The sequence below is a fragment of the Lissotriton vulgaris genome, chromosome 11, assembly GCF_964263255.1.
Source record: "Lissotriton vulgaris chromosome 11, aLisVul1.2, whole genome shotgun sequence".
NCBI classification, from domain to species: domain Eukaryota; kingdom Metazoa; phylum Chordata; class Amphibia; order Caudata; family Salamandridae; genus Lissotriton; species Lissotriton vulgaris.
Window position 1 is genome coordinate 459,196,492 of NC_141699.1, and position 72,089 is coordinate 459,268,580.

The following is a 72,089-nucleotide window of genomic DNA, read 5'->3' on the forward strand; positions in this document are numbered from 1 at the left end:
TGTTTTGAGTTGGATGCTATATATGTATTTTCCTCTTGCACATTCTTCTAATAACACTGCAGAGCACACGTTTAGTGCTCTACCCCCACACGAATTGTCCTATCGACTTGCGCTGCGCAACAACACATTCATTCGTATGTTACACCATTCTCACCAGACCAACAATGCTACTAATTGTTGGATATGTGGCCGACTCCCTCCCTATCAGAACTACAAGGGAGCTCTGCCTCTCTTTCCTTACCCGTTTACACATAATGGTTCCTGTGGTGCCTGGTTTAGTTTAATATCTTCTATAGACACTGACTCTAAGGTTTCCCAAGGCAATTGAATATGGGGAAATCTGAACACCGTCATGAACAAAGCATGTTTCCCGAATGAGGAGGTTCTTCCACAAATGACAGGGACAGATCTAGAAAATGAAGTGTATGGATTAGGCAATTTCACACTTAACCTCATGATTCTAAATGTTCAGTCAGAAACCAGTCCAGACTTGCCATCCATATCAGTTTTACCAGCAAAAGGTGTATTATGTGTCAGAAAAAATGGTTCAGTACATCTAGGTCACAGTGACTGTACTACTGTGGTCGAATTCAGTGATCAAGGCAAGTCTACATTCAAAGCTTCCCGACATTCCTATTTTGTATGTGGTCAGACAGCTTATGTCCGTTTACCTCCAGACTGGGATGGTACCTGTTTCATTGCATTCTTATTGCCACCAGTATTCCTAGCCCCATCTGACTATCACAGGAATTCCCGCCTTAATATTGTTAGACACAAGAGAGACCTCCCAATAGTTGATCAGACTGAAACTACATGGGAACAATATACAGATTTCAATAAAGGATTCTTTCCCTATCTAGGAACTGTCTCCAATAGTAAACTGATACGCAAATTAACCAGAATACTCGAAGCGGTAGTGAATGAGACTACTTCAGCTTTGGGCAACTTAACAGAGGAGCAGTCTGCTATGAGACTTGTTGTTCTTCAGAACCCCCTTGTCCTTGACGTCATCCTGGCCGATAGGGGCGGGGCTTGTAGAGTCATCGGATCCAGTTGCTGCGTATTTATTCCAAATAATGTGCCATCAGTCTATAAAGCTATTACCAGATTTCACGAGATTGCTCATCTGATACACCAGAATCCAGGCTCCTGGACTTGGTCCGGTTGGCTCTGGAGTGTAGTATCGGCCTGGGGATGGAAGCTACTGTCATTCCTAGGAATCATATTGGCCATAGTATTCAGTTGTTGCCTATGTTTACAATGTGGGCCAGCGATTTGCGGCTTGTGCGCCACAGCATGTATTCCCCATTCAAGTGCACGTTCCCATTCCCGAAAAAAGAAAGAGGAACATATGATGTTATATGAACAAATAGATGGTCTCATGAAAATTGATATATCTTGAAGGGTCCATAGGGGACAAGGAGGGAATGAGGTAATTGGAATTTTTATGGTCAATTGTGTCCCCTGACGTAGACCCCAACGGCTCCATGTACGAGTTTCAAGTACATGTAATTTCCCTCCACAACCGAATTTGAAGACGCAAATACATTTGCGTCCAACGTTAACATGTCCTCTATCAGATCCACCATGAATGGATCGATAATTCCGTTCCTAAATATGCCGTGCCACCGTCTTTATGTGGTGTACTTTCACGTTTTCCTGGCTCTGCCGAGCTAGGCCCTGATTTCTGTCTTCAAGCCACTTCTGCCTCTGCCTCTGAAAGCTGCAGCATGGAGACGCATCCCTGACCTCTGCCTTACTTCCTGCCAAGCGAGCGGTGCCCGGCTCGGCCTGGTCTGCCTGCCAAAAACAGTATTTTACCTTCAAGTTATCAGCATAGCCAGCTCAGCTCCTCGAAAACACATTCCTGTCTAGTGAAATACGAAAACATATCCCGACTGCAGAGCAAGGGCCAAGCCTTCCTGTCCTCCCTTATGAAATTCATTGCTCCCGTTACCATGGTAGGCCCCTGGCTCCGAGCATTTGCACCTAGACACGCATACATTCAGTATAGAATAGCCTCTGCCCGAAAGACCTTCACTCCAGATTAAATATCCTCCAAACACCAGATATCAGATATGTTTTAGGAACAGGTCGATCTGACATGCCAGACTTCTGTCTCTTCTACTAGTGTTAAAAGTCAGACTCTTAGCTTCCTCCAGATGCACGTCAATCACACGTCATATTAGCTGCGCGCGCATCCAGGCCATAGGTTTCAGCTGACTCTGCAAGAATTCTCTAAGCATCCACCCACTTATGACACTTTTCTGTGACGTTTCTAGTTCACGCCTCTGTGCACACCCATATTCACGCCTTTTTGCTACGCACATGTGTTCTTATCATATACATTTCACTTGTCACGCCTACTGTATTCAATGCTATTGTGTCATTTTACTATATATGTCATGTACTGTGAATAAATCGTTGACATCTTTTCCTGCCATCATTGCATACCCGAACCCTTGTATTGATGGAATAGATCTCCATTGACTCGAGTCATTTAGTCATTTATGATTAAAGCCCTTATGACTCAGACACCACAGACTCTGCCTCTCATTTGATTGAGCTATTCTTTTGTAACCTGTCTGAATTTATATGGCAAAAATAGTATACGGTAAAATATTTACCACAACTCGCCCATGAAGGCCTTCCATGTGCGTCTGGGCCTGGAATCCCTGGCCTGGCCCAGGGGCCAAAGCAGGCCCTGGGGAGCATACTCCCAGCCTGGGTTCCACCCCCCCAGCCTGCCGCTCTGCCAAAGGCACAGGATGGTGTTCTGTCAGGCCCGAGGAGTCTACCCATGCTTGGCTGGGTTCAGGAGCCCTGAATGGGGCCCCGAGGACATTAGGGTGGACCCCCTATCCTTCCTGGGCTCCGCCCTCTGGCCTGCTGTGTGGGAAGGTGCCCAGGATAGGTATCCTGCGGGCCTTTGCAGGCCACCCTTGCACGTCTTGGAGCTCCAACTGGGCACAGGGGCCCCAGTGGATGCTGGGGAGGGCGCTCACAGCCTGAGCTCTGTCCCCTGGGCAGGCCTCCCCTACTTCTCCTGCTTGTCAAGGTGCCTGTGGGTCCTGGGTCCGAGGCCTGTAGGGCTCCCTGGCTCTGAGCCCCCCGGGCCACAGACTCCACTTGCCCTCCAAGGGCAAGCAGATGCCCTTTCATTAGGGCACGGAGTGACCAGATGACCGTCCTTTGAGCCTGGTCATCTGGTCGCAGGCAATGCTTTCCAATGGTATTACCAGATGGCCTGGCCACCCTGGATGTCCCCAATGGGGGTACCTTTGCTCCCCAGAACCCAGCCAGGGCTCCAAGAGGCTGGGTGCTTTTGCGTCTTCGGTCCCCCATCTCACTCGGTGGGTAACCATCCTCCGGATTACTAGGAACAGGGAACTCCAAACCTCTTTTAGGTCTGGCGGTACTCAGCCAGTGACCAGATCGATCTAGACTAGCCCACTTCCATCCTGGGCTCCATTCTCAGGCTACCCTGCCTGCTAGAGAACCTGTTATGTGGTTTGCAGCCCCGTGCCTGAGGCCCAGGTGGGGGCTCCAAGACCCCAGGACGCAGAGCAATTGAGCATTCCAAGGGCAGGTGGGAGCCTTTTCGTTAAGGCGCAGGGAGGGCAGATTGCAGTCCTTCGGGCCCGGCCATCTGGTCGCACACAATCCCTCAGCCATCTGGTCGCACCCAATGCATTCCAGTGGCTATACCAGATAGCTAGGCTGCCCTGGAAGCCCTGATGAGTGCTCATTTGGTTCCATGAGTCCAGACAGGGCTCCAGGGAGGCCAGGCGCCTGGGCACCCTAGCACCCCGCTGTTTACTCAGTGCACACAGATTACAGGAAAGGGCGGTAGCCTCCCTCCAGATTACTAGCGACAGAGTACACTAGAACCCCTTGTGGCCTGGCAGTTCTCAGCCAGTGACCAGATGGGCCAGGACTGGGCAAACACCAATAGCCCAGGTCTCGCCCTCTGGCCCGTTGCATGGCAAAGTGCCTAGGATGGGGTCCTGTGGGCCTGGTGATGCCTCCCCTGTATGACCAGGCCCAGGATCCCTGGCAGGGGCGCCAATATACACGCTTCCCTCCCTGGGATCAGTCCCCAGTCTGCCACTCCACTAAGTGCTTGGGATGAGGTTCCGTTGGTCCAGAGGAGTCTTCCCCGGCTTGGCTGCGTTCTGGAGCCATGAACAGGGCTACGAGGGCCCTGGTGTGGGCCCCCTCTTGGCCCCTCCCCATCCTGGGCTCCATCCTTGGGTCTGCTCGTTGGCCCGGGCAGGCCTCCCTTGTGTGTCTGGGTTTGGGAGGTCTCACCGATCACAGGGGCTCTGTCGGGCCCAGTGCAGGTGCTCCCCCCCCTGGGCTCCATTTCCCCCGCCTGCTGCTCCACCAAGGGCCCGGGACGGGGATCTGTCGGGACCAGCGAGTCTTCCCCTGCTCAGCCGGGTTCAAGAGCTCTGACCGTGACTCCTTAGGGCCCACTTCCCACCCTGGGCTATGTCCTCTGGCCTGCTGCATGGCAAAGTGCTTGGGACGGGGTCCTGCGGGCCTGAGGAGGCCTCGCTTGCACATCCAGGCCCGGGATCCCAGGCCAGGCCCAGGGGCCCAGCAAGCCCTGGGATGGGCATTTACTCCATGGGCTCCGCCCCCCATCCTCTGCTCTACCAAGGGACTGGGACAAGATTCCATTGGGCCCAGGGAGTCTTCCCCTGCTTGGCTGGGCTCCGTCCTTGGGCCTGCTGCATGGCAAGGTGCCTAGGACAGGGTCCCATGGGCCCAGGGTAGCCACCCCTATGCATCTACGCCTGGGATCTACAGCTGGGCCCAAGTGCCCCAGCGGACCCCGACAAGGGTGCTCCCAGCCCAAGCTCAGTCCCCCCCAAGCCAGCTGCTCCCCAAGGGCCTAGGATGGGGGTCCGTTGGTCCTGGACAAGCCTCCCCTGCTTCGCTTGCTTGTCAAGGTGCCTGCGGGCCCCAGTATGATGTCCCATTGGGTCCCTCCCTCAGTGCAGTGACTGGGGCCCAGCTGGGGGGGCAAGCAGAAGCCCTTTCGTTAGGGTACAGAGCAACTATTTGGATGTCCTTCGAGCCTGCCCATCTGGTCGCACCTATACCCTCGGCCATCTGGTCAAGCACAATGCTTTCCAAATGCGCTACAAGATGGCTGTGCTGCCCTGGAAGTCCTGATGAGGGTTCATTCGCATCCCCAATCCCAACCAGGGCTCCAGGAGTTCAGGTACGCTCTCACCTTTGTTCCCCTCTGTCACTCAATGCATTCGGATTACAAGAAAGGGTGGTATTTTTCCTCCATATTAGTAGGGAGAGGGTACCTCAGACCTCATCAAGGTCCCGTGATTCTGACCAAAGGAAGCCAGGGCCCAGGTCTGCCTGCTGGGGTCCCCACAGGCCCGGGTCTGCTCCTTCCTCCCAGCAATTCCTGACGGGCTTTTTTTATCCTAGCATGCCTGCCACTGGGAGAAGGCTGGGACTTGAAGTTGGCATCCCAGGGCAGGGTGGTTGTGCTAGGGTTGGGCCCAGCCGGAGCCGCGTACTCCAATTGATTGGGCATGCTCGGTCCATTTAGGGATTGATTGCTTGGCCGGCCTTGCTGTTGTTTCAAGAAAAGAGCTTCCACCCTGCATGGACTGTCCAACTCGTGGGTCTGCCGCCTGTCAGAGGCCCCACCCAGCAGAGCGAAGGCTGAGAAGCTTTGGTAGCTTGCACCCCCCTGTGGTCTGACCCAAGCTGAAGGGGCTGGGTGGTACCAGGTCCCGGACGCTGCTGCACCCCGCTCTGCCCAGCTCCTTTCCACAGCTGTTCAGAATGACCGTTCTGATGGGTACTGCCGCCACCAGAGCTGACACCCATGCGTCTCGCTCAGGCTGCCTCTCGGACTGGCTTTCCCTTCTGTGGAGACAGCTGGGCACTTCAGTGTCCGTGCGACTGCACCTGTCCCCCTCAGCAAACCCTCTCGCAAACCAGCCGTTCCAATAGGTGCGGCTACCTGGTTGATCCTGCCAGAAGCATATGCTTGTCCCAAAAATTAAGTCATGCATGTGTAAGTACACATGGCCGGTACAGTGAATCTCCGAATGGCTAATTAAATCAGTTGTTAAAAGGTTGGCATGTTTGTTGCTGAGGTGATCTAAAGAGAAACTGTTCTCTGCCTTCCTTTAAACCTAATTGGTCGGACTTTCAAGTTTTCAGCAGGCCAAGCATTCAAAGGTTTAAACGGAGAAACCAATAAGGTATTTACCGTAACATGCAGATTTTGGTGCTATAAACACCCTAATCTTCATATTAATCCCCAAAAGCTCAAAATAGGTACAAATCAAGACCTTGGCATTGGAATCTGCATAGTGAAGTCTGGTGAACGTTTCAAAAGAAGTTCAGATGGTGAACTTACATAATTGCAAAACAAAAAATAAGTATTTTTTTCAAATTAAAAAATCTCTGATTTCAATTTTGTAAATGGGTCCTTGCTCTACTGTAGGTTGGGAGTAGAGATAATTTAGCAGTGTTCATTGTTCCTTTAATAATAAATATCTAAAATATTTAACAGTAAGCAGAACACACCCTTCTGTTAGTCGGTTTGCACAGACAAGTACATTATGGTCTACATCACATATAGGCCCTTGATACGACTGGCCCTTTTATTCAGAAGGTGTTGGTAACAGCAGTTATCAGACCCATGGCGTTTCTGCAGATCTGTTTATTTTAACATGGGAATTTCGCTGCGGAAGGCAGCCCGAATCCCTGTGTGCAATTCCGGGGGCCGGAGAAGAGCAGGAGGGCTAATCCTACCCACATTTATCAATTTCCTCTGTCATTATTCATCATAAGGGAGCCCTTAGTGTCCTATAGGAAAATGAGTTTGCCTAGCCCTGGAGTTACTGATACCCTCAGCATATGTAATTCAGACGGTGGGGAAAATCTTGGCTATTTTTAGGACAACTTGTATTGAGGGCCAGAGTAAGCACTGGAAGCGCTAAGTTAAGACTCAGCATCTGCTAAAATTTTGGGATGTCTCTTGTCTTAAGTATTTGAAGAGTTTGAATTGTTCTATTTAACCAACTTAAACAGTGGTAAATGGTTAATTATCACTGGCACTTTAAAGGCATGGACCTCTTTTGGAGATGTAGCTGCATTTGCTGACATATTTAAAGTAATCATCCGAACACAAAATACGAGACGAAAAGCAACAAAATAACACAAAACATAATAGAGCATATCACAACAAAACAGTCAAAAGAGAATTCACATAACAACCACAGTACAGCACAACAACATCACATTGCACAGTACAAAAGCACATCAACATAAAAAACACATCACAACACCAAAATGCCACAACGCAAATATGCTTAAATGTTTATTCCACACATTGCCTCCTCCTGAATTTGGCGGTAAAAGTTGATTTGCCCAAGCACTGACTTGATTTACCACCACTAAGGAGAAATAATACCACTTTAAATCCATTTATTCTTTATTTCGGTTTAGAATAACCATAAAAGATTACACAAAATAATACATTTATTTCCAGAATACGAATTAAAATATAATGCTACATAATTCATTATAACTAATTAAACAATGTTCTAGCAGCATTTACAAGTTCATAAATGTTAGATAATTAAAAGATGTTAATACAAAACAGATTTGAGGAACAACTCTTTCAGGACAACCTTAAAAAGAATACATATATAAATAAATACCAATAAAATACAATTTATTACAAAAGATGCTCTCTTAAAACAGACTTTTTACATGATATAAAGAAAATATATATTTCATTTGTTCTAGTAAAGTGCACGTGCCTAGTTCATACTAGCTTTCCGTTCATTTTCGCAGCCTAGAGTTTCAGACCTTCCCTTTTCCTTATCAAGCTCAGGCCAAACAGATATCGACTGACACTAAAAACCACAGGCTGTCTAGTGTCGGAAAGTAATAGTCTTTCTGCTTCAAGGAGAGATCTAGTATCAAGCAAACGGCAAATAGGTTTCATCCATTTATTCATACAGTGCGCATAGGCCGGACAGAAGAACAACAGGTGTGCCTCATTCTCCATCATACCTAAATCGCATGAGACATATCTATCCCCTTCGTCCTTGCCCAACCCCTATTTTACTGTATTTGACTTTATTTGTAGGATGCCATAACGGTACTTAAGGTATGGGGACTTAGCCAGTTGTGGCTGTATTTCATCTATTAAAGGTTCGAAATTCCAAGCTATTTTCATTTGGAGAAATTGTGTGGTCAATGACCCAGCCCTAGAAGAATGGGACATTGAGTTGTGTATGGAGGACCAATAGTTTTTCTTTAAAAGCTTTTTGAGGCCAATGTCAAATCAGACGGCTCATCCAAGTAAGGCCTTAAACCCAATTTAAGTAACCAACTGTGAATGTGTTTATTTAGTCCTAGAATTTCATCTAGACCCTTGCTGTAGTGGATTAGCTCTTCTGTGCTCCGTAACCGAACCCAAAACAACAGTGGTCTAAGGTTAGCCTGGTTGTCCACCCAATTAAAATTTAAATCCATCAACACAGGAGTCAATGGTGTCCGTGTGGGCAAACTGTGTATTTTTCTAAGGAACTTATTCGCACACCCTGAATGTTTCATTCAGGAGGGACCCCACAGCTCTGCCCCATACAATGAAGCCACCTGTGCTTTATATTTATACACTTCAAGAGCGGGTGAAATTGCTTTGGATGTACTACTTTCAATTTTCCTTATTAATGGAAATGTGTTCTGGAGGAGTATAGTTCTACTTTTTCTAGCTGGGGCCTCCAGATCAGCTTTGAATTCAAGGTAATACCCAAGTAGATAAAGTTGTGCACACACTCAATATTCAGGTTATGTACAGTTACATTTTTCCTAAAGGTTTTGTGTGGGTTAAGTGACATATATTTTGTTTTACTGTGGTTTATTTCTAACCCCTTGGTTTTGCAGCATTCCCCAAACGAATGTATTAAATTTTGTAGCCCTTTCGGTGTTTGTGAACTTTATATCGTTTCGTCAGCAAAGAGGAGTGCCGGTACAGGCAGCCCTCCTAGCCTAGGGGAATCATGAACGCATCCCACGAGATGATCAGGGATGTCATTAACATATAAAGAAAATAAAGTCTGAGCTAAAACGCACCCCTGTTTTACACCCTTATTAACCCTAATTGGTTCAGTTAGTTCGCCTAGTGGTCCCCATCTGACCTTTGGCCAATTATCTTCATGTAATCTTATAATCTGTAGAAGAATTTCCCCCCAGTCCTTTAAGGACTTCCACAGGAGATTTCTAGGGACAAGGTCAAATGCTGCTTTTAGGTCCACAAAGGTGATATACAGATGGCCCTTCATAAATGTTGCACTTTCAATGTTTTGTGATCTAGCCAATCAATTGTAACCTGAAAGTATGGTGAGTCTGCTTCAGCAGTTGCAGGTTACACTGGAGAGCAAGCATAATCATTCAGGTGACATTTCAGTCAAAGATACAGTTTACTATGAGGTCCTTTTCATCGTTATGAATAGCCTCCACATTTATTTATACATCTCCCACATGATTAGCATTTTGTATGACTAAACATTCTTACTGATCTTGCAAATATATTTCTTTAGATCCTCTGCTCACACATTCATTTTCCATGCAAATGGGACTTCACAAGTTATATTACTCACACAATGTAGCCATATAATCTCAGACTATATTGTCAATTACCACTTGCATTTAATTTCACTGGCATCTCTGGGGGATTGGGGCAGGAGGCCTGTGGGGTTACAAGACACAGCTATTTTTTTCCTGTCCTCCTACACTTTAGGCCCCACCACTACAACTGCAGATTGCGCCAGGAGGCGACGCAGAAAAATAAACAGTCACTGCACCTTGCCATACACATCAGCGGCCTCATTTATGAAAAGTGACGCATCGCTGCGAGAAAACAGCGAGGCGTCACTTTTCATTACGACCTCCTTGCGACCCCAATGATGTGTCATATTTACAATATGACGCATCATTGCACAAGGAATTACAGATACGTCAATATTTCTGATGTATTTGTAAGCGCAAAAGTGACGCATTGCTGGAGTGTGTCACCTGACGCAGGTATAATGTAGCGCAGGAGTTTACAAAGTGACACATCTGCTTAGATGCATCACTTTGTAAATAGTGCGCAACAGGAGCAATGTTTTACGCCGCCGATGCATCACAAAAAGTGACGCACCGATGGCGTAAAAGTGACGCACGGCCTCATAAATGAGGCCCTATGAATCCAACTATCTTTCATTGCAAAGCTGTGTTGTTTGCTTAAGATGTTTAAAGCTATGTATGTATATTTTTCCATATTCAGATATAGATGTATACACACATGCAAAGGCAGATTTACACGTTTTTTGAATATCAGTCTTTGTAGGTGGCCACAACAGTTTTATCTGTGGCGCAATGTCTATCCCCACCGACTAAATTTCACTTTTAGAGAAGCCACTATTCAGTTTCTATCAGTTCTTGATCTAAGGAAATAAATGTCTAGCTTCCTTGGCATCATGAGTGTGCACTGCATTAGAAAGTTGAAGGAAAACAGGGCTTGGAGAAACCACAGCAGCCAATGTTTTAATCATTTGGATGAATTTCGTTCATTTTGTATTCAGTCGTGCTTCCATTTACTGAATCAGGGCATTCTGAGAGTTGTAGAAGTGAACTAATTCTACTAAGACACCCGAAATGAAAGACTGGTTAAAGAAAAGATCAGTTCTAAAACAGTGTGTCCTGGTGAGGTGGGGTTATCTGGTCACCCTTTCTGTCTTTTGATGATCAGCACCCGAGCCCCTAGCAGAACGAGATGGACAAGAATAGGGTAGTGGTAAAACTAAGATGCAGTGCACGGGAAGAGAAAAGAGCATGAATTGGCTAATTAAACAGGACAGTAACCGAATAAGCAGTTAATGGGATTAAGGAGAATGTGAATGGCTTTTTCCGAGTATAAGCTAATGTATGCATGTAGGTGGGTGGCAGGACGTCAGGCAGACTGACCACCTGCTGCATGTACACAAAGTCTTTTTGTTGGTTTCAGCGGCCGACTCGCGCTTTTGTTGATCTGATGCAAGGGAGAAAGGATTTGCTTCGTGAAGCCCACCAGGGATGACTCACAGAGCCAACTCATCATGCCTTCCCGGTTTATTAGCGCCTCTGCCTCCCATTCTAATCTATCAGAGCCAGCTGTTCGCAGCACGCGCTGGGGACCGATCAATATTCAACTACACCGACCGGCACCAGGAGTGCACTCATTACACAGCACGAATGGCCACAGGAGCCTCCCTGTCGTTCAGGAAGTCGTCCCATCTCCACAGAGGTGATTCATGGGCCTCGCACTGTGCTGTCTGAACAGATCACCAGCTTCTGTCATTACTCCGAGGAACAGGAACTGTCAGGAAGTAGCAAAAGCCATCAGAGCTCGATAGAACCCTGAGGCTCAGATAAGTACAAAGTTCACGGGAGGATAATTAAAATATTCAGCGTCAAGCACTTTAAAGGCGAGAGGAAAAACATGGCTTCAAAGTATATACTTTTCATGATGCTGCGGTTACATAAGAGAACATCAACAATCATTAGTACCATGAATTGTTTTTGTAGAGTTTTGACGCTGGCTGCAAATGACTTCAAAGCACTGTGCACAAATGGGGAAGGGAGCGGTTACAGATTGATAGTGTGGACTCATTCCCTGTTAGAATATTCTCAGGTTCTGTTCGACGATCACTCCTGTGGAGCATATCCGCTAAAAGGTGAGGTTATAATTAATGCCTGTCGAATGGATAATTGTGGAGCTTTCTGTAACTCAGAAGGTCTTCAATGTGCTTCTCTCTAGAGGGGAAAGAAAAACTATCAAGTGATGGGATGGTATCCTCCAAAGAAAAGACGTTCTCTGGTTCTGTTGAAAGATTAAATCTCTCCTTTGGAGAATTACTGGTGAAACGTGATCCTAATATTTTTTTGCCTGGATGTTTTTTAAAGTTGTGATGAATCTCAAAATGTCTGTTTCAAGGAATGGAATGGAAAGTCCCAGAGGGAACATTTTGGTTTTTGGAGCATTCTGTTCCGAAAACATGTGTAATTCGCTGGGATTGGAGAATCTAAGTGCATTATTGGGTGCTTGCATTCAAAGGGCCATGGGTACTAGGATACTGTCCAAAATTCACCTCATTCACTTGGTGTAACCTCATAAACATCTGTTGTTCACCACCTTGATACCCTTAGGTCAGTGGTTCCCAAACTTTTAACTCCTGAGGTCCCCCACTGAATCACTACTGGAACGCGGGGACAATTTGTATAATTTAAATTTATTTTTAAAAACGCCTTTTAAAGCAGAGGCAATTTCAAGAGAAAGACAGCCTGAATTGGGTCTATTGGCATGGACATGTATGCATACAGCAGTGTATTATTTAGTGGTACAAGTCTCCTGCTCTCAGCCATAGCAGCACCTCTACATTCTCATTCCAGAGCGTTGGAGTGGTGACCCTTCCGTACAGCAACAGGTTGAATGATTGTGAATCATTAGCATTTTTACCTATTCACAGTTTAAGAAGGTCTAAAATATTATACAATTATGAAGCATTTTATAATAAAAAAACAATTTGATGGACAGAATGTAGATCAATGTCTTACATTCATCCCAGTACAAGGATCTGGGCCTAAATCCATCGTTTTTTGCACTCCAAGTCTCAAAGGGGGTAGCATGGCATCAAGCGGGCAGGCCAAACTTCGAGGACATGTGAAGCATTCACGCAGTACCCTCAGTCAACACACCAGGCACACCACAAAAGAGGCAGGACACCAGTTCGAGTTGGAAAAAGATATGTAGTTTAGTAGTGTTTCCAACCTGCAAGGCAAAAGAATGCAAAACAGTAGTGTCACAACATGACGCCAATTGGCGCCAGAGCCAAGTGAATAAAGGGGGGATTATTTACATAGGAAGTAGTCCATGCTGAAAGGGAAAAAGGATGGATTCAAAATGTCATTAGATCTGGAGCCCAATCTGGCGGGGCCAACTCAGACTCTCATCCTACAGGGAAGGCTGTAAATGCAAAAGTTCTACATTAGCATAGTTAACCATCATGCACATTAACACCAACCCAACCCCTGTTAGGGAAAGAAAACATTAGGGCATCACGGCATAACACGGACAGGAACACCTGTAATAAATCAGCCTGTCTGGCCCATCACTCTGGTACATAAACAAGGGCCTGGAATAACACATCAGGCCAACTCATTGACCAACCTAGGCGGAACATACTTCGCCCAGCATAAATATCAGGTAGGGGCCCTTCTCCTAAATCAGGAACACCTGTCAGGAATCAACTAGGCTCCCTCTACCATCAAACTAGGGGTATCAAACATCAGGGTGTACACAGCAGTCAACCCTCTTTACTTCTAGACTCCCTTAGACCGTTCCTCCCTCAGGTTTCCTTAATAACTGGGGATCTCAGGGCAACCCAGACAGTAGGGACCTAAATTTGCAATGAGGGGAGGATAAGACTCTCTACCCCAAAATATGCAATAAAGGCAACCGGCTTGCTCCAGAGTTGTCTAGTAGGGCAGTTAGTTGCAGGAAAGTCAGGGCAGTTCAATAAATCTGGAGCCCAAGTCACAGATGTCCTCTGCCATACGGGCCGCCTGACAGGGTGACACAGTCCCAGGGGGCGGGCACCGGCAATGTACCCCATTGCCCCCCCTCCACCAGCTTAAGACAGGCCCCACTCACCGGACTCTCCTCGATGGCTCTTGCGGGGCTCAGTAGGTCCTGCAGGCGTTCTTTGGGGTCTCCTCTGCAGGGGGGGGGTACACCAGGCACCGACAATGTGCCTCGAGTCGCAGGACTCCTTTCCAGAGGAGGGGCCAGGCACCGCAATGTGCCTCGAGGCCTCCCCCTTCTCCTTGCATCACCCGGACCTCTCCTCCTCACGGGGGCCCGGGGGATTCAATGCGGCCAACTTGGGTGCATGGGGCTCTCTACAGCTCAGGAGAGCCCCGCCAGCAGCATCGCTTCACCGGGCTTCTGAGGCAGGGACTGGGGCAGGCACCGAACCCATGCCTCGATGCCCCCTCCTCATGACAGTGAAAACTGCGCTATTCACAGCGCACTGCTCCTCAGAAGACGGCGCTATTCACAGCGCACTGCTCCTCCCTCTGCCCACAACCTCAGCTCCTTCCTCAGACCACGCAGAGGGGGCAGAAATCTAGCACTTCCTCAGCGCTTCGCAATTATCGCGCCTGACAGGCAGGCTTTACAGCACTAGGGGGCCACAACAGTCCCAGGGCCCAGCGCCTTCACAGGGCCTCACAGCACCTCAGCCAGCAGCATTTCTTTTGGGGGCACAATCTTCCCCATGGTGCTTCAAAGGGGCAGACAGTCCCACAGCAATTCCTCAGGGCCAACAGCACTTCGGGGGCCACACCAATCACAGGGCACAGTCCCTTGGGGGCACAATCCTCCCCAGGCAGCTCCACAGGCAGCAACAGTCTTTAGACACCCAGCGCTTAGGGGGCGATACTGCAGTTTACGCCAGACAGCTGTCCACAGCCCTTCACCATAGGCACCTCACAGCCCAGCGCTTCCAAAGGGTCACAGCTTCCTTGGGGGCATCAACCTCCCCAAAACAGCGCTAATGCAGCACAGCATCTGGCAGCACACCTCACAGGGGGGGGGGGGGGTGAACAGTCCCACAGTCCTCCTCAGGGGCATACTCCTCACCTCCTGGGCGCTTCTTCACACAGCGCTGGCGTGGTACCCGGTCAAATAGCGTCAGTGACCTGGATAGGGGCCCTCCCTTGTCAGGGGCCCATGGGGACAACAGAGGGGGGGGGGGGTTTATAGGGGTGCAGGGCCCAGCTCACAGGCCCATGTGGCGGTAGCACCTCACAGCAGGTCCCCTCTCTTCTTTGTCCCAGCGCTGACTGACTTCCTGGTGGCACTTCTCCCTACTTAAACCCTCTTCCCTCACAGAGCCAGCACCTTCCGGAATGTTGGGGAAAACTGGTTCACTCTGGCTCAAGGGGAGGGGTTGAGCACCCTGGGTACCAGGCTTCCCTCCAAAAACTAGGGGTAGCTGGGTAATATTATCTAGACCGCTGACCTATGGCAGTCCAGTGGCAAAACCCATGGCCATGGCATCCATTTTAAATACAATACTTTTCAGTCAGGTGCAGTTCTAAAATGGGGAAATTTACAAGTGCTCACATTATTACATGTAATTACATTTTCAACAAGGTGTCTCACACCACTCATGGCCTATACAGGTTTAATCCCATGGGGGAGACATCCTAGATAAGGGGGTCAAAAGCAAAAAATTTTGGGGGAAAAGGCCAAGTCCAACACAACTCCCCCCAGCCAAAAGCCAGGGTAGACATATCAATGCCTTGATGGGCTTCCCTGCTTGGGGCGGAAAAAGGTGGACGCAGGCCTGCAACTACAGGAGCACCTGCAGTCTCTCCTCCACTCTGGAACCCAATGGTTCTCTTTCGCAACCCTCCCTTCACCAACAAAACCACCCCACTGGTGTTCCCTAGTGGGATGTTTTTCCTTCCTAGAGTGGGAGGCTCTAGCCTCGGGCTTGCAATTCTCTTGGACCACTCTCTTCTCTCCAAATTGCCACTGGTCCACCCACCTGGGGTCTACACCCTCAGACTGACCAGCCCTTAGGGGCGAGGCTCTCCTCCCCCTACTTCTCCTCCTTGGGTTCCTCCATCTCCTACGCCTGGGGACACCCTCACACAACTCTCTCCCCAACCTGGAGTCGAAACTCACAGGCTGAACCGGTGACAGGGGCGAGTCCTCCCTCTCCCTGCACCCCCTCCCAGAATTCTGCACCCTCCTACCCGGAGAAGTACCCCTGGGAGTCACTTCCGGGGGGACTCTGATTACAGATGTCCCTCCCACCAGGGCAGGCAACTCCTGTCCCTGGCCACCCAACCCAGGATCTGCGCCCTGTGGCTGAGCTGGTGACAGAGAAGAGACCTTCCTCCCTCTGCACCCCCTCCCAGAGTTCCGCACCCTCCCACTGGAAGTGGTACCCCTGGGAGTCAATTTGGTAGGGACCGGCATTACAGGAACCCCACCTTCCAGGTCAGGCAACCCCTGAACCTGGAACCCCAGTCCAGGATCTAAACCCTGAGACTGGTCAGACCCCTGAACCACTGGAGCTCTGATTAGTGATGCTCCGGGTCCTCCTGACATAAGGGGATCCCTCCCTCTGGATGACACATCGGGGCAGCCTAGCCTCCCAAGCTGGGGTTCTCTTAAAGAACACTCCAGGCCCGGTGGCCGCAGCTGGGGCACCTTGGGACACCTCCCCGTCTCACCCCCTTCAGGATCACTCCCCTCAGCCTTCCCAGACGCTCTGGCACTTACCCAGAGGTCTGCCTCCCGTGCAAGTTCCCTGGGGTCTGAGAACCCGCACTGCAACAGATGGTGACGCAGTCTTGGGAAACAACTCCTCAGCATGTGCTCCCGGATAACGGCATGACACAGCCCTTCCCAATCCTCCACTGCTCTCCTCACCACCCAATCCTCCAGTACAGTCCAACACTCCTCCTCAAACTCTCCCCAGGACTGATGGGACAGCTTTCCCCTGCCCCTGAACACTAACCCGTCCTCCTCTTCCGGGGAATCAGGCACAGTCTCCTGGGTTTCGGGAGTGGGACTCCTTGCACTGGACCTACACGCGCTGCCACCACTGGATCCCACCCTCCTCGGTGAATCCAGACTCCTAAAACCACTCTCAGGGGACAACCTACCCACCTGAGCTGATCTCTCTCTGGCGAAGGCCCTCTCCGCCTCCGCCATCCTCTCCAGCGCTAGGACTTTTTCAGTCTCTAGTCGCTGCTCTTCTACCCTCAGCTGCGCTAAGCCCTCGGCATGCCTGAGCTTTGCCAGCGCCAGCTGGTACTCCCTTTCTTCCCTCCTATCTACCCACTCTTCTGGGGACAGGGAAAGGGATGGGGCAGTGCCCCCGGGACTGGACCCAGTGCGAGACTCCCTACCTCTGGGGTCCTCATCAGCTTCTGGCGTCTCTGCCCTGTCAAACTCTTCCTCCTCTTCATCGGAGTAATTACCTCCTAGGGTTCTAGATGGGGAGCCCTCTCTCTGGTCTCTAACCCACTGACCCTTCAAAACCTCGGGAGGGTAGTCAGATAAGTCCCCACCAATCTCCAAAGGCTCTCCCCTCTTGAGGGCCTCATAGAGAAACAAATTCCTCCTAATGTTCCCTACTGGGGGTATCCCTCTCTCCAGGAGGAAGTCTATCACCTCCTGTTCGGTGTACTCCATCAGTTCCACTTCCTGGTAAATCAACCCCATCGTGGCGAGGTACACCCGGGACACACCCTCCCAGTGGAACGAGGGGACAATTCAGAATACTCTTTAGGAGGAAGCAATTTAGCAAACAATCTTCCAAACAATAATCCCCACCACAAGGCTCTACTTGTGGTGTAACCTGTGGCCGCTGTGGTACTGCGTAAACACAAGTCCTATCCCACCGCTGCCACCAAATGTTGGAAATGGGGGTTGCCCAAGTCTCAAAGGGGGTAGCATGGCATCAAGCGGGCAGGCCAAACTTCGAGGACATGTGAAGCATTCACGCAGTACCCTCAGTCAACACACCAGGCACACCACAAAAGAGGCAGGACACCAGTTCGAGTTGGAAAAAGATATGTAGTTTAGTAGTGTTTCCAACCTGCAAGGCAAAAGAATGCAAAACAGTAGTGTCACAACATGACGCCAATTGGCGCCAGAGCCAAGTGAATAAAGGGGGGATTATTTACATAGGAAGTAGTCCATGCTGAAAGGGAAAAAGGATGGATTCAAAATGTCATTAGATCTGGAGCCCAATCTGGCGGGGCCAACTCAGACTCTCATCCTACAGGGAAGGCTGTAAATGCAAAAGTTCTACATTAGCATAGTTAACCATCATGCACATTAACACCAACCCAACCCCTGTTAGGGAAAGAAAACATTAGGGCATCACGGCATAACACGGACAGGAACACCTGTAATAAATCAGCCTGTCTGGCCCATCACTCTGGTACATAAACAAGGGCCTGGAATAACACATCAGGCCAACTCATTGACCAACCTAGGCGGAACATACTTCGCCCAGCATAAATATCAGGTAGGGGCCCTTCTCCTAAATCAGGAACACCTGTCAGGAATCAACTAGGCTCCCTCTACCATCAAACTAGGGGTATCAAACATCAGGGTGTACACAGCAGTCAACCCTCTTTACTTCTAGACTCCCTTAGACCGTTCCTCCCTCAGGTTTCCTTAATAACTGGGGATCTCAGGGCAACCCAGACAGTAGGGACCTAAATTTGCAATGAGGGGAGGATAAGACTCTCTACCCCAAAATATGCAATAAAGGCAACCGGCTTGCTCCAGAGTTGTCTAGTAGGGCAGTTAGTTGCAGGAAAGTCAGGGCAGTTCAATAAATCTGGAGCCCAAGTCACAGATGTCCTCTGCCATACGGGCCGCCTGACAGGGTGACACAGTCCCAGGGGGCGGGCACCGGCAATGTACCCCGTTGCCCCCCCTCCACCAGCTTAAGACAGGCCCCACTCACCGGACTCTCCTCGATGGCTCTTGCGGGGCTCAGTAGGTCCTGCAGGCGTTCTTTGGGGTCTCCTCTGCAGGGGGGGGTACACCAGGCACCGACAATGTGCCTCGAGTCGCAGGACTCCTTTCCAGAGGAGGGGCCAGGCACCGCAATGTGCCTCGAGGCCTCCCCCTTCTCCTTGCATCACCCGGACCTCTCCTCCTCACGGGGGCCCGGGGGATTCAATGCGGCCAACTTGGGTGCATGGGGCTCTCTACAGCTCAGGAGAGCCCCGCCAGCAGCATCGCTTCACCGGGCTTCTGAGGCAGGGACTGGGGCAGGCACCGAACCCATGCCTCGATGCCCCCTCCTCATGACAGTGAAAACTGCGCTATTCACAGCGCACTGCTCCTCAGAAGACGGCGCTATTCACAGCGCACTGCTCCTCCCTCTGCCCACAACCTCAGCTCCTTCCTCAGACCACGCAGAGGGGGCAGAAATCTAGCACTTCCTCAGCGCTTCGCAATTATCGCGCCTGACAGGCAGGCTTTACAGCACTAGGGGGCCACAACAGTCCCAGGGCCCAGCGCCTTCACAGGGTCTCACAGCACCTCAGCCAGCAGCATTTCTTTTGGGGGCACAATCTTCCCCATGGTGCTTCAAAGGGGCAGACAGTCCCACAGCAATTCCTCAGGGCCAACAGCACTTCGGGGGCCACACCAATCACAGGGCACAGTCCCTTGGGGGCAAAATCCTCCCCAGGCAGCTCCACAGGCAGCAACAGTCTTTAGACACCCAGCGCTTAGGGGGCGATACTGCAGTTTACGCCAGACAGCTGTCCACAGCCCTTCACCATAGGCACCTCACAGCCCAGCGCTTCCAAAGGGTCACAGCTTCCTTGGGGGCATCAACCTCCCCAAAACAGCGTTAATGCAGCACAGCATCTGGCAGCACACCTCACAGGGGGGGGGGGGTGAACAGTCCCACAGTCCTCCTCAGGGGCATACTCCTCACCTCCTGGGCGCTTCTTCACACAGCGCTGGCGTGGTACCCGGTCAAATAGCGTCAGTGACCTGGATAGGGGCCCTCCCTTGTCAGGGGCCCATGGGGACAACAGAGGGGGGGGGGTTTATAGGGGTGCAGGGCCCAGCTCACAGGCCCATGTGGCGGTAGCACCTCACAGCAGGTCCCCTCTCTTCTTTGTCCCAGCGCTGACTGACTTCCTGGTGGCACTTCTCCCTACTTAAACCCTCTTCCCTCACAGAGCCAGCACCTTCCGGAATGTTGGGGAAAACTGGTTCACTCTGGCTCAAGGGGAGGGGTTGAGCACCCTGGGTACCAGGCTTCCCTCCAAAAACTAGGGGTAGCTGGGTAATATTATCTAGACCGCTGACCTATGGCAGTCCAGTGGCAAAACCCATGGCCATGGCATCCATTTTAAATACAATACTTTTCAGTCAGGTGCAGTTCTAAAATGGGGAAATTTACAAGTGCTCACATTATTACATGTAATTACATTTTCAACAAGGTGTCTCACACCACTCATGGCCTATACAGGTTTAATCCCATGGGGGAGACATCCTAGATAAGGGGGTCAAAAGCGAAAAATTTTGGGGGAAAAGGCCAAGTCCAACAAGAAGGTCTAAAATATTATACAATTATGAAGCATTTTATAATAAAAAAACAATTTGATGGACAGAATGTAGATCAATGTCTTACATTCATCCCAGTACAAGGATCTGGGCCTAAATCCATCGTTTTTTGCACTCCACACCACCCTGGGTTAGATAATGGCTTTATGCAAATCAGCTCTGACCCTGTGCCCCATGGGAACAGTCCAGTCCGAACTACACAGCCATATCTTTCCCAGACCGGAATCAAGCATCCGAGGACCGGACCGGTTTCGAGGTAACACCTCTCATCAGCCCGGCTAGCTTGACTCCAGTGGTGTGGAGGCTCTGGGACCCACGTCTGAGCTACCCCAGTACACTCAGGGAGAAAATTACAAAAAAACAATTTGATGGACAGAATGTAGATCAATGTCTTACATTCACCCCAGTACAAGGATCTGGGGCTAAATCCATCGTTTTTTGCACTCCACACCACCCTGGGTTAGATAATGGCTTTATGCAAATCAACTCTGACCCTGTGCCCCATGGGAACAGTCCAGTCCGAACTACACAGCCATATCTTTCCCAGACCGGAATCAAGCATCCGAGGACCGGACCGGTTTCGAGGTAACACCTCTCATCAGCCCGGCTAGCTTGACTCCAGTGGTGTGGAGCCTCTGGGACCCACGTCTGAGCTACCCCCGTACACTCAGGGAGAAAATTACAAAAAACAATTTGATGGACAGAATGTAGATCAATGTCTTACATTCACCCCACTACAAGGATCTGGGCCTAAATCCATCGTTTTTTGCACTCCACACCACCCTGGGTTAGATAATGGCTTTATGCAAATCAGCTCTGACCCTGTGCCCCATGGGAACAGTCCAGTCCGAACTACACAGCCATATCTTTCCCAGACCGGAATCAAGCATCCGAGGAACGGACCGGTTTCGAGGTAACACCTCTCATCAGCCCGGCTAGCTTGACTCCAGTGGTGTGGAGGCTCTGGGACCCACGTCTGAGCTACCCCAGTACACTCAGGGAGAAAATTACAAAAAAACGATTTGATGGACAGAATGTAGATCAATGTCTTACATTCACCCCAGTACAAGGATCTGGGCCTAAATCCATCGTTTTTTGCACTCCACACCACCTGGGGATGCCCAGACGTGGGTCCCAGGCACTCCACACCACTTGGAGTCAAGCTAGCCGGGCTGATGAGAGGTGTTACCTCGAAACCGGTCCGGTCCTCGGATGCTTGATTCCGTTCTGGGAAGGACATGGCTTTTGTAGTTCGGACTGGACTGTTCCCATGGGGCACAGGGTCAGAGCTGATTTGCATATCGCCATTGTCTAACCCAGGGTGGTGTGGAGTGCAAAAAAACGATGGATTTGGGCCCAGATCTTTGGACTGGGTTGAATGTGTGACATTGATCCACATTCGGTCCATCACCTGTTGTTTTTGCAATTGCCGCCATAAGTGCGCTGGGGATGCCCAGACGTGGGTCCCAGGCACTCCACACCACTTGGAGTCAAGCTAGCCATGCTGATGAGAGGTGTTACCTCGAAACCGGTCCGGTCCTCGGATGCTTGATTCCGTTCTGAGAAGGACATGGCTTTTGTAGTTCGGACTGGACTGTTCCCATGGGGCACAGGGTCAGAGCTGATTTGCATATCGCCATTGTCTAACCCAGGGTGGTGTGGAGTGCAAAAAAACGATGGATTTGGGCCCAGATCTTTGGACTGGGTTGAATGTGTGACATTGATCCACATTCGGTCCATCACCTGTTGTTTTTGCAATTGCCGCCATAAGTGCGCTGGGGATGCCCAGACGTGGGTCCCAGGCACTCCACACCACTTGGAGTCAAGCTAGCCGGGCTGATGAGAGGTGTTACCTCGAAACCGGTCCGGTCCTCGGATGCTTGATTCCGTTCTGGGAAGGACATGGCTTTTGTAGTTCGGACTGGACTGTTCCCATGGGGCACAGGGTCAGAGCTGATTTGCATATTGCCATTGTCTAAACCAGGGTGGTGTGGAGTGCAAAAAAATGATGGATTTGGGCCCAGATCTTTGGACTGGGTTGAATGTGTGACATTGATCCACATTCGGTCCATCACCTGTTGTTTTTGCATTTTATAATAAAGACATGCCTCAAGGAATAACGAATTTTGTGAAAATTCTAACAAGATATTGTCTTTCTGCCCTCTGTTCCACTAGTTTTTCCCTTGTTTTTTGTGCCTTTCTGCCCTCTGTTCCACTCGTTTTTTGTACCTTTCTGCACTCCGTTCCACTTGTTTTTTGTGCCCTCCTGCTCTCTGTTCCACTCGTTTTTTGTGCCCTTCTGCCCTCTGTTTCACTCGTTTTTTGTGCCCCTCTTCCCTCTGTGCCACTCGTTTTTCTCTCATTTTTGTGCACCTTTTGTCTTCTGTTCCTCTCGTTATTCTCTCGTTTTTTGTGCCTTCCTGCCCTATGTTTCACTCATTTTCCCCTTGTTTTTTGTGCCCTTATGCCCTCTGTTCTACTCGTTTTTTGTGCCTTTCTGCCCTCTGGTCCACTGGTTCTTTTTGTCTCTTTCTGCCCTCTGTTTCACTCGTTTTTACCTCGTTTTTTGTGCCCTTCTGCCCTCTGTTCCAAACGTTTTTTCTGCCTTACTGCCCTCTGTGCCACTCGTTTACCCCTAGCTTTTTGTGCCTTTCTGTCCTCTCTTCCACTCGTTTTTTGTGCCTTTCTGCCCTCTGTTCCACTCGTTTTTTGTGCCTTTCTGCCTTCTGTTCCACTCGTTTCTCCAGCCGCTGTGCCCCCTGCAGCCCGCCCCCGAACTGCCCACTGCCCATTCGCTGCCCCTGCCTCCCGATTGTATTGTTGTGGTCTTGCCGCCCCTGCGCCAACATTCACAGCTCTTGTGTGCTGTGAGGACGCATGGGCATTTAATTTTTCACTACGACGACAGGCACTCTAGTCCTGCGGACCCCCTGGGAATGTTTCACAGACCCCTGGGGGTCCACAGTCCACAGTTTGGGAAAAGTTGCCTTAGGTGATATGCGCGCTTTAAACAAATACACATTATTGTCGTGAAATCAGAAATCCGTGCTTTTGATGATGTGCACACATTATGCCCATGACGAGTGAGCCAGCATGTTTTGGCAGTTTCGGGTGTCTTAGCGGTAGACTATTAAAATTCAGTTGCCATAATCACTCTTATAACAATTAGTGTTCGCAAGTAAGAAATGCACTCAAACGAAAGGAATATATGAATACTTATATAGAACAAGCGTTTGCAATGCAATAGGTCTCGCATTAGGAAAGTTGGAGCTATTGGTATTGTAAATGAATTTTTTTTGTTTATGTGTTGGTTTTGAAAATAGCAAAATTAATAGCTTTGTCATTTACAATGCCAACATTTTTAGCTTTCGCAAATGTGACACCTATAGAATTTGTAATGCAATATGTGTTGTATTTACGTAACTTAGATGTATTGATATTACAAATAATAATGGGTTTTAATTTTTTAAATAATTAATACTTAAATAAAAGTTATTGTAATTTATAATGGTAATAGCTTTTGTAAATAACTTTTGTGAAGATTATGTTCATTGTATTTTATTGTGACAAAAATTCAAGAACAGAAGTGAAATATTAACATCTTTTTGTGACATTTGTAATAAAGCTTGAAACATTGAGAGAACATATTTGAACCAGTTGTTGTTGAATGGTTGCACAGATTGATGCTGTGGTGGTGCTGAGTGATGTTGTGATGCGGCGAGTGATGCTGTGGCGTGCAGTGATGCTGTGGTAGTGCATAGTGATGTTGTGGTGCCCCTGAGTGATGCTGTGGTGGTGCTGAGTGATGCTGTGGTGATGCGATAGATAGAAAAAATGAGTGCGATAGATAGATAGAGTGAGGGCGATAGTAGAGCGAGGGCGATAGATAGAGTGGTATTTGGAGTGTATGTTGCATTGAGTGCAGTGTAATAATGTGGCGTATAATTATGTGGCACTGAGTGGTATTTGGAGTGTATGTTGCATTGAGTGCAGTGCAATTATGTTGCATATAATTATGTGGCACTGAGTGGTGTTGTGTGGAGTGTATGTTGTATTCAGTAGAGTGTAATTGTGTGGCGTGTAATTATGTGGCACTGAGTGGTATTGTTTGGAGTGTATGTTGCATTGAGTGCAGTGTAATTATGTAGCATATAATTATGTGGTACTGAGTGGTATTTGGAGCGTATGTTGCATTGAGTACTGTGTAATTATGTGGTGTGTAGTTATGTGGCACTGAGTGGAATTTGGAGTGTATGCTGCATTGAGTACAGTGTAATAATGTGGCGTGTAATTATGTGGCACTGAGTGGTATTTGGAGTGTATGTTCCATTGAGTGCAGTGTAATTATGTGGCATGTAATTATGTGGCACTGAGTGGTATTTGGAGTGTATGTTGCGTTGTGTGCAGTGTAATAATGTTGCATATAACTATGTGGTACTGAGTGGTATTTGGAGTGTATGTTGCATTGAGTGCAGTGTAATTATGGGGCATGTAATTATGTGGCACTGAGTAGTATTTAGTTTGTATGTTCCATTGCAGAGTGTGTGAGGGTGCAGAGTGTGAGGGTACAGAGTGTGAGGGTACAGAGTGAGGGTGCAGAGTGTAAGGGTGCAGGGTGTATGAGGGTGCAGGGTGTATGAGGGTGCAGGGTGTACGAGGGTGCAGGGTGTGTGAGGGTGCAGTGTGTGTGAGGGTGCAGTGTGTGTGAGGGTGCAGTGTGTGAGGGTGCAGTGTGTGAGGGTGCAGTGTGTGAGGGTGCAGTATGTGAGGGTGCAGTGTGTGAGGGTGCAGTGTTTGCAGTGTGTGTGAGGGTGCAGTGTGTGTGAGGGTGCTGTGCTCACCCTGCACACTCACACAATGTTCACCCTGCACACTCACCCACTGCTCACGCTGCACACTCACACTCTGCTCACCCTACACATTCACACACTGCTCACCCTACAGACTCACAAGTCTCTCATCCTGCACTCACAGTCCTCTCACATTGTACTCATACGCACGCACGCCTCATTCTGCACTCATCCACCGCTCACCCCGCACTTTCTCAGACCACTCACCCTGCACTTACACACCACTCACCAACAAATCACTCAACATTCGCACTGCAGTCACCCTCCTCTAACGAGTGTGAGGGCATTGTGCTAATAATTATCAAAGCATGTTACTCTTCAAGATACAGGCATCACAGCATATCACTTTTATCGCCAGCAATCACAGAAAGGCAGAAGAATAAGAAAGCAATAATAAAGAAAAAAAAACACCATTCTTTCAAGGACTGCCAAGTTAAAGTACCTAAAATGCATGTAGATTAGCATAGCCCCAGGCATACACTGCCGATCTCTAATACACACCTTCACTCTTCTGATTGTAAGGAAAGGGAGTGGGGGGGCTAGGACTACAAAAGCTGTTATTTAATAGTATCACAGAAGCATGTGTTTGAGCTAGAGGGAGAGACAGCTCCATCTCCTGCGTGCTACTGAGCCTTATCTGGCGGGCAAAAGAACCGGCCGCTCAAGCAGCTTTATAGAAGAAAAACAACATCACAACTGATTGGAGTGTAAGCAGTCTTTCTGTGGACACACACAGCCTTTTCCCACCCAAGAGCTGTTCTTCAGCCACCATCTGGATGGAGCCCCAGTCCCTCTCTGAAGTAACACATAAGGTCAGCTACATCTGAGCTGTCAAGCCAGACCAAAAAAGGAAATGTATAAGTGGACTGTGAGACTTCACCCCTCATGACACATCACCTTCCTACTGCCACGTCCTAACTCACCATTTATGGAATGCACAGGTATTGTTTTTAACATGTCTACAACTGTTTACCGATCAAGCAAATCAACTGTGTCTACATACACCTTAGTTGCTATTTTAAAGATGTTGAGGCACCTGTGAAAGTCTACTTAATTGTTTTACTGCTGAACTGCTTGCTGCGAGATTGAACTGTCTCTCGCCGATTAAACTTTTATGACGTTAAGTGACCTAAAGTTAGATGACAATGACTCCTTTTTTATGTCACAATTTATTTTGCCATAAAATAAATATGACATGTACGTATAGCTTCAAGGCCGGACTTGAGTAAAAAACGTGTCTCTTTACAAATTAAGGTTTAGACTCTAAAATTCAGTTTTAACACCGAGCCAGCCAGGAGTCGAACCTGGAATCTTCTGACCCGTAGTCAGACGCGTTATCCATTGCACCACTGGCCCCCACTGAGGACTGACGTCACGACAAGTGGTTGTAATGACTCAGCCATGGGAGACACGAGCCTCAATTCATCAGTGTAATCATGGGGGCTTGCAGTGCAAAGTCCCAAATCAAAACAAGCAGTAGCAATACCGACAACACTAAAAACGTGCTAAGCCGCTGGTGCCCTTGGTGTGTTTGTGCAACACAGTGGGGTCAGGCACGGTGCTAGTGGAGGTTTATTTCTGAACAAACTACGTGTAGGAGCAGAATGTATATTGTACGAGCAGCTGCATAGTTTGTTAACTTGGTGCACAAAGAGAGCGCACCTTCAATCAAACTGCAGTTCGATGGACACCACAAGCAGCAGCAATACCGACAACACCGGAAACGTGCTAAATGTACAAATAGAGTAAAAAAAAATGTAACTTTAAGATATGACATGCCCACTATTTGGAGTTGTAAAGACCACAATCAGTAAACAGTAGTAGAGCAAATTGGCACGAAATCCCACTGCAATAGTAACAAGCCAAGCTTGGGTTATGAGATCGCGGCTCAGCGCACACCAAGTTGCTTCACCGTGAAACGGATGCATTTGTCTTCAATTATCGCATGCCCACACACAAGTCTTCATGCAAGCTCAACCCAGTAAATAATGCAGCTGCTTCTGCCTTAAGTCGGTAACAAGTATAGCGAGTATAGCAACCATGCAAGCCTGCCAGAAAACTGAAGTATCACGGCCACCCAACAAACGTACAGACACAACATCTACTGTGAAACACATCTGCACACAACACATGAAAAAAACAAGTAATTTGCCCCCGTTCCCAAGTTACCGGTCTAGGTTGCTGCACGCTTTCAGGAAGCAGAGTTGCTGGCGGGGGCGAAACCAGGAAGTCAGGCATCCTTGCCCGTGACATGGGTGGGGCCTGTGACGCGGCCGGAAGAGGCCGGTGTTGCGCGTTGATGCGGGCTCCCATCATGGAGGGAGAGCGCCGAGGTAGCGTGAAGATCCACAGAAGGGCCCCGCGTGTGGAGAAAAGGAGCTCAGCGAGGCGACTCGAGCACGGTGAGTGGAGGGGGGATATGTGTATATGTGTGTGTGCGCGCGCGTGCGTGTGTGTGCGTGTGAGCCCCGTGAGGAGTGGTGGTGGTGGTGGGGGAGGGGGGTGCGTGTGTGTGTGTGTGTGTGTGCGCGTGCCTGCCTGCCTGCCTGTGTGTATGCCTGAGGGGGGAGGGGGGGAGTGTGTGCGTGTGGGAATGTGTGAGCTCATGCGTGACTGTGTGTGATTGAGTCTGTGTATGCGCATGCGTGTGTGGTGCCGTGCGCGCCCTCGCGGAGGAATCTGAGACAGCGACGCTCGTGCGTGAGCTCTGTCTTCACATTCCTCCTAACACGCCAACAAAATATGTCTCGCAGACAGCAGGCTTACGCCTGCTTTTTACGTCTGCGAGACCTAAAAATTAGAAAACAATAAGGTCAATCTTCAAATGCTGTGGGCATTTCTCAAAATTATTTTTGCCAGCAAATGCTTAGGCCTGTAAAAACCATGGTGTACATGCAGAAATAACCATCTTTTTTAAAAGACTCAGTATTAAAATAATTTTCAAGCAGAAAAAGACTGCTATAGGAAATTCCAACCACCTAGACAGATTTTTCCACTGGTGTAAGGGAGAGGCAGGGGCACCAATAGATGAGCATGCTATAGGAATAGTCACAAATATTTAGAACACATGAAAAGTCAGAACTTTCTGGTTAATCATAAAGAACTAGAAGAAACACAAGGACATATACAAAAAAAGTATGTGTGATGTGGGGGTATGGTGAGTCTCTGCTTTGCCCCACAAGGCAGTGCATTTAAGCAAATCCCATACACATGACCGCAGCAACCACTCACTGCCAGCCTCTGCCTTTCCTACTTTAGTTTGCTAATTGGGCTAATGCAGAACGGCTATATGATGTTACCACGCGTACTTTTAGCACGCATACCATTACCATGCATTTTTTACAACGCAGGTCATTTTACAACGGAAACCTTTACAACGCAATACACTACAACGCAGATACTATTACAACGCATACCATTACAACATAAGTATAGGTAAGTAAATATTATCAATATTTAATTTTCAATAATTATTTAGGTATTATTTAATTTAATTATTTATTATTTAATTATTAATTAATTTTATTAATAAAATTAATTTTAATTTTATTATTTGTAAATATATTTTAAAAATACCCCTGTACCCCAAAACCCAAATCCAGCCCTAAAACCTGAAAATACCCCTGTACCCCAAAACCCAAACCCAGCCCTAAAACCTAAAAATACCCCTGTACCCCAAAACCCATACCCAGCCCTAAAACCTAAAAATACCCCTGTACCCCAAAACCCATACCCTGCCCTAAAACCTAAAAATATCCCTGTACCCCAAAACCCAAACCCAGCCCTAAAACCTAAAAATACCCCTGTACCCCAAAACCCAAACCCAGCCCTAAAACCTAAAAATACCCCTGTACCCCAAAACTCAAACCCAGCCCAAAAACCTAAAAATACCCCTGTACCCCAAAACCCAAACCCAGCCCAAAAACCTAAAAATACCCCTGTACCCCAAAATCCAAACCCAGCCCTAAAACTTAAAAATACCCCTGTACCCCATAACCAAATACCACTAAAAATGTTTTAAAAAAAAGGTAAACTTACCAATAATTATACTTACGTTGTAATGGTATGCGTTGCAATAGTATGTGCGTTGTAGTGTATTGCGTTGTAAAGGTATGCGTTGTAAAATGACCTGCGTTGTAAATGTATGCGTGGTAATGGTATGCGTTGTAAAAAATCTGTGGTAACAGTTATATACCATGCAGAACGTCATCTGACAATCACAGCCAACATAGTTCCCTCATCAAGAGCTGTTCTTCATCAGGGTGTTCCATTGCTAATGTATCCTCAGCAAAGATCAGTTAAAAATAATTAATTATATGTGTGGGTCTGTTAGAGTCAGGAACGGCCTATAGCCAGAGTCCCTGATCCTCTGGTAAGCGAACCACAACACGTGCCTCTACACTGCACATTGTCACATAGCAGACTCACACTCAAGACCAAACAAACATAGACATCTTATCTTGTTCACACATAGGGTGCCAAAGACGTCAAACTAATACTTTTCACTAGCTAACACACTTCATCATCAGCTCGAACTATCATGCTTATCAATGCACACTTTGCAATCCTCTTTGTTACTATGCTGCTAACATAGCTAAAACTAACCTTATTATTGAATGCAGCCTTCATGCACAATTTATCAGAGAGGCAAGGTTCACATCCTTTTCCACTCTCTTTCTAGGTGTCTCATAACCACAGACTAGAGAGGAGGAACATATATCATCTTCAAGAAATCCCTGCACCATCAACATTTAACTAAGATCTATGTCATTCAACCTTTTCGCTTGTCACCTCACGCTCTCAGTATCTGGTGCAGCCTCCTTCAAACTGATGTACAGACTCATCAGATCCAACAAGAACATATTGAAAGAACTGTAGTCACCTCATCCTTCTTGCAGTACGCCCAGTCCACATTTCTTGGAGACTTGAACTTGAACAATGACTCCAGCTCAAAGACATTAAACTAATACCTTGGAACACTCATCAATACCCTGTACATCAAACAGTTTGCCACCAAACCCACCTATTCCAAAGGGAACTTTCTCAACCCCTTCATCATCCCTCTCTCCTTCTTACAAACCCCTTCACTGCAATTAGTTCTACTAAAGAAAGAATAACACATTTTCTACTCTGTGAAAGCTCTACCCATGGCCAGTTATATGGCATTACAATGAATGCTGTTTCCACTTACGCCTTAACATCGCATCTTTTACCACGCAATGCCTTCACCACTCATTGTCTTTATCACGCAGGTCTTTACCAGGCATATGCCTTCACCATACACGCCTTTACAACAAAATGGTAAGTATATATCAGGTAAGTGAAACCCCTATTTTTGTTCATACATGTATGTGTGTACATGAGTGTACATTTATATACATATTATATTTTACCTAATGGTGGTCACCACTAGGTAAAATTTGCCTGTACTGTATTCACTGATGATCTGGCCCAGTTGCTTTCTGGTGTGACACAGGTCTAGGTGCCCAATCACAGCAGCGGGGGTGGAGCCAAGGCTACTACCGAACATTTAAAGCTGGTTGCAGCACGGGAGTGGGCACTTAGAGTTACGTGCCGCTACCCTACGGGACGATTTACTAAAACCTTTTTTAAGCATTTCTAACTTGTTTTAACAATTTTACTCACATTGCATTGTATTGAATTTGCCTGTACTGCATTTACTGCCTATCTGGCCCAGTTGCTTCCTGGTGTGACGTGGGTCTAGGCGCCCAATCACAGTGGAGGGGGATGGACCCAAGGTGTTGTGTGGCGTTTTAGGCTCTGAGTGAACTTTACCGATTGATGCCCTCATATAGGTACAATTCATATTGCTCTAAATACGTTCCTTTCGAGGATATTGAAATTCCACTAACTTACCAAGAGCAGGCACTCTGGTTTAAAGGCGCCCTACAGCATCAAAATCACATTACCAGGCTCGGTCCACTAGGTAGACCAGGAGCAACATGGCCGGTATTAGCTAGCTATACACCATATCCTTCTATTGAAGAAATGTCAGGTGCAGACCTATTAGTTCATCTAAAACAACTAATAAAAATACATAGACAATTGGTTCAATATGTCATGAGGATTCTAACAGTCCAACCTCCTATAAGGATTCTTCAACACACCCCTTACCAGGGGAACACAAATAAAATAACACCACAGACTATACAATCAGTCATTGGTAAATTACCTGCAAAACGAGAACAAATTCCATTCTGGATAGCACAAAAAATTGAGGCAGTTTTTCCTGATACTACCCCTCAGGAGAAAAACAGAATTTTAACAATCTATTTATAATGGGGATCACACCACACCTGGAGGACTGCAACACTTGGGGTACAGTCTTTGCTGCAATCTACACCAAAACACATGGTGTTCCATCTATGGCAGTAATACCAGATGTACTGAAACAGATTAAAAATGAATACAGGGCAGAATCTGCTTTGAATCTAGGTATGAAATTACTGAAAGATTTCAAACAGGTCTCAACAATATTATTAGCTATTATTAAAGGTGAAGCAGCATCCGTGGAAATCTGCCAAAAGTTAGGAGAATTTGATATAACTGAGCAACCACAAGAACTAGCCAGAATGATAAAAAAAATCCTACGAAGAACTAGGTAGAGACAATTTGGGTGGTAAACCAGTGAAACCCCAACTGACCGAAAGTCCTGAAAAGGTCTTTATTAAAAACATTCTCACTCTTCCTAAAAAGAAGTGGGAAAACACTAAACTAACTTCTAAAGAGAAGCGTTCTCAATCCAGAGGAAGGTCTCCATAAAAGGAGTCCTCTGAAAGGAGGTTTTCCCTCAGGAATAGGGATAATTTGAGAAAACCTGACAGATATCAAGATACTGATACACGTTCCTCTCGTACCTTTGAGACTTCATCACAGAAATCTGAAAGAAGAGGACAAAAGGAAGAATGCGTGAAGTCCAAAGACGATCAACACGTTCCAAAAAAGAAGAAAACTCAATTCACCAAAAAGAAAGCAGCAGGTCAAAAAATCAGACATGCTGAGGATCTTGCGGACACAACTCAAGAACGAGGAGTGGGCTCAGACAATGTTGGACAGCGCAGCAGAAGTAACGGTAGATCGCAAGATCTTGAAGGATCATCTGGAGACAGTGAACTTGAATGAATACATCCTAGTTGAAACTGCAGATACCAGGGTCCCACATAAGTTATATGAAGTAACACTCCGGATGGAGTGGGACATAACTAGAAAAATAAGAGCACTCTTTTGGGAAAAGCTCTCTAAGGGTTATGACATTCTTCTAGCTGAACAAGACTGGCCACCTGAATTTTTCAGGGAGTGCCCACATGGTGAAGACATAATTATGCCAGCATTCTCAAATCATATTCCAATGCACATAAAATATAAATATGCCAGGAAATGGGCAGTAGCCCAGGCTCCTGCATTATATAAAAATCATGTAGGATGGGATGAGGATTCTCCTCACTATAAAATCCAATTTAAAACTCAACCAACTGCACAAAGGCAGTACCCAGTTAAGCGAGAAGCTAAAAAACAAGTCAGGGAGATCTTAGATCAACTTGAATACCAGGGGGAGATAGAAACATGCACCTCATCCATGAACAATCCTTTGTTTCCTGTCTCCAAACCAGACAATACATATCATCTAGCAGTGATTACAGACATCTAAACATTTGTCGCTAAACCTTTGCAGTACAAAATGCACACAGTGCAGCATTAATGAATAACAGTGTGCGTAAAAAATATAAAACCACATGAGATACTTCAAACGGTTTCTTCTGCCAAAGCATTGCACCAGAAAGCAGGTATTTGACCGCTTTCTCAATTATGGGGACACAGCGTCACTTCTGTCGTCTCCCACAGGGATTCAAGAATAGTCCAGGGTTATTTTCAGCCAGAGTAACAGAGTTACTACAAACGTATGTTGATGAGGCATTATCATATGTCGATCACATCTATCTAACAGACGACTTGGATAGGCACTTGAACAGGGTGAACACCATCATACTTGGCTTTGGATCTATGACAGAATTTCGAGAGACAGAATTTCGACCTACACAAATGTCGGCGTAATTATATCGATAGCAAAAATATCGAAGCCCAATGTACAACATGGTAAGTACCAAAATATCGAAAAAATAATATTGATGTTAAAAATATCGTTGTTAAATATATCGATTTTTTTAAAATTTAAAATAACATAAAAAATACTGTAAATAATACTTATTAATTACTTAAACATATTTAAATATATGTAATAATGGTAAAAAAATAATAATACATATTTAATTTAAAAAAAAATCATATATAATATATAATTACTTAACAATAATTACTATTCCCACTCCAGGTGGTGCAACAGTAGGGAAAACTGACCCTGAACCCTAAAAATACCCCTTTACCCAAAAACCTAAAACTGACCCTGAACCCTAAAAATACCCCTTTACCCAAAAACTGAAACTGACCCTGAACCCTAAAAATACCCCTTTACCCAAAAACTGAAAACTGACCCTGAACCCTAAAAATACCCCTTTACCCAAAAACTGAAAACTGACCCTGAACCCTAAAAATACCCTTTACCCAAAAACTGACAACTGACCCTGAACCCTAAAAATACCCATTTACCCAAAAACTGAAAACTGACCCTGAACCCTAAAAATACCCCTTTACCCAAAAACTAAAAACTGACCCTGAACCCTAAAAATACCCCTTTACCCAAAAACTGAAAACTGACCCTGAACCCCAAAAATACCCCTTTACCCAAAAACTGAAAACTGACCCTGAAATCTAAAAATACCCCTTCACCCAAAAACTTAAAACTGACCCTGAACCCTAAAAATACCCCTTTACCCAAAAACTGAAAACTGACCTGAACCCTAAAAATACCCCTTTACCCAAAAACTGAAAACTGACCCAGAACCAAAAAAAATACCCCTTTACCCAAAAACTGAAAACTGACCCTGAACCCTAAAAATACTCCTTTACCCAAAATTAATTAATATTACAATTAAATTACTTCCCACCCTATTCCCCTATAAACCCACAACCCGCTCCAGTAGTAAAACATATCATTTACTTAAAAAAATACATAAATTATCAATTAATTAATCAATTAATCAATGAAAATAATTCATTGCCAATTACTATTGTATTGCAAAAAAAATTAATCATTAAAAAATAATTATTTAATTACAAATAAATTACTTCCCACCCTATTCCCCTATAAACCCACAACCCGCTCCAGTAGTAAAACATATAATTTACTTAAACATATACATAAATTATCAATTAATTAATCAAATAATCAATTAAAATAATTCATTGCCAATTAATATTTAATTGCAAAATAAATTAATCATTGAAAAATAATTGTTTAATTACAAATAAATTACTTCCCACCCTATTCCCCTATAAACCCACAACCCGCTCCAGTAGTAAAACCATATAATTTACTTAAAAATATACATAAATTATCAATTAATTAATCAATTATTCAATTAAAATAATTCATTGCCAATTAATATTTCATTGCAAAATAAATTAATGATTACATTTTTTTTATTTAATCACAAATAAATTACTTCCCACCCTATTCCCCTAAAAACCCACAACCCGCTCTGGTAGTAAAACATATTATTTACTTTTATATATTTTTTATTTATAAAAAATTATTAAACACATATTATAACAATTAATTTAAATACTTAACTAATATTTCTAACACATATTAGTAAATCGAAATTACTTACATCGATATATATGCTATCGATATAAGTAATTTCGATATTACTTACCTTAGAGTCGATATTCTGGCCATCGATATTCTGGACATCGATATTCTGTCCCATCGATATTAGCAACTCGATATAAGTGTAAGTCGAAATAAAAAAATCGATATTTTGACTGTTTACCCTTGGCTTTACCTCTGAAGGGTACCAATTCAGTTTCAAGATTCACGAATTGCCCACCTCAACGTCCTGTTTTTAGAATGTGAATTATCAAGTGAAGGCAAAAGCCTGGCAGCCAACTTTTTAGAAAAGTGTGCGCTGCTCCAACCTCCAAAAACGCTGAAAAATGTATAGTCAATTCTAGGTATCTTAAAATTCGGAAGAACTTACATTCTAAATTACGCAGAAAACTCTCTACGAATTAATCAAACCTGATTTCAAAACAGGTAATTGGAATCAAAAACACACAGGAATTTTACGTTCAGTGCAAACAGATATGTTAGCAACAACACATTTACAAACATGCGTAAACATACACAACCTGGTGATCCGAATCATTCCAGGAAGATGCAGATTCACGTTCTTAGCCTTTAATGAAGGAGAAAAATGTACCACTAGCTTATAAATCACACTTGTACACACAAGCTGAAATGAAATTTACTTAGAAAGAAAAAATTCTGACAGCGGTGAAAACTGCAGTAGCAAAAGAGAGAGCCCTCGCACAGTGTATGAGCATAATGGTCGTTACTCCTGTGCCTGCTTTAGAGGCAGTGACAAAAGCAAGCATTCCAAATGCAAAGGCTTTACATCCGAGATGGATACAATGGATTCATTCTCTTGCTGCAACAGACGTGGAATACGTGTTTGACCCTTATTTGAAAACACAAGAATTTCTACAATACGAAAAAAGAATGTCCTCTGCCCACTGAGCTTCGGTCTCTAGAACAGTACGAATGTATAATTTATACAGACAGATCAGCACAACCCGCAATTGGGGGTTAACGAGCTTATAGTGCTGGGTGCTTGATCGTTAAAGGTCGCTGGCGCGATGGTCAATTCCGACCTATGGTCACAAAAACACAATCTCTAGAAGATTGTACAGCTCAGCGAGCTGAACTACAAGCATTCAAGATGGTGCTTGAAAATATTGATCGCGAATTCCCCACGCTCATAGTGTGCGATTCCTATTATTGCGTTCAATCTTATAATGAATACTTGCAGAACTGTATTGAAAATGGGTTCAAAGATGAAAAAGATGGCACAATCAAGCTTAAGTTGCTATGGGAACAAGTAGTTCAGTTACGACAAGAACTACAAAAATCTCACGTGATCCATACACTGAGTCATCAACGTGATGGCGTTCACTTTGCAGGAAATTCATTGGCTGATTAAGCCGCAAAGGCAGCTGTGCAAATGGATGCCATAGCTGCAATCACTCGTTCAGAAACTAAAATAGTCGGCGAAATAATGCAAGCTGTCAATGCTTCAAACAAAGACATTGGTAAAACATTACCAAAAGGCTTTCCACTCAAAATACTCATACATAACTGATGCAAATAATGTTCCGTTTGCTCGAATCCCTGGAGTCCGGGAATAGAGTAATTCCAAACATGGAACATAGATAGGGACTAATCTTAGCAGCACATGAAGGGCTTGCCTCTGCACACGCAGGTGTTTCCGCCACAGTGTCGTTATTAAAACAGAGATACTGGTGGCCACGCATGAGGAAACAAACCAGAAACTATGTTTTAGAATGTGAAATCTGCCAAAAGATGAAAGTCTCTACAGTGAAACGTCCTGCGCAGACACCCCTGTTAATTTCAGATAAACCATTAGCTTGTGTTTACCTGGACCACTGTGGTCCCTTACCGAGGTATGTAACTATAAATATATCATGGTCGCAGTGGATTCATGCTCAAGATTTATTTGGATGTGGCCTCAGAGCTCGGCTGATGTTCAAACTATTATAAAAGATGTGTGAGTCTTTCTCATCATATACGTAGTCGGCACGCTACATTCTGACCAGGGTCCTGCATTTAGCTCAAAAGCTTACAAGGAGGCCATGGCCAATCTGGGCGTTGCATTGCGGTATTCTAGTCCATTCCAACCTGAGGGAAATTCGGTTGTGGAAAGAAAAACCGGGATATAAAGCAATCTACAACAGCTAGGGTACTAGGCTCGGGTCATTGGTGGGTCAAACATCTAATAAGTGTCCAACGCAGTCTTAACAATCTGCCAAGAAGGTTTCTAGGGGGAATCACTCCATTTGACATCCTTTTTGGAACTAGAACGATTGTCCAGGATCTTGATCGTCACACTTCAGTGGTAGAACAAAATATTTTTATATGAAAGATTGTTTGGCTATTTAGCAGGACTTAAATGAAATGAGAAAAAACCAAAGCAACGTGTTCCTGAAGCCAATGACCACTGAAGAGAAACCACACGTCCCAGCAAGGCCTGCCTGGATTCCAAAGATTGGAGATCTAGTCAGAGAAAAGATCACGGACAAGAAGGAATTTGGGCCTTCTTACAGACAACCAGTACCTGTCCTAGCAATCCACGATCAAGAACAGTAATACTGCCACCCCTTGCTGGTAAAAAAGAGAACAGGTTTCTGTCAATCGACCTGGCCAAACCACATCATGTGGCCGGTTATAAGTAGTAGGCCAAGTGGACTCCAAAGATGTAGCAGACATCCAAGAGGTTTAAAATGAGAGACTGATCACCTTTGAAGAATCTGCAGTGCGAAATGAAGGACTATGCAACAAAGCAATGGAACTTGTGCCTCTTGAGACCCAAATAACAGTTCGTCAAGAATCGCCTGTCTACAATGAAATAGCATCTGACTATACAAATGTAACAAGAGGTTCCAGCAATTTCAACAAATCCTGATGCAATCCCTACAATTGACAGAACTGCCTCTGGCTATTTTATTAACTTTGATACAGTTTCCGAGGATACCAGCGAACCTGAAGCAATACCAGTAAAGAACTTTTAAAGAACAAGCAACAGAACTTTTTCAACAACTGGAAAAGACTTATCTGGTTTCACCATGGATTAAACTTTAGATTGTGTTTGGTGTACTTTTTCTTCTACTTTGGTTGACTCTAGTATTTACTTTGGGAATGCTGATAAATGGAATATATGTTAAAAAGGACACAGCAAGTAAGAACATCAACTTACTACTCAAGACACACAAATCATCTCATCGTGAACAAAGAGACTTGTCATCAGTAAACATCACAGCCGTTCCTATACCTGGTGGTATAGCCTGGGACAAAACTGATTATGACATCTTTGGTCCTGCAGAGCTGTTGAAGATTCCACACCAATTCAAGGTTTCCTTGTTTCATCTAGTACCTTTTCTGATGATTGGGACTTCTAGACTGTTAGTAATATGATGCCAGACTTAGAAATGTCTGCTAAAATTACAAATAATGAATACTTAGAAGGTTCATCAGATTATGAACAGATGTACTGTTATAACCACTATGGTCATCGCTTCTTGCATAAATCTGCAAAACCTAGACATGTATTAAACTTTAACCAATGGGAACATTGTCCAACACCACCAAAGGGTAGCTCAAAAATATTTTATGACAAATTTCCATACTTTTCAGGTTTTAATGTCTCAAATCCAGAAACATTTTACTTTAAAAATTTCAATAGGACAGGAATGAAAAGTATGTTGCCAAATACAAAGCAAATTTATTCTGCTGCTTTTTATGCTCAGCTGTCTACATTAGGTTTTGACTTTTGGAAAGACACCATTGAGACAAAAACTGTCTGGGGCCCAAAAGACTGGCAGGTGCAGGATTTAGAAGCTTTATTTAGAGCCTGCATCATCCCTGAACAACTAATGTTTTTGAATGACACTGTTCAACAGACATCCTGTCTTGGGTTAGCCAAGATCAAGGAGTTAAACAATATGTCTGTAACTACTCCTACACCTAATAGTAAAAACACTACAGAGGGATGGTCGACGTAAATACCATTTTACTTAACAACAGAACACATCCTGATTGGAAAAAAGGGTTAATCTGGCCCACAGACACAAACAACTGTCAAGATAGATTCCTAAATAAGACACAAGGGTTCACATTCGCTAGGCCAGATCCAAGATATTTCCAGAGACAACATCCAGGGATAATAACACCATATAGTGAGGGGAAACTGTGCCTTGAGTGGCTACACAAATCTACACTAAAATAAGTAGAACAACACTTATCTTTACTTAAAAGATGGCGTTGATTAAAGGGACTTCTTACAAGGACCTCCTAAACAGTGTCATAAACATTTTATATGCGCTGGTATCTATGCTATTTATAATGAAGCATGGAAAACAACGCAAGCAGAGACTGCAGAATGAATACGAGAAATTGATTGTATTAATTTAGATAAATCTCTCTCTGTAGTTGACAATCGGTTAACAACTCTGGTATTCAGAATATATTCTTTGGACAGCATAGTATCCTCTACCCCATAGACATAATGGAACAGGACTTGGTCATATTACAACATGGTCAGTCACAAATACGTTCTATAATGCTTTTGGGCTGGATGTTTCAAAACCTTCGTTCTGGCTATGTGCCTTGGCTTCTAATCAACACCACATCATTGTTTTCTGACTTTAACCTTCCAGATAATCAAATCACATTTGTACAGAGAGGAGCAGACATACGGTGCTGAGCATTGAAAAACTGGAAAGATTACCATTAACTGTTTCTGAGAAAACAGCACCAGAATGGATAATAAATAGTACAACCACTCTGCCTGTCACAATTTTCCATGTTCAGTATTGTTTAAAACATGTACCAGCAAGTGCATATGAAAATGGGGTAAAGAATACATCAAGACATACTGAGATTTAACTTATACACACAAATGTTGGAGTGGGGGAGGAGAAGTGTTTCTTAGTAGTAAAAATTTCGAAAATGCACTAAGTGGTTCACTCCTATGCCAGGGTATTAATTTACACGGGGCCTGCGATGGTTTTTCAAACAACTTATCCTACCACCTACAAGGTTCTCCAGCTGCAGTGATTGATCACATTTTTAGGCAGCTTTCTAATGGAAGCACATTATGTTGAATGATTCCAGCTGATGTGGCATGTTGCCAGGAACCCCCTATCTCGTAACTGTGTCAGCCATGGTCACTTGCTGTGTTCAAGTATTGTTTCCTAATACTAAGACAGACGGGGAGTCGCCATTATGGCCTTCACTGAACATCTCTTCTATACAAATTGATACTTTAAGCAGAATAAAAGCCATTCTTTCACAAAAAACAGTGCCACTGACCTCGGGCAAAGAAACGTATGCTCTGCAAGTTGCAAGAACTTCTGCAGAGATACATGCCCTTTTATCAACAAACTGCTGTGTAGATTTCTCAGATGTTAGCACCTTTTGAAGCAGTTCTAGGCATATTTCCAAACTTCGTTCACTCTGTGTTTGGCGGACTGCCTATCATTTTGGGACTCGTAGCAGAGATACTATTTTTGCTCCTTCTGCTCCGATGTGGCAAGCCAAGTGACCATTGACACCCAGTTCACAGTGGAGAACACCCTCCAGGCGATGAAGTGTCGTGAGCGCATGATACAAATACTGGAATTGACTAATTTAAGAGATTTGAATACCACATGGTTTCTATCATTCAGACCAATCTGGCAAGATTGCATCTTACCTGTTCTAAGATGCCTGCTATGTGGAGATGAATGCGTGCTAGACATCTGTCTGACACTCCCATCAGTCATGCCAACGGATGTTGATACTTTGCTTGGACCAGTAACGGCTCCAGCGGGTACCAATCCTGATGATGGCATTCGTTGAGATCTCACAGACTCAAAATGCAGACAGTGAGCTACGTGGAGCAACAGGTGTACAGGTACCATCTACTTCGGAAATTGCTAATGCGACTGACGGCGATGCTTCTAATCTATGTGCAGTTAATCTGCTTAACGAGGTAGTCCAACTTTCACCTACAATAGTAGACACATTTTTTAACAGCTTAGAAGATTTGATGTTTTCTCCAAACAATGACACTGACTTATAAAATCAGCACACAATGTTCTGTGAGACACTGAATTCGACCATCACTTATCAAAACAAACTTCTAACGTTGGAACTCTATTTTTCTATGACAGAATTTTTTTTTCTTCTCCAAAATTATATATATATATTTTTTGGCACGAGGTAATCATGTCATAGTAGAGCTAATAATAGAGAACAGAAATTCTTTGAAAAAATTCCAAGAGAGAATATTTGACCTTGTCCAAAATCAAACAGTTTATATAATCTGCCATGAAATGGTCTCGATTTTTTTTCTGTATTTTAGAGCCATTTCATAAATGTTTTATTGTGATTATTTTAGATAGCATTTTCAAATGTCATCTATATGCTTCGAATGAAACATTGCTTTAAATGCGTACAGCACATATGCTTTTCGTGTACAACCAGTACCAATACATTTTTTATGTATTGTGGGTGGGTTTTTAACACATCATGTTTAGATATGTTTTAATGTGTTTAGAACCTAGTAATGTTATGTTATGTTATGTTATTTATATTTTTATAGCGCACAGCTGCCCCAGCAAAGGGGCGTCCTGGCGCTTTGACAGACGCTGTAACATAACACACAATAAAAGAAAGGAAATTTAACTAGGCACTGGAAACAGGAAAGTTTTAATCGCCTGCCTGAAGGCGAGCAAATCTTCAAGAGCTCGGATATGTACCGGGAGCGAGTTCCATAGACCTGCCGCTAGCACCCTAAAGGAGCGGCCACCCATTCTGCTCAGCTTAAAGCGTGGACAGACAGCCAGATGAAGCCCCTCCGATCTCAAGGATCTCGAAGGCATATAGGGCGTGAGAAGATTGGCGAGTGCCGGCGGCGAAGAAGATTTCAGAATTTTAAAGGCCAGACACAGCGCCTTGAACTTAATTCGCTGTCTGACCGGGAGCCAATGTAAGGCCATGATGGTACCAGACACTGAGCAATGTCTGGGGAGGCCCACAATGGCTCGTGCCGCGGCATTTTGTACTCTTTGGAGCCTAGAGGCCTCCGCTTGATTCACCCCTAACAACAGTGAACTGCCGTAGTCCAGCCGAGATAGGATTGAGGCCTGGACTACAAGCTGTCTGGTAGGGGGATCAAAGTACTTTAAGACCGGCCTAATACCACGCAAAATTCCATAGCACGTGGCAGCCACCTTCTTGGTGTGGTCCCTGAAGGAGAGCGCAGAGTCCACCCAGACTCCTAGATTTCTCACTCCAGCAGCTGGAATAGGAGTGACACCAAGCTCTGATGGCCACCACTGGTTACCCCATAGCTCAGCGTGCTTCCCTAGTACCAACACCTCCGTTTTGGTGGCATTCAACTGGAGGCAGTTGGTGCGAAGCCAGCTAGCTACAGCCAGGAGACCCGCACGGAATCTCGGGGCCGCCACCTCAGGGTCTCCACTAAGTGTCACCGCTAGCTGTGTATCGTCCGCATATGAGGCCATCGTAAGACCCCACTGTTTGACGACACCAGCCAACGGTTTCACATAGAGGTTGAACATTGTAGGGCTCAACGAAGAACCCTGTGGTACCCCCAGCTCCAGGGGATAGGTGGCGGATTGGCCAGGTGGTATAGCCACTTTGAAGGAACGGTCTGCCAGAAAAGACCGAAACCACTGGAACTGCTCTTAGTTTCACCCATACCCCTTTTTTTACCTCCGCACTCTCACCTGCACTAATTCCGCGACAAACACCACATCCCCCACAGCCATTCCCCCATGTCTTACATAATAAAGTGGAGTGGGTGTTGAGAGGCATTTTAGGCTCCGAGTGAACTTTCCTGATTGATGCCCTTATATAGGTACAATTCATATTGCCCTAATATAGGCATAGATATCAAGCCCTTATTTTGGACATAACCCATGCAGACCAAATACAGGCATGGCTACTTCCACCCGTACCAAACGTCACAACGATTTCTTGGAAAATCGGCTTAAGCAGTAGGGAACTTCTCCTTGCTTGAATATTGATTTGTCCGAGAACTCATGTACTTTACAAAGAAGGACTATTCCCTAGCGGTTCTTTCCTGATGTTATTATGCCCGACTTTACATCAAACTATGGCATTCCTAGACACCTTCAAGGTATAAATATACCTTCTCTTGTCTAGCAAGACACAGTGGTTCGGAGCAGTTCGACTATCTACTTGCCTGATGCAGCTCGCTACAGCAAGTGCCGAAGGAAGCCGACCCTCCAGCTGATGCACTGATCGAGAGGCTGCCTTTCTCTCGCAGAGAATCCAGCTCCAGTGTTTCCAAGCTCCCCTTGCGGGGTGTCGGGAAATCGAGTCCGGATACAGAGATACCAGACCTCCTTCATTCTAAACTAAGGTATGGAGCTGATGAGAACCTTGAGAAATATTGGCTAGATTCTTGGCAAAGAAAACTAAAACCTATGCTACACAATACTTCTTCCCGCGTACTAGACTCAGGTTAGGTACATTGGGGTAGGCTCACTGGTTAGAGTGGCAGACTCTGAAGCAAAGATAGGGCCCGGAACCAGGGTTCAAATCCTGACACGGCAGGGTCTTGGGCTCAATGTCTGCGGACTCGATAATTCTCGCCTTGACGCCTACTCTAATCATGGGTCCCACGCTGCAACTCTGGGCAATAGCTTTCTTAATCTCCACAATGGCCGTTACAACACTGAGATGCCTGGCTTCTCCTTGGGGGTGCCCAGGAGGGGCATCTCACAGGGAGAGCCAGGAAGGGTTCCACAGCGTTATACAGCACCAGGACGCCCCATTGGGGCAGCTGTGTGCTTTACAAAATACACTACATTTACATTCACATTTAGGCGTATTTAGAAGCACCAGTTGAGTATTTTAGTCATAGTTATTTATGTATGTAATTTTGTAGGGCTTAGAAACCATACAATGCTCTTACAGTTTTATTTTATAATATTGTTCTCACTGTACGCATTATACTTTGCAGGCTACTTAACGATTGTAGCAGTTCACTTCTCTTGCTTGAGAAAGAAGACTGTTCAATAAACCCTTTTTATTGAAAACGCCCATCTCTCTATTTCTCTGCAACTCTGTAGAAACGAAGCATGCACGATTGACTGAGTGAAATACTTACCTATTGTTTCCACGACTCTAGAGATATATTTATTTTTCTTGGGAAACAAAGTTGTCATGTTTATGCGGTTGTCAGAAACTAATCCCTTCTTGTGAATTCGAGAAAGTTTCTAGTGACCTTTGAGCTAGCTGGCATTCACCATTAAGTTTAATATATTCGATAGAGACCTAGTTGACCTCAATCCTACGAATAATCTATAGGATATACTATTCCAATGTGCAGAGCCTATTGGGAATATAGGAACTACAGTACAAAGGTGGCTACCAGACATTTAAAGCCGGTTGCAGCGTGGGAGCAGGCACTTAGAGTTACATGCTGCTACCCTACGGAAATATTTACTAAAAGCCTTTTATAGGCATTTCTAACTTGTTTTAACAATTTTTCTCAAATTGTATTGAATTTGCCTGTATTGTATTCACTGCTCATCTGGCCCAGTTGCTGCCTGGTGTGACGCGGGTCTAGGCGCACAATCACAGCAGAGGTGGGCGGAGCCAAGGCTGCAACGGGCCATTTAAAGCCGGTTGCAGGGCGAGAGCGGGCACTTAGAGTTACGTGCCGCTACCTTACTGGACGATTCACTAAAAACCTTTTATAAGCATTTCTAGCTTATTTTAACAATTTTACTCACTTTGTATTGAATTTGCCTGTACTATTTTCACTGCCGATCTGGCCCAGTAGCTTCCTGGTGTGACGCAGGTCTAGGCACCCATTCACTGTGAAGGGGGGCGGAGACAAGGCTGCTACCGGACATTTAATGCTGGGTACAATGCGAGAGCGCGGCGGATGTATGCAGCTGGTGCACCGGCGGCACGTCAAAGGCAAGCCTGTCTGCGCCCATCCGCCTATGTCTGGGGCCAGTTATTATGCTCAAAATACTGCCTATTCCTCAGCTGATTTCAAACAGTTTCACTCTGTCAATCTCACACCCAATCTACCCATCTTTACCAGCTTGGTTGAGTATGGGTTTATGGCAACTAGAACATCTTTCCCTAAACTACTACATAATACCGTCCCCTCCAAGTTACAGGTCAGAAACGAACCTCTGAAGTTATCTGTCTTGTTCCTTAACACCCGCTCTATGGTAAAGCACCAATTAGATATATTTATTTTTCTAGAAACTGAGCAGCCTGATATCCTTCTGCTGACTGAGACCTGGCTCTCCCAGGACTCCCCCCTTATATCCTGGCAGCCTTACCCAAGGATTATTATATTCTTCATGCCAACCGCCTCAGGGGAAAGTAGGTGGAGGAGTCGCCGCCATAATACACCATGCCTGGAAATTCACTGCACTAGCACCACTAGACCTACCGTCAGTTGATAAATTGTTAGTTAAACTAGAATTTGACGCAGCCCCTGATCTGCGTCTTGCTCTGCAGGCCCCTGCAGAGCATGCCCCTACTTTAACAATCTCTGGGGGAACAGGTAGCTCACCTCACTACTAATCATGCAAAAATCCTGCTGATTGTCGACTTTAACTACTGGGCCAATGACATAGCAGGTGGCCCTCAATCTGCTGAATTATCTGACTTACTCATGGAGCTCAACTTCACTCAGCAAGTGTCCTCGGCCACACACATCAAAGGGCACACACTGGACGAAGTCTGGACAGCCAATCTCAACATATCCACTCTGTTGATAGCACCCTGCACATGGTCTGACCACCATCTAATTAAATTCACCATCGGTAACATTACTCTGGTCAAAACTCCTCCTACTGATAGGGGAACAGCAAGGAACTGGAATAAAATTGACAAAACTCTGCGGCATATTACCAAGGAATAGCGATATTTATCGCTAAATGCCCTTAGCGCATTTTTTTTATTGCTGCCTATCGCTGGATGTGTTAGCAGAGAAAACATGCTATTAGCAACGTTTTGCTCCATTGTGCTAAAATATCCAGCGATAGCGGCGAAATGCATGAATATCGCTGAGAATACAGCGATATTCACGCATTAGCGACTAAATGCTCTTAGCCATGTTATCCACCTCCCTTTGGATAACATGGGTAAGAACTGGTCTGGGCAGGTGTTAGCATTTGGAGATATTCGCGCTACGCCTGCCTTGCTAATAGGCGATAGCGACGTTAGCGACTGCTTTCAGTCGCTAACTGTTTGGGTACGCCCACTTTGCATGTCATTAGCGATAAACATCGCTGACATGAAAAGCGGGCCCCAAACCACTCGCTAACATCAGTTAGCGACAGCTTGCTAATATGCTGATAGAATTATTGCCGCTTAGAGGCCGAAAATGGCTGCTGAAGCTGCGATAATTGCCTATTGCCCTGCTTGATAATATGCCCCTCTATTCCTTAATACTTTGGTCAATACTTTCCCGCCCAAAAAACTATCCGTCAGCCTTAGTAATGAGAGTCCAAAAACATGGCTATCAGCTGGCAGCAACAAACATGTACCCTTTAGGATATTAAACTTGCCCAATGAAGCTGAGAGATGGTCCTTTGTCGATCTTAAAGCTCAGAAACTATCTCTCCAGCAATTGGAAAGGCGGTGGAGATGCAACTACCGATCAGAGGACAAACAGACCTTAGAGGCAATAAAAAATTACAAAAAAACTACGTTGGCCACTTAAGCCGCCTATTTTTCTTCTAAAATCTTAATTTATTTATTTATTTATTTTTAACACTTATAAAGCGCTACTTATACCCTTGGGCGTCAAGGCGCTAAAACCATTATTGAAGAGAGTGAGGAATGAGAGAATAAACAGATTTGACGGTTGAGAATGGGTTACTGAGAGAAAAGCCAGGTTTTCAGGAGTTTGCGGAACTGGAACAGCGTAGCACTTCGTCTGATGTTAAGAGGCAACCACCACCAATAAGTCCAAATACATTTTCTTCATTGTTAATGAGGTGTCGACCCTGACAGAATCACAATAAAACCCACCCCTAGTGAAAAGATCACGAAAATTAAGGCTCGCATCCCAAATGTCCCACCCCAGAGGCCAGTCCCACTGCACCCAGAAATCCCTGCATTTTTAATCAATTTCCAATAATAAGCAACCGGACATTCTTTGATCTTCTATTCAAAATAAAAACCAGGCTCACCTAGGGACTGCTACTCTCCTAGCATCTTGAAAGAAGTATTCATTGCCCTTCCTGGACCAGCTCTCTCTCTTTTGAACAAGTCACTCTCCCAGGGCTGCGCTTGCGCAACCTTCAAGGAGGCAATTGTCGTCCCCCTCCTAAAGAAATTGGGAATTGACCCCCAAACCCTGACAAATGATCACCCTATATCCTTACTCCCGTACCTGGCTAAGGAATTGGAAGAATATTTGACTTGATGCCTGTCCGTTTTCCTGGAACAGTCTAAGTACTTTGATCCCCATCAAGTAGTCTTATGCCCATCACACATGTTATACTGTCGGTAATGGATACTCTACTGCAAGCCCTGGTGCTGCTTGATCTTTCTGTGGCTTTGAACACTGGTCGACCGTGTCAGCGACGCAGGGATTCAGGGGTCAGCTCTCGGCAGGATCAGCTCTTTTTTGGAAAACCACTCTCAGTCGGTTTGTGTTGCTCAGTTCACTGCTCCCAAGATATGCACTTCCTGCGGAGTCCCGCTGGGCTCATCACTTTCCCCCCTCCTGTTCAATCGCTATCTCCTCCCTCTAATCAGAGCCTTGAATAAAAGGAAAGTTTCCTCCTTTAACTACTCTGATGACTTCCAACTAATCTTCCCCATCAGCAACTCGACTCGGTCCGCAATTTTCAGACCACCATGCTGTTCATCAGCGAGTGGATGAACAGTAATCACCAGATAAAACTGAGCTAGTTCTAACTGGTGGCACTCGGAATCCTTGGAGACCCACTTTTGGCCAATAGATTGGGTCCAACTCCCTTCTCCTTCTACCTCAGCCAAAAGTCTTGGAGTAACAATCAATTGTGATCTCACCATGAAATCCCAAATAAGGTCAGTGATATCAATCTGTTTCTTCCAACTGAGGAAAAAAAGAAAGATCAGAAGATTTCTCATGCAGGAAACTCTGATCCAGGTGGTCCTTTCCATGGTGATGTCCCACATTGACTATACCAATTCCCTCTACTTTGGCATCCCACTGCACCAGCCCAAACGACTACAACTTGTACAGTATCAGACAGCGAGACTGATTTTTATGCAGCATAGGCAACAACATGATACCCCCCTCATGAGGAAGCTGCACTGGCTCCCTATCTCAAAGCAGCGCCTTCAAGGTATGTTGCCTTATCTTCAAGTCCCTCAATGGGAGGAGCCCCAAATGTATGGACAGCCTTATCAAAAAGCACACACCTATGCGCAACCTGCGCTCGGCTCACAAACACCTTCTGTCCACTCCCTCTTTTAAACTGAAGTGTCTGGGCGGCGCCAGGTTCGCCTTCCAAGATACTGGAGTTTTCTCTGAGCATGGGCTAAAAATCCGCGAATCTAGCGAAATCAAGGTAAAATCCGCGAATCAGCGGGGACGAATTTTCAGCCAAGCACTTACAGGGTTACAGCAGCAGGTGAAAAAGTTGAAGCTAATTTTTTGTAACCTTTTACAAAAGGGTTACAGAGAAATTAACTTCAACTTGAGCACCTGCTGCTGTAAGCATGTAAGTGCTTCCTGGCGCCTCGTTGCCTACTTGCAACTATTCTCTGACCCTGCTTTGACCCTTGAAGCAGGGTCAGAGAATAGTTACAAATAGGCAATGAGGCGCCTGTCACGAAAATTAAACCTCAACAGGAAGCACTGACAGATATAAAAACTAGCATTTGCAATGCAGTAGGTCTCGCATTAGGAAAGTTTGAGCTATTGGTCTTGTAAATGACAATTTTTTTTATTTATGTGTTGGTTTCGAAAATAGCTAAATTAATAGCTTTGTCATTTACAATGCCAATAGTTATAACTTTCGCAAATGTGACACCTATAGCATTTGTAATGCAACATGTTTTGTATTTACATGACTTAGCTGTATTGATATTACAAATTACAATGGCTTTTAATTTTTTTAAATAATTAATACTTAAATAAAAGTGCTTTTAATTTATAATGGCAATAGCTTAAACTTTTGTAAATAACTTTTGTGAAGATTATGTTCAGTGTATTTTATTGTGACGAAAATCCAAGAACAGAAGTGAAATATTAACATTCTTTTTGTGACATTTGTAATAAAGTTGAAACATTGAGAAAACATATTTGAACCAGTTGTTGTTGAATGGTTGTGCAGATTGATGCTGGGGTGGCGCTGAGTGGTGCTTTGGTGGTGCTGAGTGGTGCTGTGGTGATGATGAGTGGTGCTGTGGTGGTGCCGAGTGATACTGCTGGTGCCAGTATCACTCAGCACCACCACAGCACCAATCAGCTGAGTGATGTTGGGCTGGTGCTGAGTGGTGCTGTGGTGGTGCTGAGTGATGCTGTGGTGGTGCTGAGTGGTGCTGCGGTGGTGCTGAGTGATAATGTGGTGGTGCTGAGTGATGCTGTGGTGGTGCTGAGTGATACTGTGGTGGCACTGAGTGCTGCTGTGGTGGTGCTAATTGGTGCTGTGGTGGTGCTGAGTGATGCTGTGGTGGTGCTGAGTGGTGCTGTGGTGGTGCTGAGTGATAATGTGGTGGCGCTGAGTGATGCTGTGGTGGCGCTGAGTGATGCTGTGGTGGCGCTGAGTGGTGCTGTGGTGGTGCTGAGTGGTGCTGTGGTGTTGCTGAGTGATGCTGTGGTGGTGCTGAGTGGTGCTGTGGTGGTGCTGAATGATGTTGTGGTGGTGCCGACTGATGCTGTGGTAGTGCTGAGTGGTGCTGTGATGATGCTGCATAATAATGTGGCAGTGCTGAGTGATGCTGCGGTAGTGCTGATTGATGCTGTGGTGGCACTGAGTGGTGCTGTGGTGATGCTGAGTGGTGCTGAAGTGGTGCTGAGTGATGCTGTGGTGGTGCTGAGTGATGCTGTGGTGGTGCTGAGTGGTGCTGTTGTGGTGCTGAGTGATAATGTGGTGGTGCTGAGTGATAATGTAGTGGTGCTGAGTGATGCTGGGGTACCGCTGAGTGATGATGTGGTGATGCAGAGGGCAGAATGGCACAAAAAGCAGTCTAAAAAAGGGCAGAAGGGCAGAAAAACAAGGGAAAAACAAGTGTAACAGAGGGCAGAAGGGCACAAAAAAACAGTCTAACAGAGGACAGAAGGGCAGAAAAACAAGGGAAAAACGAATCTAACAGAGGGCAGAAGGGCACAAAAAACGAGTCTAACGGGGCAGAAAGGCACAAAAACGAGTCTAATAGAGGGCAGAAGGGCACAAAAAATGAGTCTAACAGGGGGCAGAATGAATCCTGCCCTGCGTGTTTGTTCACGAAGATGCCACCTTTTTGTGCAATACCTCTACTCAACTGGAGTACTTTGTACTGTCTAATCAGTAAGTGCTCCCTCGTTGGCTAAATGTATAGGGGCAGATTTACAATAACTGGTGCATCCCCAGGGATGCGCCAGTTATTGTGCGCCGCAGCTCCGCCACCCATGGTGCGCTGCATGTACAATGCGGCGCACCATGTGGCAAAAACAGCACAGATGCGTCACGCATCTGTGCCATAAAAGCAGCGCATTGCTGGAGCTGCATCAGGCTTGCGACGCAGCTCCAGCAATGCTCTGGGGGGCCCTATCTCCCCAATGCTGCATCAAGCCTTGCGCCTGCTTCAAGCAGGCGCAGTATTTGGCGCAGCATTGGCCTTAAATTGACTGAGTGAAATCTTGTAGATTTCACTCAGCCACTTTTAGGAGGCGTTCCTGTGCAGGAACGCCCTCCCCTGCGCGGGAATGCCTCCTGATGACGCAGGGCTTTACAACGTGACGCATCTCTCAGAGTCCCGCAGGTGTCCTGTGAGAACACATAAACAAAAATGGTGCACTGTGATTGGTCGAGAGGCCACTTGTTCCCAGGGGTCTCATCTGTACTCTAATTGGCTGGCTGTTAGAGTGTTAGAAATGTATTGGCAGCCATTTCTGTTTACTATGAAAAATTTGAGGTGTTTGGAAATGAAGTAAAAAAGGTATATAAGTGGGCAGCAGAAAGGCATGCTCTCCACCTAGAGTGAGGTGTGTAAGGGTTATCTACTTTGACAACAATAAGTGTATATTCTTTTTAACAAATTTGTATGATCTTGCGGTACTCTAGCGGGATCATGCATAGTTAAAAGGAGCAGATGAATTCTCGAGACACTCTATTAGTAGGAATGCATATTGTGGTCCTTGTTTTTTAGAAGAAGTGTGTAAGAGATACGTTTTGTGATGATTAGAAGGATAAATCTTTTTTTTTTAAGTTACGATTTTTCAAGACTCTTGAGGGATCATTGCTGCTATGCACACTTGTTGCAGTTGAAGGAGTCTTACTGGAGATTGTGTTTAGCAGAAATTACTATTTATGCTCATTGGTTTCAGAATAATTGTGAGTGGAGTTAAGACTAATCCAAACACCCTACTATGCACACACATCATCTGAGATAGAGGTCTGAAACGAGAGGCTGGTCCAGCCCCACACCCTACTAATGCATACCTATCATTACGAAAGGAGGGCTTAACAGAGAGGTCAGTCACTCCATACACCCTACTAAGCACACCCATCATCTGAGAGATAGGTCTGAAAGTAGAGGTCAATCCCTCCCAACACCATGCTATGCAAGGCCATCATCTGAGAGAGATGTCTGAAATGGGAGGACAGTCCCTCTTCACACCCTACTACACATACCCATATTTACAGATAGCGTTCGCACCAAAGAAGCAAGTCTCTCCACATATCTGACTACGCACACCCATCATCTGAGAGGTTGGTCTGAAAGGAGAGCCCAGTCCCTCCCCATACTCTACTACTCACACCTATCATTAAAGAGAGAGGTCTCAGCAGAGCGGCCAGTCCCTCCACACACCCTGCTACAAACACCCATTATTTGTAAGAGAGAGGTCTAAAAGGAAAGGACAGCACTTCCCCACACCCTACCAAGCATATCTGTCATCTGAGCAAGAGGTCTGAAAGGAGAGGCTATATCCTCTCCACACATCCTACTATGTACACCTGTTATATGAGAGAGTCCCGAGCAGAGAGGCCAGTCCCTCTACCCACCCTACTATGCACACCCATCATCTGAGAGAGAGATCTGAAAGTGGACCATCCGCACACCTTACTAAGTACACCTGTCATCTGAGAGAGTTCTGAGCAGAAACACCAGTCCCTCTACCCACCCTACTATGCACATCTGTCATCTGAGAGATAGGTTTAAAAGGAGAGCCCAGTCCCTCCTCACACCCTACTCTGCACACCCATCATCTGAGAAAGAGGTCTGAAAGGAGAGGCCAGCCCCTCCCCACACCCTACTATGCACACCTGTCATCTGAGAAAGAGGACTTAAAGAATAGGACAGTCCTACCATGCATACCCAACACCTGAGAGAGACGTTTGAAAGGAGAGACAAGTCCCTCACCACACACTCTACTGCACACACTCATCATTATAGCGAGAGGTCTCAGTGGAGAGGCCACTCCCTCTACCCATCATACTATGCACCCAGAGAACCCAGTCCCTCCACACACCCTACTATGCCCACCCGTCAACTGAGAGAGGTCTGAAAAGAGAGTCCAGTGCCTCTCTGAATAATTCAATGCCCCCTTTAGCTGCTTTCTTGAAAGTTGAAGGCTAATCTGTCAAGGTGGGGCCGAGAAAAGGGGGGGGGTCCTGAAACACCTTTTCCCCATGCTAATTCCCATTGGGATTTTGAACACAACTACAACCGGAACCGCTGGACCGAATTACACCAAATTTGTCAGAAAACTAGCTGCTGGTCCAGAAAGCGTGATTTTTGTGATTTGGTTTAAGTTCATTTGGTAGGTTTAGAGATATTAAATGAAAACCACATTTATATATCTGGAGCCACAGATCAGACAATCCGATGCTGAGACCTGTTTGGCTGCAAACACTTCAACCAGGAAGTATTGGCAGCTCAGTCCTGCAAAAAACCTAAACAATAAAGAAAAGGGGGGAGTAGGAATACCTTCAACCATAGGTCTGGTGGCATATCTCACAGGGACCCTGCCGGGCATTACATTTATTTTCTTTTAATTTCTGCCACAAAATTGCAGGTGGAACTGTGAATTCATGGCGAAATTGAAAATAAACCAAACGCTGTTTCCCTCACTTGTTTGTACTTCAACCTCAAATTCCACCATGTTGAAAACTCAGAGAGTTTGTCGGCCTCAATGTTTACAGGCCTCAAAACGTATACTCCTCGAAGTGTAGAAGCCAAAAAAATGTGTTGCTTTCCATAATGTACTGCGTGCATCTATTGGTTTCTCCTTTCCTAAATGTATGGAGGGTTACTTTATTTTCTGGCCATTTGTGTGTCCACAGGTTGACATACTGTGTAATGGTGAATTACAAGAGACTGTAAAGGTAAAAAAAAGGCTTTCCTACTACCCAGTGGTGGGGTGTTTCTGGGCTTCACTTTGTGTGGGGTTTTAACAGCATCTCTTCACAGCTCGGTACCGACCTTGGCAGACTGCACTCTTCATAGTAAAAATAAGAATATTGAATTGCAGAAATAAAGCAGACAAACTAACTGGGTGAGGGATTTACTTACAGGGGACGCTACCGGGGCCTGCGAGCTTCTGGCTGTGCCTTGCAGGTGTGCAAAGCAGCACACCATCCTAGAAAGTGAAGACAGATTAAAATGTAAAGTTTGCTGTGTTTGATTTTTGTTGGGGGACTCTTTGTACACTTGGTTAGTAAATTTCTGTTTGTTAAGGAAGTAAAATGTCATAATTTAAAACCAGTTTTATATATATTTTAAAAGGCCATAGACCACCATGCAATGATAATACTCTTCTGGATCTGACTTTTTTAGTATTTGTTTTTAGTCAGATATGTTCATTGTTTACTGCTCCACTGTTGCACATGGGTGTTTGTAGTGGTCTCACTCCGAAGGTCCAAACTGAGGACCCCCTGTCTGTTTCTTCCCCACTACTGTAGGTGATTGCGGAGTCAACCAGCTCAGGGGGAGTGTTTCTGAATGGCAGACCCTGCTCGACTCCACCCCCTAGAAGATTGTGGAGCTCGCACACAGCGGAACCTGGCCATGTGGCATCTCCCACATCCTGCAGGTGAACAGGCAGGCCAGCCTTTCGGCCTCCCAATGGAGCGGTACACGGTGATGCTCTTGAGTGCATGACCTCGTGAACCGCTCTGTCCAGCTAGTTAAAAAATGCATTTCATCTGCTTAATTTAAAGTCAAATTTAATCAGCTTGCAGCTTTGTGCTTGTTCTGCTTGTAGTTTATAAAAGCACTGTTTCAGATATTTAAACGTATTCTATGTAATTATGTAAGTTATATATACAATAATTGTAATGCTCATGCAGGCCCTAACATTGAGTAGGCTTGACTATTGTAATGCCCTCCTGTTTTCGGCCAACAAAATTGCCATTAATAAACTCCAGGTAGTGCAGAATACTGCTGCCCGACTCACCAACAATGCCCCATCTAGAACACCCTCTGGACCCCTACTCAATCAACCTCACTGGCTCCCCATAAAGAAAAGGTTAAAGTTCAAAATAGGTTGTATTATTCACATTCCCGCAATGGCAAGGGCCCCATGTATCTCACCAACAAGCTCTCCTTCCAGAATCAAAAAGGCTTGCAGTGGTAGCAAAGGCATTTTCTTATCTTGCCCCCAATTCTGGAATAGCCTGCCACCTCAGTTACGCTCAGGAAACAATCTGATTCAATTTAGAAAGATATTAAAAACCCACCTCTTCTAAATTTCTTCCCTCCTGTTCTGATGTTCCTATGTCCCCAGCACCGAGATACCCTCAAACCAATAAATATCAAAATATCAAATATGAAATGCACAGTCTATTAGAAATTTCAGTTTTGCCTACAATTTATAGGAACGTAAGTCCAGCTGTTTGCTTAGCCGATTTTATTTATAGGGATATATTGTACATTTAAATAATTTGGCTTATTATTGGGCTGTTTTCTACATGTAGTAATTTAATATTTTATATGTTAAAACAAATACATGTCTAGTTTTGTATATTTACTGTACAGCAAAAAAAACTTTGAAATTCACAAAAAAAAACAAAGGTAATAGGGACGTTAGAGCTAGGATATTAGAACATTAAAATATACTTAGAAATTCTTTAAAATAAATCAAAGGATACACAGGACATTATACTTAGGAAATAGGATTTAAAACCAAAGGGTTTCAGGGATGTTATAGTTAGGCTCAGATTTCTCGCATACAAAACCATAGAAAGTCATCAGTTATAGTTACCTGAGCTAACTATAACTTTCGCCCCACAATGCACTACTTATGACCTCACATGTGACATCACTCATGACAAGGTCAGTGACTTCATTGATGGTATCACTGCTGGCATCTCAAATGACATCACCAAATTACTTGAATTCATCCTTGATACAGAAATCAAACTGAAGACCACATTGATGAAAAACAAAGACAGGTTGGCATAAACTCTACCTCAAAGGAAAAACTGAAAAACATATTTCCTAAATTATTGAAGTGTTTGACGTTTTGAGGTTACCAGTGAAGTTTCTGAAAATCGGCAGATGTCATAGTTACACAATGTATATCTGTACCCTATCAGAGGAAAAACAAGCAACAAAAGATCCACTCCAAGTGCATCCTCTTCAGGCTGGGATGTCTATTCTATTTCTATTTAAATAATTTATAGAGCGCAACAGCTGCCCCAGCCAAGAGGCGTCCCGGTGCTAACAGCAAACTAGGCAACATCAACACAGAAAACAGTCAACACAGTGGGAAAGAGAAAGGTTTTATTAGCTTTCCTACATTCAGAAAAGTTGTCAAGACCTCAAATATAGGGTGGCAAAGAGTTCCAAAGATTCGCTGCTCCGTACCGGAAGGAGCGGCCTCCGGCCAAGGTTCTCGTGACCTGAGGGACCACTAGCAGGTGTTGGCCCATGGAGCAAAGTTGATGGGAAGGAACATAAAAAGAGATCAAATCTGTCAGGATATTAGGGGAGGCCAGTTTCAAGATCTTGAAGGCTATGCAAAGAGCCTTGAACTCGATTTGTTGAGCCACAGACAGCCGATAAAGGCAACGAATTGTGCTGGTCACCGAACAGACTGTACGCAGGCCCAGAAGAGCTCTTGCTGCGATGTTCTGTACTCTCTGTAACCTATGTATTTCAGCCTTGTTAGTCCCTAGGTACAGAGACTCCGCATAATCAAATGGGGGGGGGGGGGGCAATCACCTGATAGGTCCTATCAGAGAGGAATAAATAATAATAATAATAATAATCGGGGCATTTATAAAGCGCTGAGTTACGCGCACCGGCGTGTCCCCGCGCTGAAAAGTGGGAGAGGCGGCAAACAGGGAAAACAGCTGTCAGGCAGGCCATTATCTAACATAGAGGTGGGTTTTTAGTTTCGCTCGAAACCTCGTTTCTTCAGGTTCCAGGCGCAAATCCACTGGGAATTATGCTAGCCTCTTCAATGCAATGCCGCCAATTCCAGCCTCTTCCAGATGGTGCAGCAGAATGGCATGGGACACAGTATCGAACGCGGCACTAAGATCTAAAAGGATCAGTGCCGATGTCTGTCCTGCGTCCAACGCTGTCTAAAGGTTTTCTGTCACCACCAGAAGCGCCCACTCAGTGCCATGGCCGGGGCGAAAGCCAGTTTGCGAGGGATCTAGCATGTTGTTAATGGTCAGATGCTCAGAAAGGATGGAGTTAATATATGCCTCTGCGATCTTAGCAGGCCAGGAGAGCAATGAAATTGGCCTGAAGTTCTCACCTGACCAAGAAGTGGAGAGTTAGTTGGTAGAATTTTTCTGAATTGGTCAGGTTTCAGTGGGTCAGTCGGTGACCCTGACTTGATTTTAGCACAGAGGGCAAGTAAGCGGTGCTGTTGAATATGAGGAAACATCTCTAAGATGACCATCATGCCATTATTGGTTGGCTCAGGAAAGTCTGTTTGGGCCAAAGGAAAGCTTTTGTAAATGTCTTCTACCTTTTTTTAAAAAATACAAGGCAAGCTCCTCGCATTGCTTACTTGAAGTAATCAATGGACCAACAGCCCCCTTCTGATTTTTGAGGCCTGAGACAATGGAGAAGATACTCTTTGCGGGATTAGTGCTGTTACTAATTTCCTTGGCGGAACAAGCCACGCGTTCAGTATGAATAGCTTTGTGGTAGATCCTTACTGCCTCCTGATATCGATCTCTAAATAATGGATCAAAGTCTCTTCTCCAAGCCCTTTCGCATTTTTTACACCACGGATTAGATTTAGACATACGATTTGGGGACCACTTAGCTGGTATCAACTTATCCAGCAGCAGATTAATCCAGTCTGAAAAGGCAGAATTGGTCTTATCAGGGTCCGTCGGCAGCTACAGAACGGAAGTCCAAAGATGGGCTTGGAATTGATCTCAGTTTAGTCTGTGCCATGGGCGTTTAAAAGAGTGGGGGTTGTCTAATTTAAGCATAGGTGCAATGCCCTGAATAGACAAAGGGACCAAAAAGTGATGCAACCAAGCCATTGGGACCAGCGGTCGGACCGTGAGAGACGAAATGTTGGTAAAAACAGGGTCCAACACGTGACCAGCCGAGTGTGTGGGGCCAGAGACACGCTGAGCAAGCTGACAAGCCGCTAAATCTGCCATCAAGTTGGCCACATCCACATCTAGGTGGTTATCAAAATGTAGATTAAGATCTCCCAGGACCGTAGAGTTGTGCTTCCCTGAAGGCTTTGGATGGGCCTGGTGGCCGGTATACCAATAAATGAGTCATAGTGTAGTTAGCGTTAAAAGTAATTTTAAAACCAGCACATTCACAGCCCAAAATGGGCTATTTAGTAAAGGTGCAGGAGTAGCCAGTTTTAACAATAGCCACAATACCCCCCACCTCTTGTGTATAACATAATAATAATAACATAACCCTCCGCCAGTGCCAGTCCTGGAATCGCCACTGAGTCTTCAGAGAACCAAGTCTCAGTTAAAATAAATCAGGAGATTCGGTTTCATGAAGGTCATAGACATCAGAGCAATGTTTGACCAAGGAGCGAGAATTCAGATGGAAAATAGTCAAACTTTTGCCTGGGGAAGAAGGACAATCTTGAGAGACTATAGGGGAAACTTTGCTGTTCGTTTGCTGCTGTTCGTGAGAGGAAACAACCCTTCGCCTGCTCCCTAGTTGTGGGGAAAGAAACGCTGCGACTTGCAGGACCCGCTCCGTGGGTCCCGCTGCGCCAGGAGCACCTGGGGAGAGGAGGAGAAGAACCAACAGACCCCTCCCGCACCGGCAGGGCTGCGAGCAGGCTAGCAGGGACTCCGTTGACCAGGAGTCCCTGCGTGGAACACCTGTGGCCACTCTCCCTGCCGGACACGCCCCCTCACAGCACAAAATCTGTCCAGTGCTCCCAGCCCCTGGGAAACTTTGCTGTTTGTTTGCTGCTGTTCGTGAGAGGAACCAACCCTTCGCCTGCTCCCTAGATGTGGGGAAAGAAACGCTGCGACTTGCAGGACCCGCTCCGTGGGTCCCGCTGCACCAGGAGCACCTGGGGAGAGGAGGAGAAGAACCAACAGACCCCTCCTGCACCGGCAGGGCTGCGAGCAGGCTAGCAGGGACTCCGTTGACCAGGAGTCCCTGCATGGAACACCTGTGGCCGCTCTCCCTGCCGGACACGCCCCCTGCCCTGTCAGCACCCTACATAACTGGGCGGGGTAGCCGCTGCGCGGGAGCGACCGGGGCAAAGACCGGGCAAAGAGCAGGCCGTTTGAGGCCGTTCGAGGACATAGAGGACTGGCCTGGCCCACCCCCCTTGGTTCTTGTTATTTGACTCATCCCTTTTTCACCAGTAAGTACATTGTGGGCACTGCAATTCAAATATATCATGAGTACACGGGGCAGTCGCAGTAAAACTGCAATGGGGCTGAGTAAGCCCAGCGGGAAATTGGATGATTTCCTAGTGAAGACTAATCTAGCAATTGATGCTGAAATTACCAAAATGCAGAAGAGGGTGTCACTTGAGCTTGATGCGGCACGTAGGCTTTCTCAGACCTTTGCCAATTCTAAAAAATCTTCCTTAGGGAAAATCGCGTCTGCTGCATCTCCACAACATGCTCCTTGCCCTCCCCCACTGATAATCCATGCAGATGTTCACCATGCTCCCCCACCTCTTTCCCTTCCATTAGAGCCTATACCCACCTCAACTTCTGTGCCCCCTAAAACCTTCGAGGGAATCGCGCCTACTGGACCCGGAACTGCCATTATCTTGCCGGACAGCCCTGACCCCCCTGACCTTTCTACCCCTGTAGCAAAGAATAAAAACAAAGATGGCCCAACTCTAAAAAAGAAAAACAATGCAAGATCTGCTTATGCCCGTAAAAAAGCAAAAATTGCAAGGCTGCAGTTCTTTAATAACAGGAGAACACTACCCACCATGGGGGAGACCATACAAGCGCCAAATTTGGATAACCACCTAATAGTGGGGGACAGGGAACACAGTAATCTTAACGTGGTCCTTGACCCTATTCAAGGGCCTCTCCCCACATACGATGAGAAACCAAAAGAGGGAGGGCAAAGTGAGCCAGGAAGGGATAGAGACAAGGGGGGTGATGACGAAGATTTTCTCAAGATAGTCTGGGGTACATTAAAACAATTACTGTCACCTTTAGAACTCAGACTCTCACGTATCGAGAATAATCTCCTCGAGATGGACAAGACCTTAGTCTCCCCGGCCACCCTTAGCCTAAAACAACTGGAAGCAACTTATCCTCATATTGCTGAGAGTACTCCTCAGGAGGATGACAATGGTATTCACCCGGCTCCAGAAACTAACGTTAGTTCCCTTGCCCCTGAAATGCTGCCCCCGGTCTTGCCCCTACCCCTACCAAAACCGACCCCAATACCCAAACCCCGCTCTAAGTCAAACGTCCCCTTTCCCCTAATACCAAAAATCCCAATACCAGTGGCAAAAGGCCCCGAGAACCAGACCTTACCCAACCCTATCCCTAAGGCTGCCCACAAGCCCAATAAGACTAATATCCCCCCTACTGCGCGCATAACCAACCAGTACCATGGTCGCCAGAACTTTCGTGGGGGCTACATTGATCTTCCTCCTGACGCCGGGCCCTATGTCGTCATACTGGCTGGTGTACCACCACTTGACCCGCATTCCATGGAGACCCAGTGGTCCCTAAAGAATAAGGTGATTCACTGGCTCAACATCAATAGACAGCTCCCCAATACTGTTAGGACTAGGGTTCTAATGGTTAGGAGAGTGCCATGGGTGGGTCGTACCTGTAAATCCATCCCTGGAGACTGCATAGTGGTTTCATTTGCAGACCCCCACACGGCCCAGCATATCACTATATGGGACTCACAGGATACTGACCAATCTATTGTCACCAGACCCCTCACTTTTTTCTATCCCCCAAAACAGACTGTTGAGCCACCTGGGGCTTGGTCAATAGCCCACAACCGTAGATGGAAAGGTCATGGGGATGGTTGGCAACCCATTAATAACTGGTGGGAAGGAGCGCCCACTATGAACAGGTTTGAGTGTCTGGATCAGGTGGATTGACTGGGAATTAGTGTCGCTCCAATCCTTACCAATGCCCAAAATCCCCTAACGGAGACTGTCCCGAGTGAAAAATTAATGCCCATACCCCAAGTTCCAAGCCACATTGGGATAGACCTAAACCCCCCTGAACAGCACGCTCTTACTGCACAGGTCAAACTACAGGGAGACCTTACTCACCCGCAAGTTCGGATAGGCACAACGGGGATTGCAGGGCATCATCCACAGGAAATTGGAAACCCAATGCACTCTCTCCTTTCTTGGAATGTAGTAGGCCTCGGTAGTAAGATCACCCACAAACCTTGGCTGGAGATTGTGCAGAAGTATGGCATCCTATGCCTACAAGAAACCTGGCTTATAGAGGAAGTGCACATGTTGGGCTACCGAACCTTCCATTCCCCAGCTGTGCCATCAGCCCAGGGCCGCAAGAAGGGGGGCTTGTGTACATATATCTCGAACGTAGGGGATGTAAAAGTTTGCGATTTCCAATCCAATTAGTACTTCCAAATCATACTACTTAAATGGGGCACTTCGCAAAAGGTGTTTCTTGTGAATTTTTATAATAATTTGCCAATTAGTGAGGTGGAATCAAATTTGAACATTATGATCCATCATATTCACAAACTGAGAGATCAAGGTTCGGGGGATCACATAATGTTGTGGGTGGGTGACTTCCATTGTTCCGTCTGTCCGTCTTCTGAGCTAGGTTTGTGCAGCCTGTCAGATCTCGGGGAGGACGGTCCTTTGCACTTCTCCCACACCAACATGGGGTCTCTTCTTAACAATGTTATATTTACCTTTGACCTCACTTTTATCAACCAGGCATGCTCCCCCCCCGGTTCCCTTTGCCCCAACGTACAATGGAAGAGGTTGTAAATCCATAATCGATTTTGCCTTGATATCACCCACCCATCCTGACTTTATAACCTTCTGGGAAACGGGGGATGACCCCATGAGTGATCATTATCCCATCACCTTCGGGGTAAATCTCATGGAGGGCAAAGTAAAGAAACCTAGTAGGGTTTTATATCCATTTGAGGTTACCCTAACTAAGACCAATGGGTATGTAATTAAATGGGAGAAAATGAACCCAACATCCTTCTTCCAAAACTTCCTATCCTCTTGCTCCACGGACATACTTGCTTGCTTAGAGGAAGAAACCGACCCAAAGAGCATCATGGTTGCTTTTTCTAACATTCAGCGCCATATAAAAAATGCACTGACTAGGAACTGCAAAGACAACGGGAGGCATACTTGTGGGTGGTTTGACTCTAGATGTACATCTACACTGAAAATCTTAAAGAAAGCTTTGTCTGCCGACCCAAAAGATTGGGTTCAAATTCGTCAAGCAAGACACGATTATAAGCTGGCAATTAAACAGCGGAGGGCGAAATTGGAGCAGGAGGCCTGGGAAGCTCTGGGGGAAGCCGCCAGGAATAAGGACAGCAATGCCTTCTGGAAAGTCATAAGATCTGTTTACAACTCAAAAGATAGAGATAACTCTGTAGAAGTGGTTATAACGGCTGAGCTCTGGGTAGAACATTATGGTAATCTTTATTCCAACACTGCACAGGGTAATGCCCCATACCCATGCAAGGTGACTTCACTCTCAGATAGCATAATTCAGGATAACCACCTAACTGTCTCTCCAGCACCTCCTTACCCTATTGAACTGGTATTTACCACATCAGAAGTGGAAGATGTCCTTAGAGAAAGTCCTTCAGGTAAAGCCCCCGGCCCTGACCACACCCCAGTGGATCTCTATAAATCAGAACCGGACTTCTGGGTTCCCTTATTAACCAATGTATTAAATATGGGAAATAAATGCGGTTTCATTACCACCTGGTCGGATGCAATCGTAGTCCCCATATTTAAAAAAGGGAATAGGGAGGACCCGGCTTGTTACCGTCCAATATCGCTATTGGACGGACTCATGAAAGTTGCTGGCAGGATAGTCCTTAAGAGGATACAACACTGGGAAGAAGAGAAGAAGGTTATCTCGGAGTTCCAATATGGGTTCCGAAAGGGACTAGGGACATTGGAGCAATGTCTAAACTTGTCCCTATTAGTCTCTAAATACACGCAGGCCAAAAAAGGGGACCTATTTGTTACCTTTGTCGACCTCAGCTCCGCATTCGATTGCGTGGACCATGCGATGCTCTGGTCGACACTGGAAGACATCGGGGTGGACTCAACTATCCTCACATTTATTAAAGAACTATATAGAGAAGCGGGGGCCAGAGTAAGATTTGGGACCCAGGGGCAATGTTCACAAAAATTCGCCATAAACAGAGGGGTGAGGCAAGGCTGCATACTTGCGCCCTTGCTTTTCACATTTTACATAAACTCTATCGCTGAGAGCTTAATAACTCTGTCAAGCGATTATCCGGCTGTTAATGGTAGGCCCGTACCCATTCTTTTATATGTCGATGACGCGGCAATCATGTCTAGGACAAAAGTAGGTTTGCAGAGAGCAGTAAATGAATTTTCATCCTACATGGGTAAAAGAAATTTAAAAGTGAACATTTCCAAAACTTTCTCCATGCCCTGCTCCCAAAAGAACAACAGACCATCATGCTCAATATATTTAGATCAGCAAAAGATTGCCATTACAGACACTTTTTGCTATTTGGGCAGTGTTTGACAGGTGGGGAAGGTGGAAACACGCAGTGTCAGCTAGGAAACTCGCCTTTAGCCGTGCCATAGGTGCTTTAAGAACCTTTGCAGCCAAAATTGGGGGTAAACCTATTCAAGAAATGTTACAGATCTACCGGGCAAAGTGTATAGCTACGGCCACATATGGCGCAGGTCTCTGTGGTTTCGAGAATGTGTCCTCATTACAATCTTGCGAGAACATTTTCATCTGCTACTTATTAGGTGTGTCCAAAACCACGTCGTCTTTTATGACTCACATTGAGACCGGCGTTAAACACCTTAGCGACATTATAAAAATATCACCCTGTTTGCTCTGGCATAAGATTTGGACCACAGAGGAGTGCAAATTGAATAGAAACCTCATAAAAGACTGTATGGCTTTGGACGGTGCAGCAAAAGTCAAGTGGCTGCGATACGTACAAACGATGTTTTCTAACATTGGGCACTCTGAATTTTACGATGAACCAGAGACCCTACAAACCTTGACCAGACCGGCCCTTAAAAAACTATTATCCATACACTTAGAGAGTGCTAGATGGGACACTGAGAAACTTAAAGGCACAACCCTGAGCTATCAGCAAATTACCCCTACTGAAGGCCTACAATCTTACCTTGGGATTGAAAAAGCACCCTATGCTCGCATGCTTTTAACTAGGCTGCGCCTAGGGATTTTCTTCCGCTTGGTCACTTTGCCGAAACAGAATGACTGGGCCTCATTGAAATTAATATGTCCATGCGACGACCATTCAACACAAAGTAACATTCACATCATGTTCTTTTGTAATCTGTATACCAGCCCGAGGAAATTATTTCTTCTACCTTTACTTAAACGCTGGGGGATAAGAACATGTAAACATGCATATTTAAAATTATTGCTTTTAGAAGATGTGGATGTTATCTTTGCTGTTTCTCGCTTCCTAATGTCAGTGATGAAATTTAGAAACTCAATGAGTTAACTAACACATGTTTATATTGACTGATTAGTGCAAAACGAGGCCCTTCATCCAAATGACTGCTCTAGATTTTAATTTTTGGAGAAATGTTTTATCTATTTTTGTAACTTTGTTCATATGAAAACTGTTCTTAAATTGTCTGCATAAATTGTATTTGTATGCTTTTATGATTTATTGATAAATCGAATAAAGCTTATTTGATTTGATTTGATTTGATTTGCCAGATGAAAAACCACAGCATCTGCAGCTGAAGGGGCCCTCTAGACCCCCCCTAACCAGTGGACTAAGCACCTACCGGACATCGTCCTGACTGCTAGCAGCTCATTCTGGGTATAAGTGTGATATGATTTCCTAACATTGGCAGCATGTCTGGCGATGGCCCGGGGCGGACAGGTGCAGATGAGCTTGCCTTTGGCACGCCTTCGGTGCGCCAGCGGCGTGCCCGCTGCGCGGCCGGTGAAGCATGCCAATTAAATGTGCCCCGTTAGCGGAAATGGGGAGAGGAGGGTGGAGCCACGTCCCTCCACACAAACAGCACACGCTGCAGTGAACCGGGGACTGGCGAGTTTGGTGTGAGGAGCGACACGTAAGGCGCAGGTATTTAAAAACACAAGTTAGACAAATAGCACACTAATTAAAAAGTAAAGCACCCTAAGCACAACACTGGCGCAGACTAGCAAACGCGCTGTACCTAATGCTCAATTAAGCAAAAGGGGGTGGTGATGGACAGAGTTTCTGAATTAAGCAGAATACTCTCACCCAGTCAAGAGATCAGGGCTTGATCCAACACCGTTTTTTAGCTCACTGCACCATCCCAGCTCAGAACCTGGCTATATGCAAATTAGTCTGTCCCTGGCCCAGTGCATCATGGGAACAGGGCAGACCAAACTACCTAATGCTCAGACTGCTTTGTAAAACGACCCCTTAGAAAGAAGTAAACAAGCACCATGGGATCAGATGTAGGCAGGACAGTGTTTACAATTTCCAAATAGCAAATATTGCGATTCACTATTTGGTAATAGCAAACACCCATGTACAAATATGTGTTTAACAAAGTTTGCCCAATGGGTCACAAATAGACCTACCTCATTAAAATGCATGAGGTAGGTCTTGGTTTGTGACACATTAAGAATTGCAAAATTCACAGGGATGGTGGCCTACTAGGTTCAGCAGACCACCATGTCGGTGATTGCTTTTCAATAGCATTTTAAAACAAAAATGCAGACTGTTCACCTTACAGGAAAACGTGATACATTTAAAAAAAGAAAAAATCTAAGATATCCTTTCATTTTTAAAGGGAAGACAGCAGTCTTTGTCACCACTTGGTCGATCCATGGGGCATAAAGCCTATCTAGTCTGGATGCACCAAACTGAGATCAGTTCCCTCAGTTGATTAGCTAAATTCTTAGAAAGTCTTTTAGTGTCTGACTTAATAGGTAAAACCTGCAATAGGAGTTCCATCTATCTGCAGGTTCTGAGGTTTCCCTGCTCTTGGAAGAGGTATCACTGTGGCCATACATAGGCCTCTGAGGAGTGCGCCACGGTGATGCATCTCAATGCATAGCTTGGGAATTCAGCCGGTAGACCCTTTGGGCCCGGCCTGCAGTTGCTTAAGTGCTCTCTACATTTCCTCTTCCATCAAGTCTGCTACTAAGTCTAGTGCTCCAGCACTTGTCAGTCACCTGCATGTGCAACACCATTGAACACCCTACTTCAGGCAAAAAAATAGCACTAAAACACTCAGCTGATTGTAATACAGAAAACATAGTGTATTGTTTAAAGTGCCCGTGTGGAAAGTTGTATATAGGGAAAACAGAACGTAAGCTCAAAACCAGGCTCACAGAACATAAAAGTAACTTTAGGTGCAAGAACAGAACAACATCCATTGCGAGTCATTGGTTAGATGAAAAACACAATATTGCACAACTGAGAGCACAAATAATAGAAGTAATAGCTAGAAAAGAGGGACAAGATAACAGTGCCAAATTACTCCAAAGGGAGGTATTTTGGATTGAGCTGTTGTGTCCACTCATACAACGAGGACTTAATGACAGAATAGATTTAAGTTGTTTTTTATGAGAGAGTAACGGTACACACCATACCACCTATTTGATACACTACATTAATAGGCATTACTCTTTAATTACAGCTTACTAGTGTTGTTGAGATACTAGACTACAATGTTATTGTATATTGTAGGTTTACTTACATGTATCCTAAAATTGTTAGGATGTATGGTATTATAGGCAAGATAACATGTCTTATAGGCTTGTAATACAAGACAGATGCATTTGAAAGTAATATTTTGTGCACTGCAATATGTTTTGGATACTAATAATATTAATAGACACTGTCAGTTTTACCATATGTATATAGTGATTTATGTTTGTAGAAGATATTACTGACATAGAACACATGTTATTGACTACTACCGTTATAGGTTTCTGCCATTATGTAATAAATGGTATCCCAGGTACATATACATGTATTTAATTTAATTTAATTGCGGGTTTATATAGCGTTAGGAATCGACTCCCGGAGGAGTATCTCCGTGCTTTGACCGCTGGGGAACCCGTCCTGGCTCACCCTGAGAGATAGTCCCTAATGGGTATCTCTAAGGTGCGACCAAGCATCCCCGGCGGTCTGGGGGGCCGTTGGGAAGATGAGGCAAGCTAATGCCCAGAGTTGCCGAGTGTGGTCCCTGCCTGGAGTAGGTACCGAGGCGAGAATTATCGAGCCCGCTGACCCTGGTCCACGACCCTGCCGCGTCGGGAATCGAACCCTGGTCCCAGGCCGTCCTCTGCTTACGGGTCTGCCGCCTCTAACCAGTGAGCCACACCACTCAGGAATGAAGGCCAGCTGTATGCAATAATTAATGTTATATGTAATCAGTCCAATATTTCAATATAGTTTCTTTTTTTACAAATTCCTTGTGGAATTCAATGATCTTGTGTGATCCATTAACTACGGTGTATTACCTAGTGGGAAATGTTCATATAAATCTTTGACAGTAACCTCAAGTAGTTTGACTAAGATAGAGGGGTGTTTATAAGCACACCGTCATGAGCTTTATTCGTATAGTGACAATCCACTTTAGGTATCTTACTCTGATCCAAGAGCCAGCTAAATAACTTTAGCCAGTACAAGGTAGGTCATATACTGAGTGACATGAACTACCAAGATAGTGAGTTCCTTTTCGACTTGGATTTATAGGAGGTACGACTGAATATATGTCGGGATCGTAAGGGTCAGATTTATTAAGTAAACAAGTGCCGATTGAGCAGCTGGTTAAAGCGATTCTGATTTGTTTATATAAGGACGTACTTCGTATGCACAGGCAATTAGCAACTGAAACATTCAAGTGCAGTATCAGCGACAGATATCCTCCTATAACTAAAAGTCCCACAAGCCCGAACACTACTCCGTATGCGAACCAGGTCAGGAACTCTTTAAGAGTTGTATGGTAACCTTCCGCGGTTCCTTTGGGAGAATCACGGCAGAGACGTAGAACACGCTAGCCCACCAAACCTTGGTAAGCCTGTTGAAATTAGTCTATAGCAGGTAGCTGAACATTAGTGGCAGGACCGCTATTGAAATTGTGAAAGGATAGTAAATTATATGAGATCTTCTTGTTCCTTTCAGATATGAACAGCATTTGATATTCATATCAACCATATAACCAGAGACGCTCGTGTTTATGAACAAAACCTTTGAGGTATGTGCATCAGAATTACTAGGACATCAGATATAGGCATTTTACCATGAATAATTACAATACAGCATACTTCAAGGGTCACTTGTGTTTATTTCAGAAACAATAAAGTGATTTACGGAAATTTACCAGACACACAAGATGAATCTTTGGTTTTTCGTACGTCTGATAGGTATTTGGATATATACACCTGCTTGGCAAGCAGAGATCATTTTTTTATAAAATTGTTTTGGTCTGATTAGGCGAAGCTAACAGAATTCTTTTTTGATATGCTTATTCGCTGTAGAATCTTCAAATGCATAACCGCGTACGGCACATCTAATGTGATTGAGACCTCAGAACGCCACAGGTCAGTGTTAGATTGGGACATGAGTGATATGTTCTCTAGATATCGTATTAGTGTACGTTGAGAACAATTTCACAAATGATCAATATCATAATCTTATAGATTGCTGTGTGGCAGATTGATTATGCAGTCGATCTACAGAGACTTAATTATGGAAAAATAACTATCATGTTATCTAGAATAACTGACCACTTTAGTAAAAACTATAGAATCTATACAACTCAAGCCCGTGTCATTACAATGTCTGTGAGTTGCCTCATTTAGGAGTGTATTTTCGTAGTTTAAACTTAGTACATAACAATAATAGCTTGGAGGCTAATAATGTGTTTAACATAGATTGACATCCCTCCAGGGTTTCTTACATTTTAGGTGATTGTGTATACCATAGAGGATTATACTCCCCCTGTGTCTATCTACTATGTAATATTGTACATTTAGGACAGTTTGTCATCTGTATTTCTAGATATTTTCCCCTGAAGAAGGGAACGTCGGTTCCGGAAATACATACAGCGGCGCTTCTTCAAAATTGATTTGTTGTTTAAACATGATAGAAGATGTGATGTACAGTGATGTACAGTATGTTACGGATTATGTACAGGATTAATTTCTATGTTCAAAGTATCATGACATGAAGTCGAATGTATAGTGATAAATGTATATATCTGTTGATTGCAAAGAAAATATATGGTAATGACTAAAAAATGGAATTGTGACATCAATGAAATTATGTTCTTCTCCCACTAAACAAGAACTTGAAAGCATAAAATATTAGTTGATTTTTTATTTAGACTGAAAGATTAAGAGTTAATTAATGAGAATGTTATTCTCCAGGAACAGTGCACACTGCATGTAGACCTTTGTCTACATTCGCTCATAATTTTGACATATTGTGTAGCCAACACAATCAGTAGTGGTGCACCCTTTAGTAACATTGAATACATTGATTACATTGTTTATTAGTTGAGTGCTCCTCCTTTCCCTCTGTTTTGTCCCTGATAAAGCCCCACAAGTGTGATTGTTGGAGGGGCATTTTCCTAGCATAACATTTCTGCATGTAGTCCGCCATGGTCGATGCTATAGGCTCACTGCCTGTTCTTCTTTCTGTCCAAGCCTTGTATTTCACTGATGTGGTTCCCAGCTAGTTCTATGTGGTTTACCCAAGCTAGGAGTTTGCCCACCTTGTCTTTATACCTCATATAGGTGTCTTTGCTGGACTGACTGTGTCTCTTTTGATTTTGTTAGTAACTAGGGATCTGCATTCCTCCATTTTGAGGAGCATCTGTGTATTTGTCCTTTGCCAGTTGCTTAGCATATTCCTCTTCTAATTCTGTACAGGCTTATTCTCTCTTTCTTTTATCCCCCCCTTCTCCTGAGATTATGGCTCCCTCTATTGTAACTTTATAAACTTCCAACAGGGTAGCCACCACTGTTACTATGCCTGTGTTCTCATTGAGATAATATGCAGTTGCCATCTTTAGGCACTTAACTTCCCCATCCCTCATTCACCCCTTCACTTAGGGTGCAAGGTCTCAAGAGTAACAGCTAAAGGGGAGTGGTCTGATATCCCTCGTGCCTTATATCCTAGCTCTGTGAAACTAGGCAATGTCAACAGGTGGGTGAAAAAACTATCTATATGGGATAGGGAGTTGTGTGCTTCAGGGTAGAAAGAACAGCCTCTCTGTGGGCCTTGTAGTGTTTTCCAGACATATTCCATTCCTACTGTGTTTATAACGGTACCCAACTGCCCCTCCTTGGAATGGTTTGCCTGTCTCGGCTATGATCTGTCTAAGTGTGCATCTAGTACCATATTAAGGTCACCACCCAGTATGGTTGTGGTCTGTGTCAGTTCTGTCAGGAGTCATCCTAGGCATTTCAGTGTGTCAGCCTGTAACTCTGGCAGGATGTAAACATTGATGAGTGCTATTTTTGACCCCTTCCAGTTTCCCAGGACCACTGTGTGTCTGCCTAGAGTGTCCATCCATACTCTGGTCATCTATATTGCTGTTTTAGTGTGTAACGGAGTGTTATTCACAGTACGAGACAGCTTTGCGGCTTGTCCGCTTGTAAATTGCTTTTTCTTCTCTCACCTGCCAAGGACTGGGGACTGCGAGCACTTTTAAGCCGGATTGCTCTTCCCTCTGCTGCCACTCCTCGCGGTACCCGCTACGCGGGTCCCGCTTCGCCTACGAGATTCCTGGAGTTTGACAACGGTGACCTTGGGGCTGCGGTAGGTGCAGGGCTGCGAGCGAGGGCAGGCGCAGGACTCCAAGTCCCAGGAGCGCCTGCCCCTCTGCATTGACAACAGCTGCGACGCTCTCCCTGCTGGCTCCTCCCCCGCCTCAGCGCTGTTAAAACCTTTGTGCCTGGGGTCATCGTTGGATTGCTTTTTCTTCTCTCACCTGCCAAGGACTGGGGACTGCGAGCACTTTTACGCCGGATTGCTCTTCCCTCTGCTGCCACTCCTCGCGGTACCCACTGCGCGGGTCCCGCTTCGCCTACGGGATTCCTGGACTTTGACAACTGTGACCTTGGGGCGGCGGTAGGTGCAGGGCTGCGAGCGAGGGCAGGCGCAGGACTCCAAGTCCCAGGAGCGCCTGCCCCTCTGCATTGACAACAGCTGCGACGCTCTCCCTGCTGGCTCCTCCCCTCCCACATTTGCAATAAATCATCTCCTAAGTGCCGCGGCGCGGGAGCACGCGGGAGCGCGCCGGGAGAAGCCCGGGACAAGGGCGGGACCGTCTGTGGCCGTCAGGGGCCAAAGGAGGCCGGGCCACCCCACTGACATATTCTCCTCCGGTATTTTGTGTACTTCATTGTATGGTGAACTTACCCTGACCTGTCATATCATAGTGAGGTGCCACGAGGGTTATCTATATGGCTTGTTCCGCAAGTACTTCTACCTTGCTGCCTCCTATGGCCAATGTGGAGGCTGCTGTCATGGGCCCCTTAGATACTTATTTCAAACGGCTACCACAGGAAATTGATAGAGAAATCGCCTTGGCAGAAAGACGTGCTGGGCGTAGGTTGTCCATTGAGCTTATGAAAACCCCTCTTGAGAAACGCAAAAGCCAAAGTTTCTTCTCACTGGTCACCCCCTTATCATCCATCTCACTACCAGTAGTACAGGACATCCTACATCATTCACCACCAGTTAACGAGTCACTGGGTATTGTTTCCCTAGACACTGCAGCTACTACTGTGCCTGTAAAATCTCCGAATGTTCCTACCCATTTATCTACTGGGCAAAATGCCACACAAAAAATCAGTGCCCAAATGAATATTGCAAAATCCAAACCTTGTCCAAAAAGGAAAAGGGGCGCTACTGTAAAAAACATGTTACGCTCTAAAACCCCCAAGGAAATATCGGAAATTGGGCACTAACATACACCCTAGCCATGTCCTTGTAGAAAATCCGATTGGATTACCAACAGGAGAGGATGAAGCCGTGGCAGTAGACGCAGACATCATAACATTGGTAACTCTTACAACACCACCATCGTCCGGTATTATAATATCCCCTGGGCCATTAACATCCAAGCCAGAATTCCTTTTAGAGTTAGAAAAACTAATACGCTCCCTTTTAAACCCGGTTGAGACCAGACTTAAAAAGCTAGAAGAACAATTGAACCACCTAGAGCAGACTAGCTTAGATAATTTCTTTTCCATAAAAACTTTAATAAAGTCTTGCCATAAAAAGGGAGAAAATGGGAACAACCAACTAATATCTGAGCGAGATGCAGGTGCCACGTTGGTTGATCCACAACTTCAGATTGTGAGTTCTGCACCTAGCCAGCGGGGTAAAGGACAGAGTAGTAAGGCTATCGCTGACCCATCAATAACTGTAACTAATAGTAATTGTGGGAAAACTAAGCCCTGTAGTACTGCAGCAAAAGGCAGAAAGGACAGCCCCAAGAACGCTGTCACTGTTAATAACATTAATA